This window comes from Ciconia boyciana, chromosome 5 (assembly GCF_034638445.1).
Source record: "Ciconia boyciana chromosome 5, ASM3463844v1, whole genome shotgun sequence".
Lineage (NCBI taxonomy): Eukaryota > Metazoa > Chordata > Aves > Ciconiiformes > Ciconiidae > Ciconia > Ciconia boyciana.
The window spans coordinates 12455062-12527150 of NC_132938.1; the positions used below are offsets into that span (position 1 = coordinate 12455062).

General features: G+C 39.6%; 1 protein-coding gene across 1 annotated transcript; it reads right to left on the reverse strand.

The window, feature by feature from the left end:
• Positions 1 to 9566: 9566 nt before the first annotated feature.
• SH3TC1 (SH3 domain and tetratricopeptide repeats 1) lies at positions 9567 to 41790 on the reverse strand. Its single transcript, XM_072862387.1, has 18 exons — positions 41715 to 41790; positions 35831 to 36082; positions 33314 to 33388; positions 30926 to 31053; positions 28292 to 28397; positions 26317 to 26460; positions 25487 to 25664; positions 24591 to 24690; positions 23559 to 23758; positions 22534 to 22661; positions 20288 to 20329; positions 17368 to 19056; positions 16493 to 16673; positions 13796 to 13946; positions 11559 to 11681; positions 11119 to 11269; positions 10031 to 10227; positions 9567 to 9797 (listed from the first exon to the last, which is right to left on the reverse strand). Exons 2-18 carry the CDS (start codon positions 36036 to 36038, stop codon positions 9567 to 9569), a joined length of 4032 nt encoding a protein of 1343 aa, XP_072718488.1. The 5' UTR covers positions 36039 to 36082; positions 41715 to 41790.
• Between the last annotated feature and the right edge of the window lie 30299 nt (positions 41791 to 72089).

Below are 72089 nucleotides of genomic sequence, written 5' to 3' on the forward strand. Positions count from 1 at the left end.
AATGCACAGATTTAATTTTTTTCTGTAGTCTGAAAGGAGCTGTTTACATAATTTATTCTAGAGATTATGCTTGATTTTTTGTGGAGTAGAAATAAAGTCATTAAAAGGAGTGTAGTAACACTGTATTAGATAAAAATAAAAAAAAAAAAAAAAAGGATCTCCAAGTGTCATGAGACTGTTTTGGTTATGTTTGAATTCTCCAAACTACTTTGACCACAATGGAAAAACACTGCTGAATATCCCACACACATTGTTACTTTAATAAAACACCAGATGCATATTCTGTTAGATGCTCACAAGACTATTTTAAACTATCTGAGTGACACTGAAAATATATGTACTTGCTTAATCTGAGCCTTTGTATTAAGCTGTTTCAGCTTTTAGTTAAAATTTCTGGAATTACAAAAGAATATGTGAAAATATGCCTTGATACTACTTTTGAGAAATAAAAATCTTTCACAATTTCCCATATATTTTCCCTTAATTCAGGGGCACTGAAGGCTCAATTTTACAATTTCCTGTCTTCCTAATATTCAAAATTTAATGCAGGATAAAATTATAGTCTCATTGATAGTCTCCCATATAGTCTAACTGATATAGTAGCTGTACAAGGTTTCTGCATAAGATGACAAAAGAAGTAAGGAAAAATCCAAGCAGAAATTGTCAAAATCACACTCCAGTAAAATCAGCCAAGTATTAGCTTCATGAAAATGTAAACAAAGCAGACGGTATCTTGGCTTACGAACTATGGAATGGGAGACTAATTACAGAAATATGAATCAGGCAATGAATTATAGATTTTTTTCAGAAGATAAAAATGTCCATAAGATCTTGAAGTATAAGGAAAGCGACAGACTGGTCTTAGACCATGCACTTGTGACCTTCTTCCAGAAGCAGACCTCTCTAATAGGCCTTATAAACCAAATCCTGTAAAATCTGTCCTACTCTGCAGCCCTTTTTCCAGTAGAACCTCTAATATTTTGTAGAACAGTAAAGGGGAGGAGAAGGTCACTGAGAGGACAACCAAGAAGAAAGATGTGTAGGAATATGCAAAAACTTCTACATCCTGTGGAGAAGTGCTCCTCACAGTTTAGTGCAAACACAATGCTGAGGAAGTCTCTCCAGTTTGTCCATGCCCACACAACCCACTTCTCCATACTCTCATGTGGGAAAACACAGCCACACACCAGAGCTGCTCAGCAGCTATCAGATGGGAGGAAGATTGAGTCTCTCAGCCCACATTCTCCATTTCCAGGAGTCCATTCAACCTGGACCTTTATGCAGGACCTCAGCAACTTAGCTTTAATCTCCTGTGGCAAGGGAATGTCATGTTAGCTACAGACCTTTAGCCAAATCTCAAATTCTTAATTTGACCCGGATCTGGGGCTTTATTTCAATGGAGCTTAGCTGATTTATGTGAACTGAGAATGTGGCGTATTGTCCAAATCAGAATTCCATGTCTCAGCAACTGAGTAAAATAAAACCTTAACTTGTGAACACAGAGGTCCAAAGGCAGCAATCTAAATATTTCTAAATGCTCAATGTAAGTTTATATTAGGTTTAACTTGTTATAAACCATATCCAGCATATTTAACACAGGACTAGTTTGTCAAAAGTCATTTAAAAACAGAAGAGAGTTCAGAAAAGATCAACAAATACATTTTGGTAATCCAGGTAAGATTTTAAAGTAAAGTTCAGAAGCACTGAACAAGCAGCTTTCAAAACTGCAGATATTTGCCCATTACAAAGACCAAAACCATAGAGAAACATATTCAGTGCTCTGCTTTAAGTTTTACCTCTTGCCAATTAAAAAGGATGTGTTTCGGGCTGTTTAACAAAAAGCAACAGAGAATTCTGAAGGTTCTAATATATGATTGCTGTGAGTATGGGAGACTGGACGTGATGCAGCAGCATCTTCAAAAGTAGCTCCCTTCCCATTCTTCCTCATTTTGAGCAGAGATTAAGCTTTGTTCGTACTTCTCAAAGCCACTCATTTTCTGTTGGAAGTCTCATAGGTTTATTTGCTTCACCCTTGTAACAGCATGAAGCGTACGCATGGCAGAGCCTGCTCACCCCCACAAGATGCAAGTAGCTCAAGCTTACTCAGTAGGCATACAATTTTGGTGGCATGTGTCAAAACATCTTTCCTACACAAGTTGCAATTTTTTTAAAAGCTTGTAACAGGAATACTTTTTGATAGGAGAAAGTCCATTCCTAAAGCAACCCCACTTTGCTGGTAAATCAGTGCTCCTGGTCACTAAAGCTTTATAGAGAACAGGTAACCAGACTGCGTTTGGTTTAAAATAAACATTGACCAATTAGTGCACTTTTCTCCAGACTCATTCTTAGAAATAGGATTGATTTTTTTCCAACATTAACTGGTATGTGGCAGACACCCAGGATTCAGCAAGGGTGATGAAAAGCCTGGCAGACCTAAACCCAAGTAAAAATGGTGTCTAAAAAAGGAAAGCAGTAGAGCAAACATAATTGGCAAAAGGTGCAATAAGGACAACGTTTCTCTGGTTTAATAAGAAAGTGTGGTCCTCTGTTCAACGACACAGAAAAATCACAGACACAAATTTGTACACTGATAGGCAGAAAAAGTAAATAGATAATCTAACAAAGTGATTCTACCCAAAAATTCTACTTATCTGTGAAAGAAGAAAAAATATGTTGGAAACAAAGACATTAGTTAACATTTGTTAGTAAATGACACATTTTTAGGCTAAGATACTTGCTGACACACACCTCTATTTTCTTGAAACTTCTTGTAGTTACAAGTCTTTCAAGATTTTAAGAAACCTATAGTTATCAGTAAGTAAAGTGGGAAACTTGAAGAATGACTGCTATCTCAGATAATAAAGAAATAATAATATTATAGTCATATAATTATCATTACTTCATGGTGAACAACATATTTACTCAGCTGTATATTTGCTTGTAAGACTATTGTTATCTTTGGTATGCAGGAAGAACAGAAAAAAGAACTTTTATGCAGTGTATAATTGACAGACCTACAACAGAGCATAAAAGAAAAACACTTTTCAGATTACTTAGTAAGCAATTTGCAAGTGTTTTCTCTTGAGTTCAGTTCATCGGTACAAGAGTGCATGAATTTTAACTAAGTCTTTATACTATGTAAGTCTTGGCCAATATGAGACAAAGCTTCAGGATTTCAAGAAAATTGCAGTGCATATCACTTTAAGCTACCAAAGAAATAAGTACAGAATTATGCCAAGAATTAAAAATTCAAAAAGTAATAGTTTCTAGGGAATAGTTTCATAGATAGAGTGGATGTACTTATTTTACTATCCTGTTTCTTTATAATTTGGATGCTTCTGCATAGTTAGTACTAACATCAATTTTGAAAACATGAGACAAAACATCCTTACCACATTTTACAACGATGGTTCAGTAATTCTATTCTGAATGGAGAATAAAATTGCTTCAGTAAACAATAGGTTGTTGAGGGCTGAAGATACTCTTTAAAAGGAAAGTAGACTAAAAGTAATTAATTTACATTTGAATTTCAAGCAAATATGGATACTTTGCTGCATTGCCACTGAACAACAACAGTGTACGTGTATTTGGAAATTTTTGTATGTTATTAAATGGATATGAATTACTAAAAACAAATTATGGAAAAATGCAGAAATTAACTTGGGGGTTCAGTACTTCACTAGACCTGAGCCCCCAATTCTCCTAAAAACATCCCCCAGCCCTGTTTATTCATGATCAAAGGCCAAAATGTACAAGAACTCCAGAGAAGGAGGCAATGTTTTGGTTCAAGTTCACTTTCAGTGACTTCTTCGGTGCTTCCTTGTATGTCCTAATACCTATATGCTATTGCTTTCTGATATTGCAAAAAGTGTCCAGGTACACTGGTACTGTGCTAGATCTCCTTCTCAAGGGAGAGAAAGAAACAGGTGTGTTGTGTCTCAAACATGTAACTATGGCATATATTAGAAAAGGCAGGCACACAGAAATGTATCTGCACTTTCAGCAAAATATGAGCAGGTGGATAATGGTCCGTAATTCTTGATAAAGTCTTTCCCCGGTTTGGGAATGGATTGGCTCTTGAGAAGTTTCTCTCTCCCCCAGTTTATAACCTGACTAATAAAACACAAGTATCTAACACCAGCAGGGATGTTAGATATACTTCAGGAAACATTCAGAAAGAATCCATGTTATTTTTAGAAAAGCAAAAATGCTCCATTTATCATACTCATTCCAACTTTCAAAAAATGAAATATTTTCTGTGCAATGGTGAGATTCCCTCCTGTTGACTTGGCAAAGAAAGGGTACTTTGAGCAGATTTTGTACATCTGCTACATCAGGAAAAGCACCTGCTGAAAATTTTCAAGAGTTTCCCAGCACAAAACTCTCTAAAGTAATTCAGCATCTAAATGGCGTATAAGTTTTATGATATTGTAAGTCAGAGTGATCTTGTTTATTTTGCCTTTTCATGCAAAGATACAATCCATTTAGTATGTCAGTGCACTGCACAGGCAACTTAACCTGCCACTCAGTGATTAAAGTGCCAGATAGAGATAAACATTCTGGGAAATTAAACATCATTTTCCTTCCCTTCGTTATCTGAAATGACAAAATGAAGGCAGAGAAGCATTAGAAGCAAAATATTTAGAGGAACATCTCCTTAGCACATCAGCAGACAATAACACCAGGCAGGCAATTTATATTAAGTGGGAAAATGGCTGCTAACTCTGCTAATATCTTTGGTACATTTTCAGAAAAAGTGGTTTGCTCTGTAGGTTAAATAATTTGAATGTCACTGCCTAGAGTACTAGCAGTGTATGAGCACCAGGCTCATACAAAGCAATTCATATAGCATTTCTCTTGAAAAAACAAGTAGCTGTCAAAAGTTGACCATTTTAAACTAACACCAATAGTTTTCAGCGTGTGCCTGCCTCTAACTTCATTTACTAGGTTTCCTGTTTCACAGTATTCCATGTTTGCACTCCAGTTTTCCTGTTACCAAATAATGCTGTGTACTACCTCAGAGCAGCCAACTTTCTCTAGGTTGTCTGTGGACAAGTCAGTTATCAGAACTTTAAGCATTTCAAAGTAGCTTAGAATTATTATCTTCAACTCTTTTTGCTTCCTGCAAGGGCTCCATTGCTTGCTTAGAGTGTATTTCCTTTGCGACAGAGCACACAGATGCTTGTCTGGGGAAGATCTGTGTTTCTCTTGTCCTAGTAAAGGGGCTTGAAGCCCTAGCTAGGATCTAGGGCATCATTTTTGAAGGGTTTGTGTTTGTTTTGGTTTTTTTCTTTTTGTATTAGAAGCGGTATTAGATTTTACTTGGAAAGGAAGCATAATAGAGGAACAGTGTGCTACTTTTTCAGGTTTCTGAATTGCTTTCTTAACCTAGAGCGGAGGCCACCTATGCAAAGCTAGAGAGTGCCACCGCGTGGCTAGAGGCTCTCGTGGCTGGCAAGCTCTACAGCTTGTCCTGCAAAAGATAGTGTTAAGATTGAATGGATTAGGCCCTAAAAAAACCAACATAAAGCAGGCTTAACTTCTCTGAGGAGGCCAAAGTTACAAAAAATGGGGACATGAGAAAGCAGTGGAGCTCTTACTCTAGTAAAAAAAAGAGACTCATGGGTACCCAAGGACCAGGAATCCTGTGTGCCAGTTTCCACTCCAGAGACTGTATTTTATGCAGAGGTGCTTCATGCAAGCCTTTCACAGCATGGGTGATGGAGCCCAGCCTTCCTTTACTCCAAAGTGAATCCTTAGTCTTGAGAGGACAGGGCTGCACTTGCTTTTACACACACCGAGAGAGCTTGCAGAGTTTGGCAAGCCTTTTTATCTAATCAGGAGAGATGGATACTCTGTGTTTTCCTCTTCAGAAATGTGAGCTTCTACGGGCTGAGGAAAGCACAGGGGTTGAGGTCACCCTTTCCAGTAATTAAGTATTCCATACCATGTTAGCATCACTACCATTCCCTTCTCTGTAATCCCATTTTAACAAAATGAAGGGGTGACACTTGGCAACATATGTCATTCCTGGGTGAGAAACCAGCACAAGTATCTGGTGCTCTGTCTGACAGGGTTCTAGATATGTAGCTGCTCACAGGCACCAATTCATGCCTTCCTGGAAGCAGAACCTTGCTATTTCAAATCAAGCAGAAATACCTACAGTGCGTCAGTGCCTGCAGAGCTTTTAACAGCTCAGCAGGGCTTTTTTGGCTCATTAAGAGTATCAAACTTTTGCTATTGACTAGCTATATAACTAGTTCTGGTTAGAAGCCCTCTGCACCTACATCTGCTTCCTATGTCTTTTTTTGATTTATGATTCAAACATCCCATCCCTCACTGTCTTTTCTAACAGAAGAGATTCTGCAGAAGTATCCTTTTATACCCTATCTAGGAAGCATCTAGACTCCACGCTGTTCTGCCTTTTTGCTTCATTAAACTAGAAGAATGTTCTACCAGTTACCTAGCCAAAATTGATCATTTGCATAACAGCTATGGGAAAACAGAGTTTTATAATATCTCAAATAGTCAGACTTCCATTTCTAAAGACTTGCACCAGGAAGCACACCAGGTAAGATTCGTCTCACCCATCTATAGTATTCTGCATTGTAGACAGTTGACCATTCTCTGATGCTAAAGAGAGTAGGGCCATCTGACAGGCATCTCCTGAAGGGAAGATGAATCCCACACTCCTGATCAAATGGAACAGAACTTAACAGTAAAATGCTTTAGCCCAGATTTAGTTCCTCCCAGAATTTGAAAATGCCAACTTTGCTGTCCAAGTGCATTGCATTTGTTATCGCAGAATCATAAAATGACATCGTGCTTCCTGTAGAAAAAGATATATTTAAAGGTCTAACAGGTTTTGAAGCAGTTTTTAAAAACCTAAAATGCCATATATATATCTAATAGGAATGCAGTTCTTTGAAATCCTATACCTATGACTCACTTTAACCACACTGAGTAGGAAAACACAGAATTCCTGTGTCATCAGAGCAAGGAGAGAATTCAGGTACTGCCTTTTCAAAAGCTGGATACATTTTTTTCAACTGGCTTGAAGGGAACGCCCAGGAAATTCAGTGTGCTATACACTGCCCAAGCACAATTTAACATTAGAGGGTGAATTAATAATAAAGGACTGAATTGCTATGAAAGCAAAAATTCTGTGGAAGCAGGGCAACAAGATGAAGTAGCAATGCAAGAAAGAAGATAGGTCTTATCAGCGGAATTGAGTTCTAGATTAGGAAGTGCAGCTTCCCTTCCCAGAACACAAAGAGACTGCCTGTGATTACAGCAATCACAACCAGAGAGAGGTTATAAATTTATCTAGTCTGAAAGCCAAATGAAAAGGAAAATAGACTGCCAAGTGCTGAAAAGCAAGTTAATGAACAGAGAGCAACATGCACAATTTTCCCCAGCTCTGCAGAGATCATACAGGACTTCTGTTGAGTTTTCAGGTCAAGACAAGGAAGAGAATATGGGATAATTAATTTCCCATGCTTAGTAGGACAATACAACACCAGTCTGAATCTGAGTCTTGAAGGTAAGTTCCTAAGACACTTGAACAGTAAAACTTTCAACTTTAATGCTTAGTTCGAGTCTGATTGTGAGTGCCCCCAAAAAAAATTGTGTGCAGAATTGCTTTGAGCAGTACACACATTTCTACAATCAAGACATTGGAGGTCTGATTCACTACCCAACATAAAGCTTTTTTAGTTTTTAAAAGCAAAGTGCTGAGATATATTTAATGATACAAGCAAGGCACTATCATGTTCGTTAGTTTTAGCCATCTAATCCTCAGCATGAAACTGAAAACATGCGAGCACTTAAGTTCTCTTTACAGTGTCAAAAAAGAAAAACAAACAAAAATGCTTACTGTGCAAGGATCCTTCTAGAAATAGCAAATACAAAAGTGTTTAAGCTCAAAGGTATAGAGCCGAAGCCCCACTTCAATTTCTGCACTTTTGAGCCAAGTGCAGGGCTGCAGAGAGTTACCTTGTCTACCTAAGTCATCAAATCTTCTCTTCAAGGTAATTGACAGGTCACAATTATCACAATAGTGACAACTATCTGTTCTATAGACTAGTGCTTACAGCACTCACCAAGGAAGAAGATGCACTTCCCACCTCCCTGGAAAGTATCCTAAGTGTCAGTCTATCTAGATTGTATATAATTATTCTCTCTCCCTCTAGGGAAGAAGTCAAAAAACTGATGAAGAATTCGCAAGGTCAAAAAGACAACAAAAGTCAGATACCTGAATGTATATATGGAAAGTGTTCAGAGTGCGCTGTGAATGACAGATTTTAGGAAAAGAAAGATTCTTAGGCGAAGAACCAAAGCAATGAGAGTTGCTTTGGTTCTACACAGACCAGAAAAAAAAAAAAAAGTTTTTTTGCACCTTTCCCCACGTTTGACAGTGTAAGCAAATAAAATATAATATGTAGCCAATAACCCCTAGCTGGTTTCTGAGACTGTGTGCCTCTTCCAAAGACACTTCCATTCTTTGTAATGTCTCTTAAAAATAAACTAGCAGTTTCTGTATGAAGTTGTTACAGAGAATGAAAAGGCATCCTTTCAAAATGTATCTGAGTATTTAATTGCAAGATTATCAGACTTTAAGACATTGACATTCCTTCTCAAAATATGCAGCATGATCTAACATGTCATTTCTACCATAGCTTTGGTATGAAAATATTTTGAGGCACAAACATTTAGAACTATCAAAATTAGCAATCTAGAATTTTTGCAACTAAAGTGAAGTAGTACATTTTTCTGAACATAATGTAATTATATGTAAGACAGTAGGAAATGCTGTAATAAGTCATTGCAGACAATACTGACCATTCTGAAAAGGTCAGTTAAAAAAAACAGATAATTTGTCTTTGAAAAGAGGGCCTTCACATGACCACTGAAAGCCACAAAGCTACAACTTACATATTACAAGAGACCTCAGTTCTGGAAACCAGTAAGTTCTTACAACATGTACATAAGTGTTTTCAGGAATTGGAAGATAAATCTTAACTAGTGCCTCTAAGTACTGCAGTAGGTGAATTTGGTAGAAAATGAGGGTTGATGTCTAGGGAACTGAATTCTCAAATACCCCACCTAACATGCTTGTGCACATATTTTTATGATATCAAGTAAATACAATAGAGCTAGGTCATACAAGAACTAGGTCATGCAAAGAAAGCCACAGTTTGTATAGTGTTTTTTTCTCTATAACACTTTATTAAATATTTTTCATTGCATCTATGCATTGATCATTTTCCAGTATCCAGCGAGGCAGAAACAGCTAGCAAAGAAAAATTTAGTTTAAAAAAAAAGACTGTTGGGTTTTGGTCTTAGTTCACAGGCTGATCCTTAAACAAGTACAAGACTGTATATCTTGGAGACAATGAAGTGTAGTTCACTGGCATATAAACTGGTAATTTAGTCTGGGATGCTGAGCTCCAGCTTACAGCACATGCATAATGAGACATTGAATGTATTCTGCATCCTTGTACAAAGCCAGTGCAATATTACTGTAGGTACTTCTATAGTTGTTAGACTGCATTTTCCAAAGATTCTTATGAACTCTTATAACACTGATCAGGAGCTAGATTTATTCTCCTAATGTTCAGCTCTGTTGCAAAAGTTCTTGCCTTTTGATAGAAGAAGAGAGACTTTTCCCGATCCACAAGGAAGTTATGGTAGATAATTGCAAGTCTTGTGTAAATCTTCAGTTGAGCTTTTTTATTGCCCAGGTCCATGGCAGCAGCAAGTGCCAAATGATAATAGCCTGCTGCATCAAAGGGATCCTGAAATGAGAGACAAAGATGGTACCCTCTACAGTACAACCAGTGTAAGAGGACATCCAAGCTCAGTTTATTAGATATCAAATGAGAATAATATAGATTCTGAACTTCAGTAGGTTTTCCCACTTTATTATTTACATTCTAAATGCATAAAAACAGAATGTGGTAAAACCTGATGTTATGAAACATTACTCAGTGTAAGGATTTTCTGCAGCAGTTTTTTTTGTATTTCTTACCTTAAGGTCATAGAATATAATGTCTCCTAAGGTCAAGTACACCTTGACGTAATACAGTGTTTCCTCCTCAGACTCCATTGGAGAGGAACAGAGGGACAAGGCCTTTAAATAAAAGTGTTCAGCTAGTTCACAGTGACCCAAATGATGATGGATGGCAGCCAGCCGATGGTAAGCTATTCGTTCATTTAGCTGATTTCCTAATGAGATAATGTATGAGTCAGGATAAAACCAAAGAGACAGAGTAGTCAAATTGTCTCAAACCAGAATACATCTATGCTATTTTTTGTTTTACTTCTATATGGTATTTGCTAATCTTCTACTGAATAAAACTAATTTTGCTCAAGAGATACATGGCCAAAACCAGTCCTTTAAGAAAAATCCCACAGAATTCCTGAATTTCCCAGTGTAGGATTTGACAGTGTCTGGGATCCTCTTAAGAAATAACTACATTCATATCTCTCATGTATAGATATACACACCCTGTGCATACTTACAAAGAATACAAATAGATTATTTTGGAAGTATAGTAGCTAATGGGATTAAAGACTCCCTTGCCCCTCCCAGTACACACTTTACATCAAAAGTTATGACAAAAAGATGATTTTCAGACTGATAAAAATGACCTTGTCTGTGTGTGTATGGAGGAGTGAGAGGGTTCTTAATCAGCTGAACAGCTCTCACATTTGAAGAATAGCAATTTTGGAAACTAGCCCTATCATTTTTGACTACTTTTTCCTAGGTCAGTTCACCAGCAAGCCTATGAGCAAATCTGAAAGAAATATGACACTCAAAAGCCTCTTGGGGCAATATTATTCGTTACTATTACAGCTTAGCTGTGAGAACACTCAATTTGGACTTGCAATCCCAGGCTTAATTCTGTGCTCTACCAAAGGTTTTCCATATGAGCCTGAGCTAGAAGAGACAGCAATAAAGTTGTTCATTCCTGAATGAAAGCAAAAATAGCAGTGATAATCATTATGAAATCCTGGCAAGAAATCTAACTAAATTCAAAGGAAGAAAGCTTTTTAGAATTCTGCCTTACTTTGGAGATATCAGTAATATTCAGCTGTAATTGAAATTGGTCTTACCTAAATTTACACTGAGCATAAGAGATGCTCTTGCATATTCCAGACTTTCCTCATAAGCCTTCAGGTTCACCAGCAATTCCACCAGTTTATTGCATAATCTGAGTTCGATGGTTTTGTTGCCAGTCTTAACAGCAAGTGGAAGAGCCCTGTCCTGAAACGCATAAAAACAGCTTAGATACTGCTGAACCCCAGGATTTGCACTGATGGGCTTCCATTTATGTCATATCAAGCAATTTCTGGTTTTATTTTGCTCTTTGCATAAGGCATATCTTACACCCAGGAGTTGCAACAGGTGAAATCTATTAACACCATCACAAAGTACTCGCTGCAATAGGTTATAAACTGTTTGCAATAGGTTATAAACTTTTGGTTCAGCATTTGTAGAACACCTGTGATGGGAGTGTACATAACTATTGATGCAGTAGAAAAACTGCACAAACCCTGTAGAAAGTCACTGCTTTCTCCTTTTCCCAAGTACCATTGAAAAATATGTCTCCAGCAGCTTCAAACAATTCCATTCCTAAATTTGGATCTCCTGTGTAAAGAGCAGCATCCTGAGCAACCTGAAAAGAAAACAAGGAATGGGGAAAGAAAGAAAGAAAATCTTCATTACTTCTTGGTGAAAAAATAGTAAGTATTAGCAGCTGAAAAGATCTTGTTAAGGCCTCTCATTAAAACATAGAAAAGGCTATATTTTAAGAGACCATGCTCTGTCTTTTTGGTACCCTGTTTTTGAGCAGGCCAGTGGCAGATGCTGAAGAAGGAACATAAGGACCTGGGCACTTAGCGTTATGGTCTCCCTTTTTCTGGCAATAGTACTCTGCTACCTTTGTCAGCACACAGCGCTCTAAAAACTAATAGTGCATTTGATAGCTGCACCATATTAAATTTGAATTAAATTGCACTTATAGAAATAAATTGTAATTGCACGTTAGATATTGCTAACAGTGCAGATTTAAAAGCCTGTGAAGTGAATTCTGTAAATAAATGCAGCTCCGCTATCTTGTTATTCTGAAATAAGTATACGCCACGTTAGCAAAAAGGACTTTGTGAAAGGCAGCATGCATCCTCCCCAAAGCAAGGATACCAGGACACTCGGTTACTGATAGGATACCTGGTAATGAGAAAGGGGACTTGCACATGAAGCAAGCTGAAGAATCTTGCTTTGGTTTGGGGATCTTCAGTTTAAGTTGCATTCAATTGTCCAGCTCTACTTAAGCACAAGTGCAGCAATCCTTTTCAGCCTATTTGGGCTTCAGGCACCTAAGGAATCTATTGCATCATATTTTTTGGAAGTTGTTTTACATGCAAGTTAAGATGTGATGACTTGCACAAATTACTGGCACAGCAGTCAACCTTTTAGTGGACAGATTCCTACTTTGAGTCTTTCCTCATGGAAAGGCACTGACTCTGCTCTAAATAGCAGGTTCCATACATGCACAGTATGGAATACACATGCATGTCCTGGCCCACTCCTCCTCTTGGAGGAAAGAAAGCAGATGGAGAAAGTAATCCCACATGCTGATTTGGCTTTTGTACAACCAGGTGACTGACTTGGGGGCTATCAGCTAAAATAATTTAGTAGAAGAAATAACAGGCCTATAACACAGTCCCTTCCTGTAAGCACATTTATTCAATTTTCCTGGTAAGTATTCAAAAATCTAACTTAATTGAGAGAAAAAAAATAAAGTAGCCCCACATATTGTGTCTGAGTACATTTTAAACATGAATATGTCTCCTATGTTTTCCTGCTTCTTTGCAGAATTTGTTCAAAACATCTTAACAACAGATGTGTGTTTATTTTATTTGGAGATCATGTTTTGGTACCACTCACACAGCAGCCAAGACTCAGATCTTGCTGTATCAGGTTGTGTATACATCCTGCACTACAAGGCAGCATGGCCCCTTAAAACGGGAGAGAAGTATTTTTAGCCCCTTTACAAAAGCAAGAAACTAATTCCCCAAATACCTAGGCGAATGGCTAGAAGCCATACAGTTGACAGAGTCAGATCTGGGCTGCAGTGCAGCTCTGAGAAAGACCCCAGATCATCCAGCTTCAGCAGCCACAAGGGCTAGATCCCCATTTCAGGTCATCTTTCAGTCTGTGTTAGCCCAGCAGTAGAAGCAGCAGCAGGTCCCAGTAGGTTGCAGGGGGTCCGAGGTGTGAGAGCCACTTGCCTCCTTGCAAAGGCAGCAGCAGCTCCAGCTGGCTCCGTGCCGTGCTATGCACAGCCACAGAAGGAAAGCTTTAGAGGCTTTGGAAATGCTTCCTGAAAAAGCTACTCTCTGTTTTCCTGGGGATCTGGCCCACAAGCCAGCATGCCAAGAGGATTATTATCTGTTATCCACCAGCATGTAGCATGCATACATGGTTTAATTGCTGTGGTGCTGTAGAGCTGGTAGACGATGAATACACACACAGAATTTAAAATAGAGCAGGCACTAAGAAAGGTCACTGCCCAAAATCTTTCCAGAGTCAAGCAACAGATTAAAATGTAGTGCCACCAGAAAATGCTGATACTTTCAGCTGTTAAGCATTAGATAAATGGTGTTACAATATGTTCAGAACATCAGTTCACAAAATCTCTGGGATCATTACATCGAATTACTTACTCTCTTACCATGCCACCTGCACCATGTTGACAACATGTGCATGCCTTAAGTGTTGACAACATACCTGAATATAAAGATCCACAAGCTCATTCTGCCTCAGAACGTAATATATCTTTCCTGCCCGTAGCCAAGCATATGCCTCTTTCTCTTTTGTCTGGAGATCTATAAATATTCCAAGGCTTCTTTTGGTATATTCCAGAGCTGACCTGTAAGCCCTGAAACAGAAAAGCTGCTAATCACTGAGGGGTTCTTCAGAATTGGGAATGTTTTTCTTCATAATGAAAAAAGCTTTATGTTAATGTAAAAAAAAAAAATCTGTTTCCTCTATTCAGTGCACAATTATAAATTCTCAGCTATATTCCATTAGTAACTAGCAAATTTGGTCTTTTTCTTCCTTTTTTTTTTGTTCAATCTATGTTTCCTGTTAGATTGTTACCACATCATATTATTTCAGGATAGTTTATTTTAGATGTATCCTTCCCCTACACCTCAGGCTAGTGACAGGTGGAAAAATCTTTCCTCATAAATGATTATAATTTATGATTATAATTTATGGCTTTTTCCTACAAACCTCAAAGAAATTGTGTCTGTAAGTATTTTTTTTTCTAAATATCACCTAGGCCTCAGACTTAAGCACAATTCAAACTAATCAGCATTTGTAGAAAGTCTTGGAGGGGGATGGACGAGACATGGTCAGTTCTAGAAGCACCTAAATTATCAGATCACTGGGCAGTGCAATTTTCTTGAAGTGTAAGGGCACTGTGCTCTCAGAAGAGTGGTCATACTTTCCATTAGAAAGACCTGTCAGATTGAGCTTACAGTGCTTTGTACCAGACATAGAAGCCCCAGACTTCCTTAAGTCCTTCTCTGTCTTGTGATAGACTCCCATCACCTTGACCTGGTGCATTTTCCTCCAAGCACAAGACACAAACATATTAAAATAACATGAACTGCGCAGTTACAGTGAATTTTTATGCAGTGCATCTTTAGAACAGCCTACTTAGACCTCCAAAAAGATCCAAAATGAATCTACGTAATACGGTCCCTAGTATTTCACGCTATCAAGACTTCAGTTCTGTCTCAACAAGGTATCTCATCTGAGGGGGAACAAAAAATGTTTTTACCACTTCCTGATTCTTACAGAAATTGAAGAGACCTGTCACTCCTTTTATACTCATGAGAGGAAGTAAAGAGCCACTGAACAAGCCTGACATTTCAGTCTTCTCTTCTTTGCTAACAAGCTACTAACATGAGGAAAGGCAAGGTAGTTAAAGTAGTCCGACTCAGCCCAATTACTGAATGCCACTTCCATCCCTCCTTCAGAGTTTTTGCTTTACAGCAGACAGAAGCATATACCAATCCACAACCCAGCACAGCAGCTGGAACGGGTCAGGCCGTGTCCCCTGGCACGGCCACAGTAATCTACGATGGAGATGGTGACACCAAGGATGTCACTGTTTTCGTTACTTCGTCGTAGACACATATCCTTGTTACTTGGGACTGTTAACTCAAAGAATACAGTGATAGTATGGTCTAATATCATATTGAGTATGTGCTATTATCCAGTAGTCTGCTAAGTTTACACAGCCGACATTATTTGGGAACCAGGCTTCTAGGCAAGGAGCAGGGAGTTGGACTCGATGATCCTTATGGGTTCCTTCCAACTTGAGATATTTTATGATTCTATGATAAATTCCATGTACTACATGCACACAAAGCAGCAGCTTCTCCAGCTAGTGAAATCCTTCTGCAAATTCCAGGTAGTTTGAAATCTTAACCAATTCCTTTGTCTTCAGCCTCTCCAAAGGATTTTCACCAACTATCTCATTAAACAGCAGTGAACAAAGCAAAATAAATCAGGTGACATATTAGGAAAGTTAGATGCTTGGACTGCAGCCACTTAAAGCTAAAATAAGCATCTACTCTTCCCACAACTGAGGATATTTTTTCCATCCTTACTGAGGCATGCTTGAAAATACCTGCATCTAAAGTGACTCCCTGAAGTGAGATACAGTAAGAGAAAATAAAAAAAAAAAAAATCAAAAAAATCAATATAAAAATAAAAAAATCAAAGCTGCCTTAGAAAGCCTTTTAAAAATTGTCTAGAGAAACCTGTAAGTTTCCCCAGCACCTGTTAGTCACTATAAATTGACTTGTGCAGTCTGTTTTTTGCAATAAAGCAAAGCAAAAAAAAATGGTATTCTGAAAATAAGAGCAGTATAGAAATTGCTGAAGACTGACACTATGCAGTTTTGCACATAGGGTTTGTGCTTATATAAGTTTTAAGAAAAAGCCTTTCCTCAAAGAGAAACACTTACATAGAGACAATTTGATGTCTGACCTGCTTGGAATATGTCATTTGGTTTCTAATGGAAAAACTGTCTTGTAAAAATCTGTCACTGCAAACCAGTCACCTGCCAGCAATAATCCTAGAGCTATAGCAGTCATCAAGAGTTGCATAACATATAATACTTTTTAAACATATTTACATAGATTTTAAATATAATTTGGCTCTTGAAGTGGTGCTAATCCCTACTGAACATCTTGTCTCCTTTGAGAGATGATAGTTACTTTAAAAAAAAAGGGACTAAGAAAAGTCTCCACTCTCCACTAGTACTGGACCCTTCAATTCTAATAAAGTGTATTGGCAAAGCAGAGTGAAAAAAATCAGTCATATTCAGCTGTTGCAAAAATTAAGATCCTTCAGCATGACAGAAAAGTTACAATCAGAATAAAAGCAAAGTCATTCAGCATGTCTTACCTTTCTGTTCCTAAAGACAAATAGAGCTGACTAATGGTTTCCAGAATTTGTCCCTCCAGAACTTTGTTGGACATCTTTCTAGCTAAAGATAGTTGATATTCATTGTAGATGACACACTGAGCCTCATTGGGAACAACTGTACTGTAGAACTGACACAGCAGTTCAATTGCTTGTAGTTGACCTAGGAGAATAGATTGGAAATACTAATATGAATCTATATTTTAAAATTAAAGTTACATTAGTTTTAAAATAATTCATTCTTACTGTTTCACAAATTCAGAACAGTCAATGAATCACAGTATAAGAGTCATAACAAAAAGATTCCACTGCCAGTTTCTTCACCCCAAAGTTAGAGGTTACTTCAAACTTGATCTCCAAAATAAAATATAAAACAGTCACCTTACCTGTATAAGCTGCCTTAATCATGGTAGCAAGAATAAATAAAGCATAGGCCTTCTACATACAACTATTTCATGCAAAAGTAATCCAGATTACCATTGTTTTCAGACCTTGCTGTTTGTACTACCAATGATATAATAACTATTGTAGATATTATTGAACACAGAAATCTCTAGACTTTTTACCAATTAAGTTATTTAGTTTTTTCTTAACATTTCATTTTCTCTTATTTCTGACAAACCTAAGTGCCACCAGAAGAGCAAGCCAACATATATTTATTTCTCCACCATTATGGGACAGAGCAAAGATTTCAATCACTTCGATACCTATCACATAACTGGACATAAAATGTTGTTTAAGGAACAACTATAACATACCTAGAAACAACTATAACATACCTATGTAACCAACATTCCCAAACAGGGTACATTTCATAACTTTGAGAGAAAAAAAACACAAACAAAAACCGTACTTACTTTCCAGATGACTTGTCTCCATTGCAACTAAAAAAGCCCATTCATAATAAAACCTTCCTTTTTCTCTTTGAGTTCCACCAACATAGTAACATCCCAGCTGAAGGAGGACTTGGATAAAGTCTTGGCCACAGTCCATGCTTGGAAGTTTGGAGAATAGCTTCACTGCCCTGATATAATAATGTTCTGCCAGCTTGCTGGCTGCTGCATGCAGGCAGAGTGTCCCAAAATTAGCCAGGGCTACAGCTTGGTTATGGGTCATATTGGTCTCTTCTGAAAGACGCAGTGCTTTGTAGTAGCTCTCAGCAGCTTCTTTTGTATTGTTTGTTCTTTTCAAAGCAATAGCAAGCATATTATAAGCGATGCCTAGTTGTTGAGGATTGCTCCATGAAGAGTCTACAACAGCATTTAAAATGGCTAAAGCCACATCATATTGCCTGTAAAGAATGTATAACCAAGCAAGTGAAGCCAAATAGTTAATAGTTTCCTCTGGCTTCGCAGAAACATCAGAGTCCAGTGCTTTCATCATGTAAACAATGGCTTTTCCATACCGTTTGTGGTGGCTGTACAGTTTTGCTAAGCTAAGATAGATAGTGCTGCATAGCCCTGGCTGCTCATTAGTAAACACAGAGGAAAGTGCTTGTATGAGGTAAGGTGCAATTTGGGATGGGAGCACTTGTCTGAGTTTTCTCAGGCCGTAAAGCTTGGGAGCATTTTTGATGACTAAATCAATCCTTTTCAAGGAATCCATTGAAGTACTGGAGCTCTGGAAAGAGGCGACCTTTATGCAACTTAATACAATGTGCGGCAAACACTTTTCATTGTAGGACTCTGCTAGTTTGAAATAACAGTTGTTTGATAAGTTGTTTTGTAAACGCAAGTCATTAAGCAACAGCTGAAACCTTTCCAAGAATGGTAGTGCCTCTTCATGCTGTTTGCGTGCACTGTAATGTTTTGCCAGTAGAAAGCACGCCCTTGCCTCTGCATGTTTGTTCTGGCTCAAAATTGTCCTCTTCAGAGCATACTTTAGAATATCTGACTCCAGGTCAGCACTGCAAATATAGTTGGGAATTCCCATGAGAAGAGATGTAGCCTTGTCAAAAACATGAGCGCATTTTTCTTTGTTCTTCTGTGTCAAGTAGATGACCGTTAGATTTGTATAAAGAGCAATTACGAAGTACAAGTCACTAAACCCTCCAGCTACTGCTCCCAATGCTTCCTCAAAATACACCCGAGCTTGGGAAAACTTCAGCTTTTTAACACTGAGCCTGCCTAAGAGAAAGCATAGCCTTGCTAGTGCCCAGGACATACCTGCTTTCTTTGCTGCTTCCCTTGCTAATGTAAAAAAGCTAACCAGTTGTTCTTCTCCTGAAAACCCATAAAACATGCTATTGATAAATGGATAAGAGAAATCATACAGGTTTTTGAAATTTCTCTCATACTCTTTCCTATTTAAGAAGAGTAACAATGACTCAAAGATGTCAAATGCTTGAATATCGTCTTGATGTACGTGGAAGCAAGGTCCTGCAGGTGGAGGAAAGATTTCTGTATTTGGAGAGCTAGCAGAATCCTTTCCTTCAGTAGTTGGCTCTCCTGCCTGAGTGACCTCCAAATTCTTGAAGTTCTTCAGGAATTCTTCTATCTTGCCATTCTTGCTAGTGGATCCTGTGCTAGAATGTGAATATGGTATTTCTGAAATTCAAAAATAAGTTACAGATCACAACTTCACGTGTGCATGAACACAAAGATCTTTGATAGACCAACAAAACTATTTATCAGTGGAAGATACTTTAGGAAAACATTATGTAAACATACTGAACTTTCTTAACAGTATGTCTAGGAGACAAGCCAAAGGTGGGGAAAGAGAGAGATCAAGAAGGATCGGGGAGGAACAAGTATGGGAGACTGGAAGAGCGGGGATAAACAGGACTTGCCACATGTAAGCAGGTTGCTGATCAGTACGCTTGCCTTGCCAGGCCCTGTGCCTGATCCAACACTAATCCAACTGAAGTCCAACATTAATTCAAACAGGCCAGCCATGCCTGTGTAATGTGTAATAAGATTTGTTCTTTCAATCAAATACCAACCCTGATTCTCTGCTGGCATAGATTAACTTTCTCAAAATTACCAAGTTTGTGGTGATTGATGCGGTTACTGTTCTAAATTCTCCTAGTACTGACATTGTTGAATATCTTACAAATGTAAAAAAGACCGACATGCCATCATTTCTTTAGTCCTCCCACTGTTATCCAGCCAAGGTAATAGAGCAGGGACTAGGGATGTCGTCTGCAGTCATAGTCAGTGTAAAGCTTACAGCTGCATATCAACAGGAGCTTATTGAAGTTGCAGATTTAGAGCTTGGTTTCCTTAGAATCTCATTTCTGAAACTGTTCAGCAGAATCATAAATATAAAGATTGGTATTTAGAAATATGTAGTACAATACAAGTAATGATAGTGACAGCTTAGCAACTAAATGCCAAAGGGAAATAATTCTGCATCCTCATCAAAATATCTCCTTTGGGAAATATAATTATGGGATGAAGTTTTCTAGCAGATGGAAATCTGCTGGAATTCAAAGTCAGCACTTGCCAGGTGCCCCGTAAACAGTATTTTGCCCTGTTAAACAACATGGGGGGGTGTCGGGGGGTGCTGCATGTGTTTGCGTCACAGCAGGAAAAATAAGCCATACAGTTTGCAATTGGATAGCAAGGGTGAGGAGAGACATCCGATATCAGTGAAAACCCACAATGTCTTACAGCAAAACCTAGTGAGAAGGTGTTACAGCAAAACCTAGGAAAGCAAACAATGAGAGAAGAAAGTTAGAATGTGAAGAGACATTAGAAAGAAAAGCTGGCAAAGATACCAAAAATATCAGAAATCACATTAATTCTATGTAAAAGTTGTATGCATATGAAGTATTACCACATTCATGAGCTTTCTGAAGTTCTGGTTCTTCTAATTGGTCTGTAAGAAAGAAGAGAATCATGTTAGTTTTGGTATCTTAGTTCTTTTTTAGTTTTAAGTATCCTAAAATACGGCTATTTTTTAGTTCAGAATTATTTATGTCAGAAGAATTGGATGTGTCCTGGAAATTTAGAAGATAAGAAATTTCTAAGTCTGACCCAAAGCTAACAGATACTAGGGACTCACTCTCCTGCTGATACAATTCACTGCTTTCTACATAGTTATCATCATGCACCTACCACTGCTCAGTAAGGTGGGGAGACATCTGCGTATCGCAGTTAGAATTAAAGCCAACCTGTTCTGCATGAGGGATGCATCCCCGCTGCATTAAAATACAAGTGAGTAGCACAGATACAATCATTCACCACAACCTGCCCCTAAAATGAGGTAACAAAAAGCCCTTAATATTACTAAAATATGTTTTAGCATCACTCCTGGGGCGGGGATAATTATTTAGGGTAGTTAGTGTAGATAAAAGTGTCAGACTTTTGTGGCCATTCCAATAGCATGCAGATGAAAAATCCCTCTATTATCTTTTCTTTTAAAAGGTGTATCTAAATTCTGTAGGCATTACTACTATAGATCTGGTTTTTAAGTGTTTAACATGCACATCTACAGAACATTTAAGAATTACCATTTTGTGTAGAAATTTCTCAAAGTATTTCAGTTGTCATGCTGCATTTCAGGATTATATTCAGTCTTTCATACACTAGATGCAATGTAGGTGGTACTGAGCATATGAAGGGTATATCTAAAAGCAGAGGCTCACAGAACTAGGTCTGTTTAAGCTGATGGAAAGCTATTTTACTAGCCTTTAAGAATAACTCTCACTGACTGTCTAGTTCTGGATCTCCTTTCTTTGAATGCTTTCCTGACTTTGGTGGACAAATGCCACAGATGTTTACAATAGTCGTAACTTAATGCTCTGAATATCTAATGGGGAAGTGCTCATAAGTAAATACTTCTCATTAGATTGATGTAGATGGAAGGAATCGAAGACGCATTTACTCAGATCACACAACAAAACATCAGGTGAATATTGAAAACACTTGCTCTGGGTAAGTCAAGTTATGTCGGTCAATTGTGCAGTTTAAGAAAAAAGTGGTAAAGATGGTACTATCAGCTGGGGAAGATGTGAAAAGAAGTTGGCACTTGTAAAGATTAGGGAGGAGATGAGATGTGGTGAAAAATGTGCAACAGGCAAAAATAGCAGTATGTCCATTAAGCCCATGAGATTGTTTCAGGAACTAATAGAGGTCTGAGCTTTTGTTCCCTGGCTTTTCATTCGAGCAAGGAAGGCGAGATGTGAAGTCATTTTGCACATTGACATAAGTTGTATTTTGCAACTCAGGTCTGACACACCTTAGTTATTGTTCACACACACCCCGATTTGCAGAATTAAACCCATGCACCCGAGTCAAACCTACACACCTGCTCCTTTCCAATTGGAGCCTACAGGCCTGTCTCTTAGGATGCCACTAATGGAGATAAAACTTTGTTAGATATTTGACAAGCATACGCATCACCACAGAACAGCCTGTGGTGGGATAAGAAATTGCTGCTCCTGTTCAGTTCAGCAAGACAATTATATTACACTACCTTACACTAAGTCTGTGAAGGTGAAACTAACTGGGATAACTGGGGCTTATGTAAAGCATGAGCATTTAGAGAAATAACAGCTGTATCAGAGATGATGTAGCTATAAGTATATTTTTTTCTTTGTATGAATAGATTTTGCTATTTTTCTATACCTTTGAAAGTTAAATCAAGCATGAAGAGGTGTATGTTTGCATTAGCTGTCAATAATTATTATGCCACCTTTCCTAAGATGAATGAAAAGCCAGCAGTATTTGGGTGAACATACTGCCTTTTATAATGCAGCACTCTGACATTTGAAAGCTTGAAGATCTGTTCAGCTTGATAATGGAGTTTTTAAAACCCTGCTGTTTAATTCACTCAAAAAAAGGACACAAGAAGATTTGTAAATGTTCTGCTGGGAAAAGTCTTCATCAGCAGGAAAGTAGCAAAGATGATATAAAGGATTTTTACATGCCATATCTATGATCAAACTGAATACCAAGATATTTCAAAGTAGGTGTAAAGGCTGGAATCTCATTGAAATAGAAAAAAAAATCAGTTATAACAGGAATATAGTAACTGCACATGTATCTTGTGCAGTAAAAAGGAGTACTACTCATACTTACCTATTCGATACACAGAGCAAACATCTGTGATGGAGGTTTGTTTCAACAAATGTATCATTTCTTCAAAATTTTTTTCCTTTGAAAAAAAAGATAGCTCTTCTGCTTCAAGAAAATCCAGGCCTTGTGGTCTAACAAAGAAAGGAGCAACTTTGAAGGTGTCTCCTGAAAACAGATTTGGCTTGAGGAGCTCATTGCATCAGTGAAATTGGAGCTCATTAGAGAAACTAATACAGTGTTTACGCTAGAGGTCCTGTTGTGTTCAAAATTAGTATCAGTCATGTTTATAAACATGCATATAAACTGATAATAGGTATGATTGCAGCTAACAGTTTCTGCCCTATCAGGGTAAATTTTATGTCTATCTGTGTCATGGTGTAGCATTTTTTATGAGAGAATTTATTAAAAGCACAAATCTTTTAAGTACATTATGGTATTGGTATTCTAATAGAAGCTTAAAGTTGCACATCAGATGGACCTGCAAACAACATTTAAGAACTCCTTGTTTCAGCATGCAAACAGTCCAGACCTATTAATATGAGCAGCCTATTTACATGGTGCCAATGCACACTGAAATGCACACTTTTTACGGGTTTCTTTCTGCATTATGAGTAATTATTTTTAAGAGGAGCCACATTTGAAATAAATTAAGGCCTGTGGTTGAGGGTACTAGCAAAAACAGAACTTGGATGCTTTAACATAGATCTTGAAAGACCAGTAAAAATGGAATCTTCTGCAATAGTAAAACTTCTTGGATCTTGTGATCCAAAGAATAGAGACTGAACCAGGTCTAACTACAGCAACCCCTTTTCCCTTTTCTGCTAAAGGCTGATAACATTTTCCAACATTTAAGCAGACTTCGTATTCCAGTTTCTTTGCATTTGTTTTGACTGATACACACTATGACAATTCTCATTTAAAAAACCAAACAAACAAAACCCTAAAAAACCAAACCAGAGTTTAACATTCAGCATTTTAAAGCTCAAGAGACTGTCTCTTTGCTTATGAGTTAAATACATATCACTTACTTATTTTTACCTAAGTCCAGTTTAACATGACTTGTCTTCACAAAACCTATTTGGCCAGTAAACACATGTCTTCCAAGAAACCATTCCATGCATTCAATGAAGTAGCCGAGAATCTCAATTTTGTCCCCTTCCTGGAAACTCATCTCTTCCAACACAATACTTTCATAATTCATCACAGCTAGACAGGATCCCGTTGCTGTGTAATAAGGAGATAAATAATATTTGCAGATAAAGTAATTTAACAATACAAATACACTAATAGAATAGCAACTCAGCAGAAGAACATATTTAGCAAAAGACGTTCCTGGAACTTGTGAGTTGCACATCTGATGTGGTAAGGTTTAAAGCATCCAAGCCTAATCGGTTTGGTCTGAGCAATTAGAATTGTAAATAACATCATAAAAATCCTAATTTCCCAGCCATGAGAAAGCAAAGTCTAAAATGTTTTCAAAATTCTAGCAAATTCCATCATGAAGCAGCAAAAATAAATGTTTTAAGTCCCTACTTTCCCTCTTATAAAGGGCTCTGAACTTGGACCGGAGTAAAAACATGTGAACCAACTAATAAAATCCCTATTGGATAAATATGCAGTTACATACCAGTCAATACAGTATTAAAACTGACACGTATGGTAGAAAATAAGCCATATTTACTCTCTAACCTCAGACCATCTGTATAAGATTTATTTCTCTGGCAGTATTAGATAAAGCGATACACGTGTGAAAGATCCACGATAATTACATTGGTGCATTTTCTTATTTTAAACTTTGTCATCAAATCTACAGAGGCATCCTCAACTTAATTACTCTTTACTACTTTGTGCATCTACTTAATAGAGTATTTAGGAGGAAAACAGGGAGAGAAGCCTTTAGAGTTTAACTCAATTTAGGCAGAGATTTACGCTCTCACTAACTTTACTGCAATGTAATTTTGAAAGCTGCTTTCCCATCCTAATACAATGGAAAAAAGTTATTGAGCCCTTTAGAGTCTGTCCTAACAAAAGCATAGAATAAATTTGGGGGTTTTTTTAATGCTGATGTTTGAATGGAGTTTCTTACCAACTTTCCTGATGGATTTAGATTCAGTTTTGTATGTAAAATCAATAGGATTAGAATATCCTTTAAGAAACCATCTGAAAGTAGAAAAAGAAATTGAAGTTAGTGTATAAGACACTTCACTAAATGTTGTGACAATAACAGTGATATTTTCAATCCATTTGAAAACAGATGCACCCCTCCCACAATTATCTTTCAATTTCAGCACTGTCCTTACACTTCCACCAGAGCTATGTTTTGAGTAATAGTGGTAGTAAAAGGAGTGTTACTTCAGTCAAACCAACCTAACTGAGAAAGTCATGCTATTTCTCCCTGCCCAAGGTCAATAGTAGTTAAAAAGCTGGAATTTTTCCTAAGAGCACCAAGAATGAATGATTTTCTGGCAATTCCTGAAGTAAGTCCATTGATGTAATTTTGACTTTATAGCAATTGAGCTTGGACATGAACTTGAAACAAACTGCACTAAGGAGGTGGATGGCTCCTGTCAATAGTGTTGAGTAAAACCACTGCTAGCCTGTTATCACCCACATTCCCAAGCATCCCACTTGTTACTATCCATATTTTCAAGCATCCTGAAAAGTGAAAATTCTCACTTTATGTTATTCTAGAAATGTTAATAGATTTTCTTTCAGACTCAGGGAAGAAAGCAGTATTAACTCACAAGATGGTAAACCATCTTTAAATGCTGCTCTGCAGGCATCTGGATTAATTACAGTTGTGTAGTATGGAAGGAAATAGAGCATTTGTTCTCAGTGTTAATAGACGTTGGGTGTTCCATAGCAAGCTACCATTTAGAGACACCTATGTCTAAGCAGACATGTGTACATGTGAAACAGATGCGTATGAAATAGGTAGCTAGAGTCGGGTACCTACTGATGAAAAGGGATCAATGGCTCTGGAGAAGCATTAGACAGCACAGTCACGTCACCATCCACAGATACATCTGTTACATCTTCAGTAAAAGCCCCAGTCTCAAAATAAGTGTTTATTTCATTGTCTGTAGCCATTATCTTTCTTATCAGATTGTCAGGACATAAAACAAAAAATACCCCTAAAAGGAAAGCAGTGGAGCAGATGTCATTTTATGTAATGTTTTAAGGTCATACAAGCTTTAAAACTAGCTTTAAGAGCATCAGTAATATTCAATTAGAGATTGAAAATCTGAGATTTCACAAGAATTTTCTTTCTGATTGTCAGACATTCATACTCTGTCTTGTTTCTCTTTAAAGAAAAAAATGCAGAGCTGAGGTGTTCAATGCAGTGTAGAATCTTCTTCTGCTGCAACATTTTGCATGTTCCTATTGCAGTAATCAACACTCCATCTAGCCTGTCATTCTGTCTCTGATGGTGGCAGCAAGTGATGCTATTTAGGAGAAGCGCATGAGCCTGGCAACTATCTGTAATCCCTATCCTGTACATCTTCAGGATCTGCAATAATATTAAGCAAGTTGGAATGTACATCCCGCCCTAATCCTTATGGATCCATTATGGACCAGTTGCACATGAATTTCTCTGATCCCCCTGTGATCCTACTGAACCCAATCTGTGTTTGTTCCTTTCTCTTCTCTTTCCGGTGTATTTGGAGTGAATAGATTTAAATTTCAACTTCATTAGGTATTTGAATAGGTCTTAATATTTGATTTTAGAATTTTAAAGGAAGGTGCTTCTTTAAATTTAGCCTTAGCATGTACAGTCTTCCTTACCTTCCTGTACTAGCAGGCTTCTGTACATCAAATTTAATGATTTTTCATTTATACAGACTTCAATGCCTGTTTCTTCCTCCTCTTGAGAACAGAGCCAGAAAGATTGATCTAGGAATAAATTCTCCATGCAATGATTTATAAAACCTAGGGAAAAAAAATCCAATTTGTTTTCTTTGCAGTTTCAGTTTTATACAAGAAAATAACCTTTCAGAAAGTCAGAGACTGGGGTAGGCATTCAGATAACTCCATTACTGCTTAACCCACAATGTATAACTAATTTTACTACATAGTATTGGCAAAATTACATCCATTAATTCACATGCATTACAGCTACTTTTAATGCTTAGCTCTCACAAACTACACCTAAAAGGCACACAACTTTTCTGTGCCTAATTCTGCTCAAAAGGCAAACCATGTCCTCCCTTTACGAGGGTTCCTCATCGTTTAGCTATATTTGAAAGGTTTGGAGTCTGAAAGAGGTAATCACTAGCAAGATTTGAGCAACAGGTGCTTAGCACCACTTAACAGATGACTGGAAGTAATCTCCAAAAATAATCTCTTTATAAATTTCTGTTGCCTGATTCAGCTGTGCCAGTTTATGCCGATACTGTGCCTGGGTATCAGATTCCTGGAATTTCTTTGGGACAGAGATGCTGCGTACCAGAGTCACGTAAATCACAAGAAGGTAGTGTTTGCTCTTGGAAAGTGGGACTCCTTACATTACGACTTAGCCCTCAAAGCTATATGATAGTTACAGGGAGATCTGGATTGGTGTATCATAATCAGCATGGTATAGATAGTAGATTATTACTCAAAGGGTCAACGTTAATACATTAGCAAATCCTTTGTGCAAAAAGCTATGATGAAGAGGAAAGGTGGGCATATTAGCCATTAAGGTGCTACTCTGCTGTTTGGAAGATGCTGAATCAATTCCCTGCTAGCCACAGCCTTGCCTAAGAAGAAACTTCATCTTCTTGTGCTTTCTCTGCAAAATTGGATTGAAATGGTATTTTTTCTAGTTCTCTAAGGAGCATTTAAAAATACAAAATAGCAGGTAAATAGCAAACATGAAATCAAAAATAAAATTCATTATTTTAAATTGGTCTGATGGAAACAGGCAAATTCAATAGTAATGCGCACACAGGCTTTCCATACACAGAAGAAAAAAAATCAGGTGAACAAAATGGAGACAAAGATCTGATTCAAATGCTATTTTTCAGAAAAGACCTGTGAAGTTATAGGATATTAAAAATGGAACTCAGATCAATGGAATTGTATGGTTACAAAAGGCATGCTCAGATTTAGAAACAGAACTGAAGCATGCAAAGCATATGAAGCAACCTTTGTTTTACTTGATATTTCCTCTGAGGCCTTACCAAATCTGCCTAGTTTGCTCACTACTATCTAGGAAAGGTGTGGAACAACTAGAAGAGTCCAGTGGAAAGCATGATCAGAGGTCTAGAAAATACACTCTGTGAAGAAGGATTATAGGAATTAGGGTTGATTTTCCTAGTGAAAACAACACTGAGTGGAAGCGTGGGTTAGAAGTCTCTAAATAGGTATTAGCATGGTGCAAAGAAAGAGGAGTAACCTCAACATGTCTACAGTGAGCAGAAAAAGCTGTAAAAGCATTTAAGTTGCAGCACAGGTTAGACTTTAGGACAAAACCACCTGGACTGGAATAGACTGCTTAGAAAGAAGATATGATCTGATTCTGGAGTATCTAATTTAGACAAGACAATCTGCCAGGAACGATAGCTGTTATCTGCGGTGGGACAAAGGCAGGTTCTCCTGGAGGTTGGAGGGTCTCTCCAGCCCTATCACTAGTACCCAGTTCAGGAACATTACTTACTACTATTAAGAGTTAATACAAAGAATATAAAAATCCTGTTCAACAAGTTCCCAGTCAATCAGAAATTGTGTGCAGAGGAATAAAAAAAGCATATCAAACTGTGGTATGGTGAAACAGCTTTACCCAGCGAGTGGTAGGTTAGAAACTTCCATATTTCTTCAAAAGTTTTAAAAGTCACCACTATTAGATCTTGATCGCTATGAATAGACAGCAGTCTGGCAGAGAGCTCCTAAAAAATCACAAACAATATTTTAATTACAATTACTAGACTTGAGCATAATTTCTCACTAGGTAACATGTATGTTAAAATGCTATGTATTAAGGACAAAAAAGTCATCCAGGATTTTACCTATACGAGATATCTGTTCTTTAACACATACCTACAACATACAGTGCATCAAGTTTTAATCTGATTTTTTCTTGCCAATTGTACCAACAGTTCCAGTGAGGTTAATTTACAGAGGAATTAAGAGCTCAGGGCTGACCACACTGAGTGAGACTAAAGGCCTGTCTGGTTTAGGCACATCTATCTACAGTGGCCGGTATCCTCCATTTAGAGTGTGAAAGCCAGGCAAGCAGCTAGTGGTACTTTCCAAGAATACCCTCCTAGCACAGAGCAATTTACAGCTTGGGAACGGCCTTTGCCAGATGTGTGGGCATTAATATTAAATAGTGGAAAGGGTTTCTTTTTGTTTGCTGGTTTTGTTTTTTGGACTTAAAGTTTCTCTAGGTCACTTGAAGCACTGTAAATTTTTAGGATCCACGACATCCTGCTGTAGGTTAGCCTCAGAGCTCTGTACACATATGAAAACACACCTCCTTTGATGCATCTTTGAACCTGCTACCTGGTAGCTTCAGTCTTGTTCCAGAGGAGACATTGACTAGCCATTCCCTAGTTCACTCTTTCCATGGTTAAGACAATTAAATAGACTGGAGTAATTTATTTTTTTTTTAAGATGCAGTAAGATCCTTTTCTCCTCGTTTGTACTGGTTTGTGTTGCTAGAGTAGCATTAAATTGTGCATTTAACAAAGATGAGCAATAATCATTGTAAAGTATAATGATCGATTTTATAAGGAATTTCAGAAATGCGAGAAGGGAGAACTACATAAACCTTCAAATAAGTGAAAGAAATATACATTTTGATGGATTCTAGCCAAAGAGCGGTAATACACAGTCTGGTTGCACTTCAGTTAGTAGCTAAAAAGAGGGCTCTCCGATGATGCAGGCTACTGTCTTTCAGGGAAATAGAGAACTGTGGCAATTTATGAGACAAGTATCTGAACCAGTATCTCAGAGAATAAATCAGATGCAAAGCTAACAGGTATAATGCTACTGTATAATTTCCCAGTACTGTACCCTTGCTCCCATCACATCAAAATTGAAATGCATCTTAAAACAATTTAAGGACTGATTAAGAAACTGATTCTAACTTTGAGGAAAAAAAATTGTCCCTCAAACATTTTCTGTAATCTGAGCAAGATGGAGCTGATCCACTGTTTCTATGACTTATGTAATGATTTAAAAAGATCTGAATTAATTTGTTTAACTTCTATATTTTCAATTCACACAACATGAACAGATTAAAATAGTAATTCCTTTTTGAAAACAAAAGTCAAAAACTTAAGCCTCTTCAACAGGCATGCCTCGTCACTGCTTTGATCTTCTGCATGCCCCTTTCTACATTAGATTAAATATTAACGAGAGCCTGAAATCTATTAATAAATTGCCAACACATGCTAAAATATCTCAGCCTCGAGGGCTTTATGCACTGCTGAATATCAAAACAACATTCTAAGGAAACTTGTAATTATAAATCTTGCTTCCTTCAAAGTCCTTTTCCCGGTCTGTTTCTAACAAGGCCACAAATCTAGTCTATTTGTATGCTGGTTTCCTTCTCCCCTTCTCCATCTTCGCCTAAACAAAAGCCAGAGCAGAGCAGCAGGAGTATAGACTGTTTTCACAGCCACAAAATCAGCAGGCTGGTGATGGAGAGTTCACAACACATGAAAGGAAAATCATGTAGAAACACATGCATCTCAGACAGTCATAAAGCCATAACTAATTAAGATTTCAGTGTTTGGCTTGCTAGTGAAGGAGGCTGGAACTCATGGCTCAGACAAAAAAGGGACACCAGAGGTCAAATGATAGCATCCTGTTTTTTCATCAAGAGGAAAGAGGAGACTTTAAATTGTATTTGTAGCAAACCTCATTGGTTGTAGAGGACAGGTTTCCTATATACAAACCGATTAAAGACAGTAATAAAAATATGCCAGCCCCCTTGTGTGCTATTTAAAGCTAGTGGACTTCCTGGGGCTAGATGGCCATATTTATGCTATTCTCCTTCAGACTTCCTCTTTGGCTTAGCAGTGGGCTTCCTGGGTAACCCATATGCCAAATTACTCCAAGTGACTGGAAACTGAAATGAAGAGTCAATATGAGGGCAAATAAAAAAAAATAATCAGAAAACCATTATTTTCTTTGATGTAAATCAAAGCAGAATGTATTTAAAATAAAACCCTTCAATGCCTTATTTAGCTGGGTTTATTTATTTTCCATCAATTTGGTGTTCCAGTCTTTTTCAATGGTTCAGTATTTCCAATATCTCTAGATGGTTTTGGGCCATGAGAAACTCTGATCACTCCAATTCAAGCATACAGCAGGTAGATGGAAATAGGACCCAAATCTCTCAGATTATTTCAGTAGCACAGAGTGTATTCTCTGAATAAATAAATCAATTCCCAAGCAATAGACTTACACTGAAAGCTGCCATCACCTCCCTGCTGTCATTTTCCAGAAGTCGGAGCTGCCCTCTGAGCTGTCTTTGGAGTCTGGGATCAGGACATCCACTCTTTCGTCTTACCATTGTTAACTTCAAGGAGATATCTGCAGAAGGATATCCATTTACAGTGCTACAAGTTTTGTGAATCAGCTTTGGAGAACCAGAAAATCCCTCAAAATCATAGAATCCACCTTAAGAACTATTTTTTCAGCTTCAGAGACAGACACACAGAAAATTGACCTACTGCATGTTTCTTTTCCCTTTTTATTATCCAGTAGAGATAGCAGCCTAGCATGAAACACAAAATTTTTTCAGTTGCATAATAAAGGCTACAGCTATAGAAAGGAGAGTGATGTGAAAGTCTGTAGAAATTTTGGGAGACAACTGACACACTTGGGGATGGAGAAGAGAGAAGAGGAAAAAAGCAAGCAGATTGGCAAATTGTCAAATTAGACAGCTCTATGGACATTGAGAACATGCCCAGATTTCCAAATATCCCATACATATTTTAAAAATCGAGGCAAACAGATACTGGAATTGAAAAACAAAACAAAAAACCAAACCACAGATAGTTCAGCATGTTACAACAACTCTTTATGCTAATCTTAAATTCATGGTTATCTGACCCCCAGTACTTCAGAAGGCTCCTATAAATTGAATGTTGAAAAGGCTGTTTCTCAGCTAAGCTGGTTGAGCAGTACCAACCAAGATAAACGGTCCAACTAAAAGCTCACTTATATGATTTCCCCAGCACATCTGAAAGAAGCTAGATACCTGTTCTCAGATCTTGACATCTGTTTATGAGAAGCTTTTACTACAGCTAAGGGTACAGTTTCATCAGCTAGCTTTTCTCAGATAAGGAGGATCTTTGATAAAGCTGCTTTCATTCTGCATGTCTGTTAATTTAAGTCAATAACAGTAAATCATATTTATAAGTTTTCAGATACCCAGATGGGCACATATAAGCCAATAATACCCACTCAGGAAGAATTCCAATTGCAAGTGTGTAAATAGGTCATGCTTCCAGCAATAAATGGGATTGGTGTACATCCTAAAATATTCCAGCTCCTCTGAGTTTCACCTTTTAATCAGGTAAAACAGATATTTTTCACATTCTAGTCTAATATGCTGCATCTTAATCTGTTTTCAGAGGGCTTCCTATCTATGTCTCCAGAAGTTTTGTGATGGCTTGTGCCTAAATTACTCATTACTTTAAGGCTAAGAAGGGTGGCTCAGTAATATAAAGCAGTGTTACTGAATTACAAGACCTCTCTGTTTAAGCTGTGGTCATATAATCAATTGTTAGTACAAAGAAGACAAACTAGAGTCTTTAAATGTTACTTGGATCACTGTTAGGTAGCAGTATTGTTGACCTTTTCATTTTACCTGAAGCTATAAAAGATACTGACACAAGAAAAGACTATTACTTAAAAATTTATTTTTTTTTTTTTTACATAATCAGATTGACTCCAAGTTCAATTGTGTTTCTACAGTTACATATTTAAGTCTTATATAAAAGTTAATATTACTGAAATAATAATTACATTGAATTAAAACAACTGAAATATGGCTGCTTCTGCCAAAAGAACTATTAATAATGCCTTATGGACATGAAATATGGTCCAAAACCGCATTGCACCTATGGTAATCTTCCTGTCGGCTTCTGTGAGCTCTGATTCATACCCTGAGTTAAGAACCACCAAAATTCTGCATGGAGCGAGACAAACAGGTACATAAGCACAAATAATTTAACTACAAATAACCATATGCCTGGGGGAGACTGTCTACCACTAATGTGATTTGTCAGGTCAAGCCAGAAAGCAGAGCGCATCCCAGTGTTGGTTTTTGACGGTTATTTCTCTTCCTCCGCAAGCAAGAGAAGGGAAATGTGACTAGACCCTCAATGCACAGAGCAGGCCATGAGCCCTCCGGAAGGGAAGCCTGCTGTACCTACTTATGGAAGAACTGTACTCAATTGCAACTTCATTGAAAATACAGCACTAAAAAAAAAGAAACTAAGACTTGGAAAGGCCACAAACTTAAAATAAGACACTTGAAGAATTGAAACCCATACATAAAATAAGCAATGAACTTTTTATTTCCTTTTTTTTATTAGCCATTGCAATATAGTCCATAAATGGTTTCTGGATTTTATAGCAGTTAATGATTTATTTCTCTCTTTTTATAAGAAATTCTCAACAAATCTTATGTAGAAGTTGGACACTTCAGAGGTACCATGAAGTATGTTATAAAGTTACAGGAGTGACAACTGCAAATGTTGACGACATAGTTGTCTCAATTTAAAAAAGTAAGCAATGAGAAAAGCATTATAAATATAAGTTATGATGGAATAAAGTGTCTTACCAGTTGGAAAATTCTCTGCTTGATTGGGAAGGGTCCTTGAACTGACATTCGTGCATTTTTCACTTTGAGAACACTCTATTATGATAAATGAAAGGAATGGTTAAGTGCATTTTCTAAGTCCATATAAATCACACCGGGGAAAAAAAAACACCCCACACTTTCAAAGCATTTGATGCATTGGATAATTACTGAAAGAAAATAACTATGTTTTTTCCCCTTCCTGCTATATAATTCCCAAAACCCACAAAAAGTATCTGAAGATAATTTCTCTCCTACTGGGGAGGAAGTTAAATCTTGATTTCATCATTTTGATGTGAAGCTTCAAGATGGAGAATTGGTGGAAAGATAGCCTCTCAGGAAACTGAAGTCCCATTTGGGAGGGAGCAAGGGTCAGACTTCATTTTCACTTCTCTTGCACCTATACTAAAAAGCGACCTCCACTGAAGCTTCAGTGGTATAAACTGGCAATGATATGAGTGCCTCATACCAATTCATACATGAAGAGAAATAATCCTTCTCTTTGTTTGTTACAAGCCTAATACTTGGGAAGGGGTAATGTAAAAACAAGTTATTTCAGGTTTTAGAAAAATAAGACAAAATAAGTATGTTTTATGTTAATAATAATCTGCTTTTTTCTTTTTCGGCCCATATTTCTTCCAGTCCTTTTGGAAACGATACATTTTCATGCTGAAGAAACACCCACTCCAACCAATTCCATTTTCTCAAGGTTCCCTTGGCAAAAATCAGTGAAGACAAGGCTTGATATTTCTAAATAAAAGTGGGAGAAATTGATCTTTAATTTTTAAAAGAAAACTTCTGAGGCAATTTTCATGTATCCTAAGACATTTTCCTCTACAGCTTTGCTTTTAAGAAAAGACTTGTAATATAGTAGGACATGGTAATTTCTAAGTAAGTCTTCTGCAGCTTCCCTCGAGTGCATCTGTTGATGTTACATGAACAGAGTCATGCAAATAAATAAGGATACATAAACACAGAGTTTTTCTACTTCAGAAAAAAGGCAGTAAAAACATCATCTTTAAGGCCAATTGTTAGCATATACTAGAATTAGAAATTTCAGTTCCCAAGCACTTTGGTTTTGGTTGAGTGTTAGACAGGGGTGTTGGGGGTTTTTTGTTTGATTTTTTTTTTTTAATCTGGACTCAATGATATTTGGGTTTTAAATAGAAATTTGATAGTAAGCTCACTGCAGTGTAGGCTGACTGTATTTAAGGAACATTATAAATTTAAGTTCCCCACAACTTCTGGGACAATACTTAGTTGTAGTTCTGCTTTTTCTTGTTTTAGTCAGAAGTACAAACAGAGCAACTGTCAAAACTTTGACAACATGTTCTTGATTGCTTTGATCATCATTTAACAGTTGATAAGGACAATTAATTATCATATGTTTTTGGTATGTGAACTTGTCATTACTATTTTTTCCATATTACCAGTTATGGACTTTCCTTGAAAAGTATTTATTGAGACATGAATATCCAGCAGCTAATATTTTATTTAAAAACTAAACCTAATTTCATGACTCTTAGGAGAAAGCAAAAACTATGAGCAAGCATTTTATTACTCATGGGAGTTTAATTACAAATAATAGTTTGCTATTAAATTTGAGCAAAAGTGTAAGAGTTCCTATAAATACCTTTTAAAAATTGAGACTGTTTAAAGTGCTATAATTAGATTCAAAGACTTAACATGAACTCCATGCCCCATTCCTAATTAATGGGATGACTTGCATACTTCTTGGCAAGCTGAAGAGAAACTTTATACTACCCTGGGATACTTGTACCCCATATTCTTTGATGTCAGCAGAGTTGCAGTTGTGAACAGAAAGACATTGTCTAAGCCATAGGATATGTAATTTAAAATGAAATAGTTTTTCCATGATTGCTTTACTTATTTTCACATTCAGAAAGCTCTCGGGCCTATTATAAGGAGTCTGGCCACTAGTTTTGAGACGCAGCCACCTATGCCACTCCACCCTTCCACCCAAAAAGTGTTTCCGACTTGCATGTTTTTACTGCATGAAGTATGTTTTCATTTGCAGAAAAATAAAGATAGTATTACATCTTTTGATGAAAAACAGAAATCTAAGAACTTTATTAAAATAGAAACATGCAGTCTAACTCATCTTTGCTTCTGAATCTTAGAGATTATAGCAAAAAGTGCTAGACAAATAACTTCTATTTCAGTATTCTGGCTCATGTGTTCTGATAATTTTCATCTCAGCTTATTTTAACTAATAGATAATCCATTTGTCTGCCCAAAGTGAATTTCAATGGAGATCGTTTAATAGTCCAATCTATGCAGCATTGCCATGGAGGAAATGCAGCTGTTTGTTTTGTTGCTTTTAACAGTTGTAGATGTATTTAAAAAAAAAAGCTCAACTGAAAAACACGTGACAGTCCTCTGCTTGTGCACAGCAAGCAATGTTTAAAGAACACAGTAATTTAAACACAAAGAAAAGTCAAGAGCAGAGTGACCAGGATGTATTGATCGAGGTCTTACCTATTTGTTCTTGCAACGCGTCCATCCTGAGTCCATCCCTGACCGTGCTGATGGCAGCATTGGCCTCCGCTCGTTTCCAGTCAGACCCGCACCTTCCCTGCTCCATTTCTTTCCTTTCCACGTTCCTGTCTTGATTTCCCTCTAGACTAGGTATGATGGTGTTAGCGCTGAGCACGGACACGCTGCCTGCTGCCGCCGAACTCTCCATAATTTGCAATTCCTCACAGTGATGCAATTAACATTATCAACAATCTGAGGGAAAATTCAGTAATATATTTTTAAAAAACATCAGAATACATGCACATATTCAAGAGCTGTCCCACTCCTGCAGGAGTTATTTTTTAATTGTAATACACATTAAAGTATTTGGTTTAGACTTCTTTGAGAGGAATTGTTGTCTAACACCCAAATTCATCCCAGAAAAAGCTCCTGCAATCAGGTGACATCATTGCTTTAGCAAAGCAGCAATAGATTTGACTAATAGCAACAATCTGAGGCCTGAAATGAAATGTACTTGTGCCCACTGCTAATTATTCATTCTTGGCCAGCTTTAATGCAGAGCCTCCAAGGGATAGCATTATTCACATGAACAGAGGCAATGCAGGGGAAAAACATCATTTTCTAAAGGTGACAAAAATGGAATGGGTACTGCATGCTTAATTCAAACAAACAGGAAGGTTTTTATAAATCCAGCTTTTTTTATCAATCAGCCAATGCATCCGCAAAGGACGTGACTCATGTAGCCAGCACATGCCCCACTGATGTTTAGACCCTTTTCCTCAGTGGGCTCTCACATGCCTCTAATTGGTTTCATAAAGCCACAGGATAGATTTTGCTTTAGTCCTGTCACTTGGACTTCTTCCAAATCCCTCTGTGCTTACTCCAGCTATACTCATTAACGAGCTGTATTCATTATGAGTATACAAACTTGTAATCTTTGTGAAGTTTCCTCTCTCATTTGATTTCCAGCAGAAATTGGTTAAAACTGAAGCTGTTGATGGAAGATTACTTTCGCTCTGCCAAAACCTCAGACTAGTGCCTGGTCACCTAGTATCCCCTTACAATCTGCCTTCAGACCAGTCTGGAAATTTCTCCTTTCTCTGTTCACCATGCAATAGGGTGTCCCGAAGCACATTGTTCTGGCTTGCTCCTTCACATACATGCCTTCCAACACTTCTTGCCCTCCAAGCTTCATGTCATAGATCCCTAAACCTGAGCAAACTGAGCACCAACATGAATAGCAGCAAGAGCTCCTAGCTGTCTGCCATGGTGGGCAGGTACACAGGACAAGGCAGTCATCTCTTTACACAACTTTCACACTCCATTTTGCAGACATTGAGACCTTTAGCCCATGGAGCACTTGAATAAGCAGTAAACTACATATAGACAGAAGCATGTTATGCAATTATAAAAAAATTAATGAGGTATACATACAGGTGGTATGACCAGCTCAAAGAATTAAACCATAACCATCTACCACAAGCATATAAGTTAATGAATCTAGGCTGGATAATGTTTTCCTTGTCCCGTTTTGCCATCTATTCGAAAGTGCCTACAGAGTGGTGAGGCTGATTTTCAAAACATGCTTAGTGGTGTAGCATTGCAATTCTCCATATAAAGTTATGTGTATAAATTCATATATACCTATGAAACACAGATAGTAACTCAAACACAAGTGATTTTGATGCCTTTTCTCAAAAAAAGAGTATTTCCACTAACACATTTAGTTAACATTGTAGTTCTGACTTCAGATCTCTTGCTAACTTCCCTGAAAACTGCCTATCAGACTTGATGACCTAGTTCTAAATGATTAAAAATAAAAGCCTGCCAGAGACCAAACTCACTTTGCTAGGATATGCTTTTCCATTTATATAGCTGATCTTTTCCTTAAAGTAATGACAGTAGCTAACACCGTTCTTTTCAGTACTGTACCAGGATTATATGTAATGCATTGTAATTTTCACACTTAAGAATGAAACACTCTTCTGCATATATTTTGTAAATACTGGTATCTCCTGTTGATGAAGACAAATATTGTGATATTAAGGATAATAAAATTCCAAAGGTGGTTGTTTAAATTACATTGTTCTATGAATCCAAAGCCAGTTGATATTTTTCCTTAATCCCAGAAATGAAATTCAGTGTTCAGAACATTATTTTTTCCATCAGCTCCTATCTACAAGCAGAAATATAATCTTCAACAAAATTTAGGAAAACAAATATACTGTGACTTGAATTCTTAGAATTCACTTGAGTTGGAAAAGAGATACTAACTTTTCATGTCTTCTGCATCAGTGCATGTTGGTAAGGGTAACATAGATAAACAGGGTTGTGAATGAATCTATAAAGTGTGGTGCTGCAAGAGCAAGTAGGACATCTGCACAAATCAAAATGGATGTGATCTGTTTAAGAAGATTCATAGTATCCCAGATCCTAAGCCAAGGGAAAAAAATCAGAATAAGTTAAAGAAAAGCAAAAATGGTATGTTCTTATCGATGTTTTCTCTTGGCTCTTCCAAGATACACAGAATGAAAATTAAAATCTCAAAAACATTTAACAATCATGCTCTCCTCTACAGATTCCTTTCCTATCTTTAATGTTTGCCTTAACTATCAAATGTCAACTCATGCAGCTGTATAAGCACTGAGAACAAGACAGTAAATAACTTTCCTGTAACTAGGCATCTAGTCTACCTAGGCCCTTTTGAATGTTTATTTAGCATCTAAATGTATCCTAAGTGATACAAATTTGGTCCCAAGTGACAAAGATTTCATAGAACTTTGCACCACATCTCTGTCCTTCTACTGTTCACCTTTGACTGTCATGTAAGTACCTCAAGGAGCAAAACTGTAACACATAAGCAATGCTATGGTATAATCACCCTACCTATTATGCTGATGCTTTCTCATCAATTATTAAACCATTCCAGTACAAATTAAAACAGATTCAGATGCACCAAACCAGAGAAAAACATTCATCCACTATAAAACAGATTTAGAGAATATTAAACTTCAGTGCTTGAGTCACTCTCATCATTAGAGATTTTTCATAAACCTCTAATGCTAACTTACCATTATACTTACTAGCAACTAGCCATTAGTTGATAGCAACAAATGCAAGATGAAGAAATAAATTAATCACCTAACACTCACCTTGTAAAGTAAGTTTGTCTTCTATAACTAGTTCTTACAATCTACATTTATGTGCACTGACAAAGCATTTTATTTATTTATATATTTAGACAAAATTATTTTATCTCATGCTCTTTGAGGCTTGACCAAGAAATTCGTATTTGGTGCAGGATGTTGGCCATAAAACTTAATGATCTGCCCATTTTTCCAAACCAGGAGCCAACCTCTATTCAAAGGCCGTGCAGGCAAGAGGTGGCACTCCCCGCTGACCTGGGGGAGCCTCACTGTCTAAGGCAGGAACTCACAGTGGGGATGAGCAGTAAGAGAGGGGAGGCAGATGCTGGACAGCTCACCAGCTCCTACAGGAGTGCTACCGGGTTCACTGCTGTCACCCCTCCCCATGGCCTGAGCTCCCTGGACATGCTGCCCCGCACAGTGCCATTGGTAGCACCTGTCCAGGCTTATGAGGCTCAGAAGGTCACTCCACCTTCCCCTTGCCTTCTCACAGGGCACCGCAGGCTGGAAAGGTCTGTGTTCAACAGCTGTTGAACACAAGGTGGAAATAGGACACTTTTTCTTACTGGAAGTTAAATAGAACAATTCCGTTATCATGCTTGTCCCCCTGTTGCTGCTTCCTTTTCACTGAGCGCTTGTATCTCAGTTTTCAAGACACAGCTAACAGGAATAAAAAAACATATAGCTTGACATTTTCCATTTCCCTAACTATGCAGGTTGAGCATTGTTTTTTTCCCCTGCCTTTTGTCATTGTTTTAGGAGGAGTTGTGGATGACAGGAACACTGTCTCTCCCCCAACTCCTCCCCATTAAAGGGGGTTGAAGAAGAAAACTAGTAATATCCACTGAACAGATTCTGTCTCTCTCTTTAAAAGTGGTTTTCTAAGTATGAGAATAGGACCCAGTATATAAAAATGGGTTATATTTGAACTAGTTGTCTAAAAGCAGCATGCAATACAATATTTCTCTTTCGTTCATCATCTTCCCTCTAGGAGGCTCAGGACAACTTATTAACACCTACCTTAAAGTTATCAGTGGCAAGTATAGTTATTCTAGTTTTACAGAGATGGAAATTGAGACAAAGATTATTTGCTGACATATAGGAGTGCTATAGAAGTGCTGGAGAAATAGCCAAAGAGTCCAGAGGTGAATGTAAACTTGAATTAGTTTATCCCAAGAGGATTATTTACACATATTGGAAACGTCCTGGATGGTACAAGGTTACTGCCGTTGCTCCTCTGTGCATCAGTTCACATCTCATCCAAACAAAATGAGCACCAGCTACTGTTTGTTTCTCTCCTCATCTCATCTGAACCCCTGGTGGATCAGGGGCAACTCTTCTGAATTTAAAGTCTCCAGATGCTTTGAACCACTGCTGCTGTACCTGAGACAACAGAACTTTGGTAGCCCCCAGATTTTTACTCATCTCATGCGGTGTGTTGCATTCCTCCAGGGCTCCAAACCAGGCAAGGCAGCTAGTGAAGCCTGCATTGCCTCCACATAAAGGACATTTGACTGTGTGCACAGCCTTGATCTTCTGCTCTGCTTCATCTCCTGTACATCCCACATGTCATACAATACCTCAGTCTTGCAACTGTACTGTCATAAATTAATCTAGGTAATTTTCCCAAACTGACACTAGAGTAGTTATTTATTTCTTCTCCCCAGTTTCAACTCACATTTGTTTCACATCTTCTGTATTAGTCCACAAGCATCTTACAGCCAAGATAATTATAAACTTTGTCCTCAGAGAGAGTAAATCACAGCCTTGATCTCTATGAAATTCAGTCACAGGCATGAATTAAAAAAAAAATCCATACTATGTACTGTGTAGGCAACATGTAACTTTTTCCTCCAGTGCTGCTACGTGTTACACAGAAAAGTAAAGCAAATCTGTAATCAGGGTAAATGGACTTAGGAATCTGAGTACTCTCCAAAAATGGAAGATTGACTCCTTTATCACTGAAGTAACTTTAGGTTAGTTAGCAATTCTTAGTAAACCATGTTGCAAGCAGTATCATTGTTCACGGTTGGTCTACAAACAAAAAAGTCCTAGCGAGCTTAAAAGAGGCAATAGATTCCTGTAGAAGTTTTAACCCTCTCTTATGATTCATTTTCTTCATACCTCAGTAGCACTGAAACATACTTTCCACCCTCAATCCAGCTCTGAAAGCACCATAAGTCCAAAATTTCCAAGTTTAGATACTGAAAATTGTAGACTAAAATCCACAATTTCATAGCTGATTAAAAATAAGCATGAACTTTAGGGCTGCTTTAAAAAAAAAATCAGATTCCTGTTGGAAAACTATAAAAGGCACCTGTGAATCTCAATACTTCATTTTGAGTGCTAGATTTGACAGAGTTTGGCCTGTGGCAGCTAATGCAGAGGAATAAAGTAGGAAGAATGCTCTTGTTACTGAACGGCAGCTCAGCTCACACAACATTACCTAGAAGAGGGAACGGAGAGCAGCACAGGAACTCCCAGCACATTCTCATAGCCATGACAGATCACATTTACACATGTTTTCCAGTTACTTCATTGTTGGCACACCACTACTGAAATTATGCCCCTTTGGCTGCAATTCTAACACACTGACAATAAACCTCTAGTCAAATACCACAATGCCCCTTTGGCTGCAATTCTAACGCACTGATGATAAACCTACAATCAAATACCACAAGTACCTAAAATACAGCAAAAGATGGACACACAGATACAGAGCACAGGAGTTCTCCTACCTTTTCCAAGTCTGATTTGCTATAACATGCCGGTAAAGAGCAGACAGATCCGTGCCTTCCTCAGCTCTGCTCAAAACTGACTCCAGCACAGCTCTTCCTGTTTGACCTTCTTATCTTTCCTGTTGATTGCACAACCTGGCTTGGATGTGGCAAGTACAAAAAGTTGTCTATTAACCAATAATGTTAATTCAAAAACTTATTTTTTTTTTAAAAAAAAGACACATTCATGAGCATGGAGTTGAGATACTAAAGCTCATTAGGCAAAGCAGGAACGTATCAAGTGCGCTGGAAGGTTCATTCACACACTCCTGCTTTTCAAAGCAATAATTCATGTTGGCATTTTGCATTAGTGGCTAAAAGGCTCCATGGGACACATCCAGGCCATTGTGCTAAGCGAGCATTGTTCAGACAAAGTAACAAATAGTCCTTCGATGGAGTACCAGGCTTTGTTTCCCCTTTGCTTTTGATCACAGAATTAGATTTCTCGCTATCATTCCAGCTACAAAAAGCCTAATGAAGAATTGTTTGACAGTGAATTTGCTCTGATACACTTGGTGTTAGATTGCAGAAGTGTAGAGTTTTGCAAATCTATCATGCACTACGCAGCCAGGAAGCATTAAATATCAGTTTTGGAAGTTAAGCAAGTCTGTTGTGGAGTATGTGCAGAGCATATCTTCTGTGTCACAAGACTTTATCCAGATGCCATATCCTAAATGACCCACAAAGGCAAGGATGAGAGAAACTGAAAATAATCCATCCTATTTCAAATCTGCTTGCTTTTTGCCCTCCATACCTTGAGATGTTTTTTGTATTTTCTTCCTCCCTAACATACTGAAAATTTCACATACAGTTAATCACAGTTATGCTACTCTTCTTATAGGTAAGCACCGAGTACCCCGCATGCCATCAGTGCTGGCCGCATTGCAGCAGGCACTACAAGAGAACAGAACAAATAGACAGTGTCCACCCCAAAGACTGTACATCTGTTAGCTCAGACATCTCTAGTCGGCAAAATCCCAACGGTTGAGATACCAGGCCATTCACCAGTTGTGTGTGTGTTGGCAGGGGGGTGTTGTCCTGAGACACATCAAACAGTTGGAGAGCCTGTAGGATTGGGCAGCACCTGGAGAACGTGGTTTGAGGCGATGGGTTGTCCCGCACAGAACTGCTGCCCTCCTACAGCTCTTGCCAGGGGGAATAGAAAACACTGACCCTTCAGATGCCTTAAAGAGCTTAGTTATGACTCCTGCTAACATGTCTCATGGAACACACAACTTAAAAGTTGTTTTTAGACTTTATAAACTAGGTATTAATTACAAATCATACTCTCATTTACCTTACTTCATCCCGTCACACCATGTTAACATGAATTATAAATGCTGCTTCACACTGATCGGCCAATCTGTTCCTGCAGTATGCTTGGGAACTCTCCATCTTTCCAGAAATTATGAAATTGGAAGGTATTCAAGTCATTGTATAAATCACAACTAACCAATCATCCCACAGGGCTCTCCTCCCACTGGAATTAATTTGATATTGCACTATAATGCAATACACAAAGCATGCCACTTCAGGTTTAATTAATTTATGTAGTAGCTATGCCAACAGCATGAAATATGACATTTCTGCCACCATTTTACTGACCAATTTTCTATGAGTTTCATAAATGTCTAAATCTTTTAATCACATTTATTTTATTTGTATATTTAAGGATAATCTTTGGTCAGATTTATAACCTCAGTTCTTCACTGGTATTCCTATCACCTCTTCTTTTATGTGGACTTAAGATACTTTTATGTGGACTTTTGCAAAAAGTCCTTCTTTTATGTGGACTTTTGCAAAAAAACCCCAAAAAATCATTAACCCTATGTTTTTCCCAATGAATACCAATCTTCCTGGCTCTATTTCTATGGCCTAATCATTGTAGAATCTATCACTGATTAGCGTGTCCCTAAAATCTCAAAAAACACAACCAATTTTTATTTTAGAGAAGTGAAATTAGGAGAGATGCAACTTGCTTTAAGGAAACAAGTAGCAAAATACCAACAACTGAACTCCAGGCTCCTAAGCTCCCTTTTCAATACCTACTTCTTCAGCTGTCCTCTACGATTTTACTCCAAAGGGTATTTCATCACACCATGCATGGTACTTTGGTTCTTGAGGGTGTCTATTGACATGTAGTTTAAGTGGAAACAAGGAAAACAAAGTTTTCAGCTTCAGGGTAATGACAGCAGAAGTTGGCCCTGGACAGCCTGTTGTCTTATTAAAACAGTACCAGTCTGCATTACAGAAGTGTAAGTGAATAACCTTATTGAAGATGTGAACAGCTGCTCTCATGAAATAACTCCAGAGACCAATATATTATAGCAAACAGGAAAAACAAAGGCAGCACAGAGTGACTTCCGTATTAGTAATTGTACCCCTCACACTCCATTTTAATCACTAGAAATTGTGTTACCTGTTCAGGTTTTCTTATGCTAAAAAATAGGCTTGGGAATACTTCTTTAACTGGGAAAATTACATGAAGACTTGATGGCCCTGTTTATGTTTGGTTGTCCCTGATCTTTTCAGGATTATCAAAAGAAGCTGCCAGGAGGCTGAGGAGGACATTGCGTGTTGAAACAAGACACTTCCTCTAATTGTCTCCCTCCGGCATTGCTTTTCATCATCCTGTTTGTCTGCCCTTCTGCAGCTGCATGTTTGTCTGACCGCTTTCCACTACAGCGGCTTGATTTAGGAAAACCAACACATTGTAATATTCAGGCCAAGTTATACCTTCCAGTATAACTGTTATTCCATCACAGCTGGGGACGTACCTATGAAGGAGTAGTCCACTGCCAAAGGGACTAACTTTAACATGTAATCACATTGAAATGTAACTCGTTTGACTATTTACCGATAACTGTTAGCAAATTTACGCCAGAAGAGGTCTTCCTACCCGCTTTAGTAAATTCCTGTCTGATCTTTCATCTCAAGTCCACTAAATGCTACAAAGCTTATTTCCCCTTGATGAACCCTATCATAAAAAAGATCCTCTTCTGCTTAATGTTTTGCTCCAGTTAGCATTCTTCACTATTTATAGCTAACATGACAAGCTTGAAATCACACAAGATACTGCTTTCTTGGCTGAATTAGTCTCTATTGGTTCCTCTTTCATCCAGTGATTGAGGTATACTCACTTAAAAAAAAAAAGTAGTGTAACGCAATCTGAACTGTAAAGCTCACAGCGAAATATCAGTAGAGCCCCCAGATGTGAAATCTATTTAGCTTGAATTGTGAACTTACAGTAGGAACCTTTTACTTAGCAAACTTACCCAAATAATTATATTAATTTTAGCAGGATTAGCAGCATGGATGGATTATTAGTTGTGTTATCATGTTGATACTATGGTTACACAAAACTTTCACAGAAATAGGTTTAGCCATATGTTTCCTTTTGATTAGCATGTTATCTCTCCACAGTAACTGCATATAGACTTAGCTAAAGAGTTAAAGTATTTTCTCATGGAGTCCTGTCGTCTTTTCGTCTGCCCAGTTGGAACCCAGATAGCTTTACTTCCCCCAGGTCTTGAAAAAAACACGACCCCAGCTCCACAGCCTGGTTCAGAAAGGAGAAACAGAAAACATGAAAGAAAAATATACTGCCATCCATCTGTACGGAAATGCTGTCGCCTTGTAGTCTGCAGGAAAATGCTGAGTCAAAACATCCAGCTGTTACACCGCTTGAACAGTTCCTAAGCTATTTACCCAGCTCACTAAATAACAGCTAAGTTTACTTACAATTACCAAATGTTAATAATAGATGTTACTGAGCTTGTTATTCCTCAGCACAAGCCATAACATGGTACACACCTGACAAAGCTTCCTCCTAAGTTTAGCAGCTCCCGAGAGCCACTGTTACTCACTTGAGGACATTTTTGGCCACAGGCCGAAAACCCAACATGCTCCTACCAAGGAAACAATTTGGGCTCATATCCAAATCCCAGCAGGCAAGAAGGTCGTGATAGGATTCCCTGTTCTGTCTCAGCCATGACATGGACCACAGGCCTCTGCATATTAGAGAAAGAGAAACCTTCTAAAACAGTTTCATCAGCTCAGAATAAAAATTGATAATTAGCACTTACCACTTAGAAGATTAATCATCTCCTTCCTTTACTCTCTGGGTCACCAGGATTTATTTTCTGCCCCACAGGGATAACAACCTTCCCTAATTAGGCAGAAACTTTTGAGTCACACATGGCACAGAAAGCTTTTACTTCCCCATGAGCTCAAACAAAAAACATTCAGAGAGCTTGTATTCACAAACTCCAGTACAGGGAATGAACTTTCTCTATTTTATTTTTTTTTTAACTTTGAAAGTGAAATTGATTTCCTTATATCTTCTCTTACCTACTGGGATTAACAAACCACCTGGTAAACAAGGCCTACTAAAACATCTGACAAAGCCTTAAAAATTTAGGTAACGCATGCTGATATGGAAGCAACAATACTATTCTTCTTCAAACCTGCAGCTATTAAAAGGGGAAAAAATGTCTACATGCAATTCAATTTATAGTTAAACTCCCACAGAATACCTGCTTTTTAAAAAAAATATTTTTACCCTCCTCAGTCTAAAAACTCACCTTTTATAGCATTGCAGGTGATTTAAAGGAAAATGGGTACTGCCTTTTATAATCAGGTGAATTGATTTTTTATTAAAGGTTAATTTTTTTCAGCTGCTTGAAGTTTGCAGGTAGAAATAAGAGTTTATTCTTAAGGAAAGATTTGTAACCTTCTTATAGATAGCCAGGAAATACTTATGTAATGATGTATTATTTTGAGATTATTATTTTGTTGTTTGCATTAATTTGGTATCTCTTTTCCTTCTGAGAAGTCTTTTGTTTTCCTTCTTAGGCATTCAGAAAAGTGCAAAAATCAAGGTTTTTTCCTGAGTGAGATTTCTGTCACAGTTTTCCTGTTAGCTTTTAAAACAGAGAAAGCTATGTCAGGATATGTGAAACTGTTTATTGTGAGGACTGGAGTAGAAAGCCATGGCTCCAGGATTTTAAAGAAGAAGGGGGAGGAGCAGCAGCAATGAATATTTAGCTCTGCTTCAGTTCCTTCTCCCTTCTAAGGATTTGCATAAATGTATACTATTTGAAATATATTTTTATATTTCTATATACATGTTCACGCTCTTTTTTTTACTAGGGTGCTAAAGCACTTCTGGGATGGATAAAAAGACTTTCAACAGAAAAGCACTTACAATCCTTAGCTGTACACTGAAACACTTGATTTGCAGTACTGAAATTTTACCCATCTGCTTGGTGATTCTGCTTAGTGCTAGAAAATGCAGGGCGAGGGAACTTTATTTATGAGAGCTTGAATATACATGGAATACAGATATCTCATGAGCTAGGTTTGGTATTGAGGAAGTAAATTTTGACTTACTTAGGCATCCGAAGTGGAGGAAAGATATTTCAATGTGGATTCAGTGGAAACAAAGGCTTGCTTTTGCCTCTGCCGATGTTCTGTGGAAGAACGTGCCTGAAGGAATACCTGGAGGACCCAAAATGATAGATAGCCACCAGGCCAGAAACGATCATAGAATTGCAATTTATCATCCTATAATCTCTGTGCCATTCATGAGGTGCAACACAGTTTAGTGTCAGTAGGTTTTGTGTATAATGAAATGAATAGTGGTGGTAGGCATGCCGCATGAGGGTTTTCCCTTTGATCAAGGCAGCCCAAAATACTATCTTCTTATAGTTTGGGGTTAACATCTCGAGCCACCAAAATGTCTACAGTATAGAAAATCCTATGTTGATAATTCTGACTTTAACAAATCACTGTAAAAGTCCACATCCATGTAAAACTAGCAAAGTAATTGGGATTTTTCCAAATTACTGCTGCCCTCTAGTTGAGACCTGAAGAAGGGCTCACATGTGCAAAATGGTGTCCATGTTTTGCAGCTTTATCTGTAGATCAAAGTTACAACTTCTAGTAACATCTTCCCTCTTATATGTATCTTTTTAGGCCACTTGGCCACAGACACCACAACTAAGTCTATAAAAAGATGGTAATAAACATAACAAGCACAACACTTTTTGCTTCTTAAGCATCCAGCCTTGGCATGCTTGATGCAGTATTTCTTAGGAGAAGAATAGTCTTTAAAAGGTATAATGAGATCAACAGGCTTGAGAAATATGAGGAAAGATTTTCTATTTAATAGAGAAGATCTGAGGCACAGTGGAGTTTTTGTCAATATGGATCTGAAAATTGTCAAAACTCTAGATGCTTCCAATTTAAATGTTGGCCTTTGAGCCATCTTACAATTCCATTTACGGACTTTTGATTAAGTGAAATATACTTTCACTTGCCATCACAGACAATAATGACGTTAAGGTGTGAATGTGTAGGGGCATGCTATAAAAAGACTCAATATGTTTAAGAGTGTGCAACTAAAAAGAAAAATTATAATAAGCCTTAATACATTCTGGGCTCACTCCATTAAATGTACAGTATGTGTCCTATCCATGCATTATATTCAGTAATATTTTTTCCGTTTTTTCCCATGTTTGGGAAACATGTTATGTTTCCATTCCTCCTTATTTTCTAGTTGACATCTGTGCATATGTCACCTACAGACCTCACCTAAAACCTTTAAGTTATCTTTTAGGTAGGCTTGGCCCAGGCCATTACATACAGACTGGGACCTTCACCTTCTATCATTAAGCCTGGAAAGCAATACTGATAGTACAAGGCAGCTTTAATGCAGCAATGCAGCTGGGAACATGGACAGGAGCATCCAGTCACAGCGGCATTTTTCTAGGGCCTGATGTCTTCAAGTGCAGGTATGTTCCCTGGCAGAGCGTGCCGAAAGCTTCTGTAAACTGTCATGCATCTTACCAGGCAAAGCCTCGCTTACAGATGGTGCAATGTGAGAATTTTATCACCCAGGAAGAGTCTAAATTCTGCTAGCATGATACTGTATTTTTTTTTACATAAGAACAGCGTTAGGAAAGCAATGTAGGACAAGCAGAGGAAGTCAGCATACATCAGCCTGTACTGCAAAACACACTTAAATTGACTGAGGGCTGATGGATTGTAGTATCGTCTACTTGAAGTGAGAAGCCGTAGCTTCACATAAAGAGCAATTTTCCAAGGAGTCGCATTTGCAAGAGATCACAATATGCTTAATATGCGTTAACCTCTCCGCAACAGGCACAAAAGGGACAGTATTATAGTTCTTGTTTGTTTACTACAGAAAGCACAACATTATTTACATGTTTACAGCCAGGAGTACAGATATCACTGGTTACACAGACGGTGTTACATTGCACTGAAATCTTTGCAAGCTTCATCTGCTGTTCTCAAAATAAAATTAAATTTTTGCCAATGTTTTGAGAAAAGGTCTCAAGTGTAGTGACTTTTATATTATTCATGCTTTGTCTTGGCTCTTCCCCAAACCATCCTTTGCATTTGTATTTCTGCACATTTCATTGCTGTAACCTGGGTGCTTGTCATTCTTGTGAACAAATTATATATTGACGCTAATCATTACCTGCTAGACTTCCTGTCATATGCCACGGTCGGCGATATTAAAATGTATTTGTTCTGACCAACTTTCCAAAAGCTGACTGCTGACATGAGAGAACAGTCCTTGATTGTCTCACTGTAACAAAGATTTCTTTCATCCACAGCCATTGTTCCCTTTGATGTTATTTCATTCTTTCTGTTTTCAAAGTTTGCCTGGGAGTTTTATTTGACCTACTGATCATAATGCATTTAGGTTTGTAATGAGTAACTGATGTCTAAGTTATAACTGCTGATGCAATATTTATATTCTGCCTACGGTGTGAGAGGAGCTTTGCATAAAAGCTGTTACAGACATCCTGATAGTGCGACGCAGACATCTCAATATAGTGCTACGTTATTATTTCATTACAGCTGCTTCACACTAATTCATTATTTATAAACACGTGCATTTCTGGCTCAGTGAATAGATGGCAATTTATTTCCATACCCAGAATCTCATTTTAAGATCCCAGCCTGTTATTCTTCTGAAACTTCAGACCTGACTTTTATTTTATTTACTATCAATGCCATATTATGACAACACAGTAAGGTGGTAGAGAGGTAACTATGGTCACACAAACGGGTTACAAACACAAGCGTGGCTTATTTTGGCAACTGTCCCAGAACCAGTAATTCCCTGACATAGTAGCTTTAATGTCAAAAAAGTCATAACTCAAATTTGAGATTGGACACAAAATTAGACTAGTTCAGGTCTAGTTACAGGACTGTAACCCAGGCAAAGTAGTCCAGCCCTGAATTCCTGAGAGACATATGACTCAAAAAAAAAAAAAGAAAAGTAGAAATGTTTTTAACATACAGATTTTTAGGGAGAATCAAAGAAGAGAATCAGTAAAAAGCAGAAGAGGGGTCATGACAGCATGTCATGACAGGTTCTTAGTCTTCTGTGATACAAAATAATAGCTATTTTTGAAGTAATAGGAAAATGACACGTTTCTGGAAAGTTATGGTACCCGTTTGTATTGGGTTTGTGTGGGAAGGTTTTGGAAGTGGGGGGGCTACAGGGGTGGCGTCTGTGAGAAGCTGCTAGAAGCTTCCCCCATGTCTGACAGAGCCAGTGCCAGCCGGCTCCAAGACAGACCTGCCGCTGGCCAAGGCTGAGCCCATCAGCGAGGGCGGTAGTGCCTCTCTGATAACGTATTTAAGAAGGGGAAAAAACCTGCGCAACAGCAACTGCAGCTGGAGAGAGGATTTAGAACATGTGAGAGGAACAACCCTGCAGACACCAAGGGCAGTGAAGAAGGAGGGGCAGGGGGTGCTCCAGGCGCCGGAGCAGAGATTCCCCTGCAGCCCGTGGTGCAGGCCATGGTGAGGCAGGCTGTGCCCCTGCAGCCCATGGAGGCCCACGGTGGAGCAGATATCCACTGCAGCCCACAGAGGACCCCACGCCGGAGCAGGTGGGTGCACCCAAAGGAGACTGTGACCCTGTGGGAAGCCCATGCTGGAGCAGGCTCCCGGCAGGACCTGTGGACCCGTGGAGAGAGGAGCCCACGCTGGAGCAGGTTTGCTGGCAGGACTTGTGACCCCATGGGGGACCCACGCTGGAGCAGCCTGTTCCTGAAGGACTGCACCCCGTGGAAGGGACCCACGGTGGAGCAGTTCATGAGAACTGCAGCCCCTGGGAAGGACTCACGCTGGAGAAGTTCATGGAGGACTGTCTCCCGTGGGAGGGACCCCGGGCTGGAGCAGGGGAAGAGTGTGAGGAGTCCTCCCCTGAGGAGGAAGGAGCGGCAGAGACAACGTGTGATGAGCTGACCACAACCCCCATTCCCCGTCCCCTGCGCTGGTCAGGGGGAGGAGGCAGAGACTTCGGGAGTGAAGTTGAGCCTGGGAAGAAGGGAGGGGTGGGGGGAAGGTGTTTTAAGATTTGATTTTATTTCTCATTACCCTACTCTCACTTGATTGGTAATAAATTAAACTAATTTCCCCGAGTCAAGTCTGTTCTGCCCGTGACGGTGACTGCTGAGTGATCTCCCTGTCCTGATCTCGACCCAGGAGCCTTCCGTTACATTTTCCCTCCCCTGTCCAGCTGAGGAGGGCAGTGACAGGCCGGCTTTGGGGGGCACCTGGCATCCAGCCAGGGTCAACCCACCACAACATTTGAGGGAAAATTTCTCATTTATAAAATAAGCACTTCAAAATAAATTACTATCAATTCTAGGATTACTTTTTGTCTTCCAGAGATATAGTAGTTGTCAAAAGACAGCAGCTTGGAATGAATATGAGCCTAATAATTAGATTTCAGTTTAAAAAGTAAAGAAATACCAAAGTTTCTTAGGAGCTTAAGCTCAGTTTTCAGGACTACCTAACAGAATTTAAAGGCATGAAATACAGAGATGCACAGTAGGATTCACAAAAGGAAATCTAATTTATGTGGGCTTTTTTCTGTTGGTTTTTTTTCATGAGATATCCATTTAGGACATTTTTAGAAGTATTTGAACAACTAATAGTATAGCTGGGACAAACTGACTAATTGTTTTTTAAGTTTTCTCCAAGTTGCTATTTGACCTGAATATCTTGTGATCCTATGTCAGCTTTGAACATGAAGCCAAGGGCCAACTTCTTTTCCTTCACCAGGTTAAATATCTACTTGAACTTGTGGTCTTCTATATTCTGGATTAGCATGTAAATCACTTCTGGCAACTGTCTGGATGATGCTTTTTTTTCACAAGTATTTTTTTTGCTGAAGAGACAAAGGTTCTGCTTCATTCCCAGTGCAGAAGTTCTAGTTCCTCTCCCTCTTGCTGGACCCTCCATCACTGAGATGCTTTTAAAATATGTCCCCTTTCGTACTCAAGTACGAATATTACAAAAGTAATTATTCAATATCAAATATTACAAAAGTAATATTTTTATTGTGCTGAAAGCCCATTGTCTCCCCATTGTTGGAAAGTTCTGTAATGTTAGAAACAATCCTTTTTGCTTGCTTTAGCTGGACTTTTTCAAGAAAGTCACTAAATAAAAATATTGTATGGCAACTTTGCTGTGAAACTGAATCTTAAAATACTCGAATTATTAACTGAATATTACCCCAGTTTGATTCCCTGAATTTTGAAGGGAATAAAAGGAAAAAAATGAAGAAAGGGAAATACTTTTTGATATGGTTAACTTCACTTAAATACACAGGGGAAAAAACCCCAAACTTTCTGGCTGCTTGAGCTACACTGGCTTCTGCAAGAATGTGTATTTTGTCAGTCCATAAATCTGCAGTATACTTCACATATAGAAGCACACTGTCAAGTGTAAAGCCAATGTCTGTTAATGAATATACACTATATTCATAGTTCCATGTTGTTTTACATTTAAAGTGCTCACTCTTTTTTCCTGCACATGAAGCCATATTCCCTTACTTGTCGAGGGAAGATATACGAAGATATATCCCCTTACTTGTTGAGGATGCATTTCTGATAACTGAGGTGGCTAGCAATTCAATAGATAGTGAAGACTGGTTTTTTTAATACATCTAATGTAATAGAGAAAGATGCGTGAATGTACTTAAGAAACGCAGTTTAAATACACGGGGACAGTAAAATGCAATGTAAGTTCTTCCATAACACTGTCGAAATAACATTAGTGCAGAAATATTAGAAAACATTTGTATATTAAAAAGTAAACTTTTTTGCCATGCATAGAGTTTTCTAAGCTCTTCCACAAAATAATGATGCTCTTAAAACAATTCAGGATGACATTGAGGATGCGGAGGAAGAAGCAGGATCATCAGGATTGCTACGTGCCAATTCAATTTCCCATAATGACAGAAGTGGTGCAAAGTGCTGACAGTTTAGAAGCTGACTTTTCAGCCTTCTTTGCAGTGGCTGGACAAGCTGATTGCTTTTAAAAATGAAAATCAAGATATGAGTGACTACTTGCCTGAGATTTGAATTGGTAACATGAGACTGAATCTTACAGCGCCCTGATGAGTGTATGTGCCCATTCTCAGGATGGATCATTGTCCTAAAAGAACTCAGCTGTTTCGTCTATGAGACTGCATGCTCGGCGTAAATCGTTTAATGCAAACCATCTTGCCAACTCTTTCTGGATGGTTTCCTGTTGCTATCAAGCCTTTCAAGCCAACTTCCTTAGCAAAAGAGACAATGTCTTTCTGGAGAGCAACAGAGTTCAGAATAAACTCTGGCAACTATTTTTGCCGCAGACCACTCATACAGTGAATTGTGACCTCTTCCCAAGGAATGCTAATGTTATCTATGCCATCCATGACATTAGACTATCTCCAAAAGTCATTCAGGTGGGGCTTTTCCTTACCTCTTGTCTCCTGGATAAGCTTGGAGAAGGTCTCTTTTAGACAGTAAGCTTTGAAAGTCATGATTATTCCCTGGTTCATTGGTTGGAGTAATGGGGTCTTACCAGTGGCAGAACATGACTTTTCCATTGGGTCATAGGGTCTCCTAATTAAGCTTGTGCAAGTGGCATTGTCCTAAACAAGGAGAATTTTGAAGTCCATGACATGTTTCTCACAGTGTTCCCTAAAGTCTGGCATTATGTGGGCACTTCGAGCATTTGTGTAGTAACCTGGGCCTTTCAGTTGTTTCCATGACTGGTAGAGAGAACTTCCAAAATCCTGTTGTGGCCTTGGGGTTCCCACTGCAATGAATAAGCAAAGGCTTTAGCGTGCAGTCTCCTTCTCTACTGCTGCCCAGCAGAAGGGTCAAACTATCTTTTAGCAGCCTTAAAGCCCAAGGCAGTTTCCCCTTCATTGCATCCAATATGGATTGCACGCCCACCACTTTCAATACAACAAGTTATGTCTAATTTAGCTTTTAAAGCAACACTTCTGCATGGCCACAGGCTTACTAGCATCACTCAAAGATTGCCTTGAACTCATGATGGTTATTATATGCAAAGATAATTCATGATTAAAACCACAAATTACTGTGATGCTGGAAGGCAGATCTCATTGGCATGAATGCAGAACAGACAAGATGGATGCTGCTGCATAGCCACAACTGAGATGCTCTACACATTTTACTAGTGCGATACATAACATACATACACACATGGATATTCATGCATCATCTGCATCTTAATGAAGTTCTACAAGGCCAGCTGCAACTCAGCTGGCATGCTTCAGTACAGCTGTGCAGCTCAGGAGAGCTTTCAATGGGAACTGGGTGGTAGAAGATTGCAGGATGGAAAACAGGTAATAAAAGCGCTTAGCAAAGCATGGTGTTAAACAATCGATGATGCAACTCCAAAACAAATGACAGAAAGCAACAGATAGCAGTGTGGTACTGAAGTTACAAGTCGCCAGTTTTAAGGAATGACTAAGTAGAGTAGGAGTGAAGGGTGGAATCTGATAGAGCAGTATAAATTCATGAGTGACACAGAGAAAGTGAATAGGGAATGGTATGTTTGCTATCTCTTCTACTACAAGAATGAGCGGGCATCGGGTAAAGGTAGCAAATAGCAGGTTCAAAACAAAAGCAGGTGGCTCTTCACACCACACATGATGCCGTAGTTGCTTAAAGCATGCATGGTTCAAACAACTGGACAAGATAATTGAAGAAAATCCATGGAAGGTTCTTCAATACGAAGAACATACATCTGGCTCAGGAAGTCCCCTCAGCAGATATCCACTGCTGGTGACTGTCAGAAATGGGAAACTGGGTTGGATTGTCTGATCCTGTATGGCTGCTCTGAGTGCAGGTCCACATTCTTCCCAGTGGCAGCGATTATCTCCAGGGGCTCTCAGTTCGCATCGGTTGAATGACGTGAGAGCCATACTGTACTGCTATACTTACACAGAGCTGAGGATGACGATTCCCCATCAAATCATGGCACGTAAGCACTGCTACAGAGCGCATCTCACTTCAGTTACTGGTGTAGGATGGGAAAGTTGTGTAGGTTTTTATGGTTACAACTGTTAGTTAAGTTTTAACTTTCAGATAATGGCCGGTGGAAAAGAGCATAATAATCGTGCTGATATAAATGGAAAGCAAGTCTTCACACCCCTATTTCCTCATGCTGTTACTGTAACTCCAAGCTGCCCAGAGCTCAGTCTGAACTCAGCATCAGAGGAGCTGTGCAATACAACACGCTTACGTAACTACAGCTGGCTCCTCCCGGGTTTGTTAAAACAGACGTTTGGGGGAGTTTTTTGAAACATTATTTCTTCCAGAACTCTAGTAGATTTTCAGATTGATGAAATACTGAATAAACTGGCTTTAATAAAACATGGTGCGTCCTCGTACTTTCAAACATGAAGGATCAGTGAGGGTTCACCTGCTCCAGAAAGCGTGACCTTCCCCTCCGGAGCAACCGGACTCGCTGCCAAACATCTGTGCGGTGCAGCGCTGCCTGGAGCCTCGGCTGAGCCGAGGGACAATGCCAGCATCCTCATCGTCATTCCCTGGGCGTTCTGGGGACATGCTAAAGCACCTGTGCACCACTTCGCGTTGCTCGGGCATCATTCAAACCGAGCACAAGTAGGGCAGGGAAATGCAGACCTCGCCCCCAGAGCACAGGGGGGGTGGATGGAGAGCTGGCGGGCGAGCAGGTGCGAGCTGCCTGCGGCTCTTGCCGAGACAGCGGGGAAGTTTCCGCTGCGGGGGGGGCTGCAGCAACTCTGCCCGCAGAAGCGGCGGGGCCGGAGCCCTCCCCCCCGGCCGCAGCAAGGCACGGAGGGGGATGTAGTCCGCGGGCGGCGGCGCGGGGCGGCGCGGAGCTGCCTACACTTCCCAAGGTGCCCGCCGCGCCGCGCCGCGCCGTGCCGGGGCTGTGGGTGCGCGGCACCTGCCGGCGGGGGCGGAGCGCGGCGCCGCCTGCCCCGCTGCGGGCTGCGCGGCGGCGGGGATGGTGCCGCCCGCCGGGGCGCGGTGACGGGCGGCGACGGGCGGCGGCGGCGGGAGCGGCGGGGAGCGGCGGCGGGCGCGGCCCCTCCTGCGCGCCATGAGCACCGGCACAGGTAGGCGGGCGCGGGGGGCAGCCGAGCCCCCGCTCTTGCCTTTCGGAAGGGGACGTTGCCGCTGCCCCGCTGGGGTCCGTCGCGTCGCGTCGCGTCGCGGTGCGGCTGCTCGCCGGCGTGCGGGCAGGGGGAGCCGGCTGAAAATTGCTAACCTCGAAAAACAGCGGAATAATCCGTGTGTATGCTTGTGCGCGTACCTCGGAGGGGAGCTGCCGCAGCCGCGGGCGCTGCCGGGCGGGAGGAGCTGCGGCTGCCGCCGCGGTGCCGGGACCCTGCGCGGGGGCTCCGGCGGTGCCGCCCCCGCCCCGGGCGTCGCCCGCCCCCCCGGCGGGGAGCCCCGCGGGACGGGCTTGGCCCTGTACCCCCACCGCCAGCACCCCACGGCACGGCTCGGGGGATGTCTCGTCCCGGCCCCGCAGCCGACGTGTGGGTGAGGGCGGCTGGCAGGCTGCTGCCCCCCTCCCCGCCCCGCATCCCAGGGGTGGGAGCGGGCGGCTCCTCAGACGGGGCTATGTGGGTTAAAAGCTCGGCCTTTTCTGCTGGCCGAGATATCGTGGTGATAGAGAAGGTGAAAATCACGGAGGTTTCATGGAGCTCTGGCTAGGATTGCCACCCGGAGGGATCCAGTTGCCCAGGGCAATAGAGAAGTGATTTATCCTGTGATACATGCAGAATTTGAGAACGGACTCGGAATTGTATTTTCCAGCGATTCAGCATTCATCTGCGTTGTGTGGCAGTGGGGGGTGGTTACTTCAGAGTGCAGCTGATTGCAAAATATTACAGTCTTTAAGGCAAATACAGGGTTGTGCATAGGGGAAAGAGGGAGGCTTTGAGAGTTGATTGTGTATTTCATTTCTGAGGGTAACTGTGGCTGCTAAATATACCCGCTGCCCCAACAATAGGGAGACATTGAATGGCTACAATTACGTGGTGACTCTGTATGTCAACATGCTTAATCATATCACATCCTCACAGCGAGCCAAATGAGAGCCTAGTGCAAACAAAGCTGAAAACGAGCTCCCTGTGAGAACAGTGCGAGACCTGGGGTCAGACACCTGCCAGAGACTTCCACTAAAATGTAGTTTGGCATCTCCTTGTGGCTGGTGAAAATGTAGATATTTCCATGTGTGCCGATCATCCACGTTCCTGCGTGGTCTGTGGCTGAAACATGCGCTGCCAGCGTGCCGGTCCTCTCTGGGGAAGTGCCCAGGTCAAGGCAGGCGTCCAGGAGTGCAGGTGAGAGCAGAGTTTCAGGGTGATTTGAATCGTGTGCTAGAAATCCTGAGTCTGTCTTCTGTCTCTAAAGGGAATGGAGATGGTTAACGCAGAGGGTGACATCTGCATTGGAGATGATTAAACACCAGCACAGAATCCTATCCTCGGTTACCCATCTGTAAATTCGAACAGAAGAGTATGAAATACTGTGAAACATTTAAATTCTGTAGCAGTAGAACTGAGGCTGGTAGAGGGAACGTTAAAGTCCAAAGTTGTATCTCTATAATATTTAAAACACCAATTAAATAGATTGTAAAGTTATAAATCCGGTAGAAAAGTTCATGCATAACAGTGTAGTGCAGAGGAGACTTGACACAATTCTATCTCAGTAATTGCACCAAACATGGTGTAAATGAAATAGCAAAAATGAACAGTGCCAAGATAAAAATAACATCCTGGGAAAAAAGAGAGTGGAAAAAACCCCTGAGAGTTCTCAGCTCTCATTTGAAAGTATAACCAGCAGTTTTAGGAGTATTGGTTTTAAGTATAGGCTTAGCTTTGATGTTTCCAAATTTTGATTTTGCATGTCTGTGTGGACTATGTAAACAATTTACAATCAATTTTTACAATAAATTAAATGTGAGGAGCCCACACCTGCTCTGCAAAATCAATGGAAATTTTCCATTAACATCAATAGGGCAAGTATTATACAGCAAATTTAATGCCACAATTTGACTAAAATCACTGTTTCCAAAAGATTTCCACCAAAATTACTGTGGAAAGGCTGTAATTCAAAGTTTGGTGTTTACTGTAACAGAAAGATGTTTCTCCTTCTGCAAAGAACATAAGGGTGCAGTGTGGTATTAAAATCAGCCCCACATAAGTTTCAAGGAATTGCTGCACTGTTTGGTAATCCAGGAGAAATCCCCAGTCTTCCCGTTACTCTTGAGATGGAGTAAACTGTTGCGGATCTGTGCTTGTTACGCCAGAAACCTTTGCTCAGTCCGTGTCCCCTCTTGTGCTGATGCCACACGTCATTAGCTATCTGTATCAAGAGGGTTTCAGGCAACCCTGTGACCCTGCCTTGCCATTTTAACCATAAGATTTGGCTTTACTTATAGAAATGTGTATATTTGGTAAACATGATTTAGTTTGCAATGTACAGATACAGATCATATCATTAAAGTCACCCAATAATACATACTTTGAAACATCATTCTGTATTAATGGACTGCAGACTCGTGGTATAATTGTAAATCTAGAAAGCGTAGGATCATGTGGCATAGTAGAACACAGCTCAAATGCATTGTTACATATGTTGTAATTAGATTTTTCCACACGTGATTTTCCTCCGTATACTTACCCTTGGCCTTGGCTGACACTATTTCTAAGAAAGAGCCCATTCAGTGCTTTTTATTCCTGGGAGATTTACATGGCATGGCTGTGCTTTTAGGATTCTAAATGTACTTTTAAGAGTTTATGGTACGATTAGCAGTCTAATATTTCAGTTCTTTCCCATCTTGAAATCCTAGCAAGAAGAACAGAGTAGGTTAAAAATGTGAGATTGAGAAAATTAGGTTCCCATCAATTCCCAGAAATAGGGTAGCACGGTATCTATTATTTAGGTGCAAAAAAGGAATCACAGAGCTAATTACATACTAGGTGAATTATCTTAGATTAGATTAAATTAAATGTCATGACACAAATTCACACGGCTCTTTAGTCTTTATTATATTAGAGGGAAAATTTGATTGCGTGGATCAGAGAAGAGCTAATGGAGTGTCACAGCCCAAATGGAGCAGGAACATAGTCATTCTGGTTACAAAAGAGGTTACGCAGGTTGGTCATGCAGGGTCCTGCTCTGCTTGGGAGATGCTTAATTCCTTTTCAAAGTTCACATGCAAATATGCCGGTAGGAATCCTCTCTGGAGACAACAGTACGACTGTTTCAGTCTGTAGTATGTTTTATAGTTTGATACAGTGTTTTACTTTCAGCCCTTCACTTTGGGCACTAGAAGAAGAGAGCATTGAATTACTAGATAGGAGCAGCAAGAGGTCGACTTGCTTTGAAGTTCTCCAATTAATGAATGCGTGCAGGTTATAACGTGCAATCCTCCAAGTTTTGTAATTAAACGGAAGTAGAACTACTTCATTTCATTGCCATTTTAGCCATGTTTCCCTGAAAAAATAAGCAATGACACATATTTCCTGATGGTATTTTCTTCGTCTGAAGTTGAATTGTGTAGCATGTATATAATTTCTTAGGCTGTAAAAAATAAGAAGCCATATCTTAGGATTCTTTAAGGTTTTTGGTTGAAGGTTCTTCTTTACAGCTGTTTAAGAGAAGGACTTCATCTCAGTGTATGACATCTGTTAAACGGCATCATGTTCTTGGATTGTAAGAACATACAGCGCAGTTAGGAGAGGGTGACGTAGGTCAGAAGAGATGATCAGGTGATGGTACATCAGCTGGTCACTCCTGACTGCAGGACATCCTGGCTGCCACAGGCCTTCACCTGCTGCCCCAGCGCTGCAGCAGATCTCTGGAAAGGTGGCTAGTTCTGCTTTAAAAAACCCAGATATTTGGCTTTCTGAGCGAGGTCTATTTCTTGCCAATTTGCCTGTTTGGAGCACAGCATCTGTACAGTAACGAGCATCCTTCGTGGCTGGTATCTGTACGCATCTTACTGCCATTTCAATACTCTGTTGAAGTCGGTATACTTTCAGTTTTGCTTCTCAGGACATTAATGGCTTATGTACTTAATGCCCAGTAATCAACTGCGTCATAAAAACAGAGAGGGCTAAGAAATGTAAAGAAAATTGAAAAATTAATCAAAGCATGGCTATTGAGGTAACTTTTCCCTCTCTTACCTTCTTCTATGCAATGGGCTGGCCAACATTCAAGGAGAAGTGAGGAAACCCTGATTTTAGTTTTGCCTAATTTGACAAATCCTTCCCCCTCTACACTACACAAATTCAGGCTTTTAACAGTGGAAATGCATCTCTCTTGACTATTGTTAACTTTAAGCTCAGCGCTGCATTTTCCAGTCCTGCTAGGGGATTGCTGGTGCCATTAACTCACCTTCGGACCCTGGGTTCTCAAACCAAGCATCCAGCACTCACAATAATGAATTACTCCTATTTTTGTGGCAATGGGCTGGGCTGCTTGGGGCTTTTCGAAGCAGAGCTCTGTAAGTGCTGCAAGGAGAGGGGGCACGGCCAGCAGAGCTGTGTCTCTACACAAGCAGGGCAGCGGATGGGCCTTTGAGATTATTGGACAATTTGCTGGCTCGCTGTCTGCATCCTTAAATATAACCTTAAGGCAAATATTTCTGAATTTAGATTATTCCCCATGTCAAGATCCATTAGCAGTGCGTCAAGGTCCTTAACTGTTATCGTTTGAAATGTTGGAATGGTTTTTTCACAGCTTATTAGTTGATGTTCGTGCTCTGAAATCTAGATGGAGTATTGTTTTGCATGAAGCACGGTTATTTGTTTTTCCATTTCAGAAAAGGAATGTGAGAGGAATATAAACTCAATTCAGTGAATATTTCTGTCAGCTTTAGGAGCTGTTTTTCTCCCTTTCTCTGTAAAAGCAAATCATTCTTCTACTGGTGTTAGTCAAATTGATTGATAACTCTGTTTTGGAGGTTCTCTTGATCCTATAGGACAAGTTGCTTGATCTGTAGTTGAAGGAAAACAAAGTCTAAATGCAGTTGGCCATCAAAAATAAACATTCCTGAATTGTAAGATATCATTAGTGATATTTTAAAAATACTTTAATGTTCTTATAATACAGATTTTTTTTTTTTTGCTATTTAGAAACTGCTAGATTTAAGTAATACTGTCATTGTAAAGCAATAACAGAATGCAGTTGCTGCTCATGGTGGATATGAGAACAAGTGGGGTATCTTGGTTGTTACTGTATGGTAGCTGCTCACAAATACAGCATCCAGTTCCTTGGAAGTTTTCAAGTACCTCTTCTATCATTTCATTTCTAGCATGAGGCACTCTCTGATACTTCAACAGAGGATGAAATGTAATTGTCCCATGTTCTTCCTCTTCCCTCTTGCCAAGTTCATTTGAGCTTCAGGGAAAAAAAAAAAAATTCCTCACCTGCACTGGTTTATGGAGTGAAATAACTGGGTATAGTAGAAACGTGGAGCACTAAGCATACAGTAGATGTGTTCCTTCAAGTCTGTTTCAGAGGATGACAAAGTAAAATCTAATCCCTGTGACATTGTTCATATGGTGAAACCCTTGGTGAAGTAGAAGGAGTTAAAGTTTGATGCATATCATATGAAGAAGAAGCCACAGAACCTGTTCTGCTCGAGAGTGTCACGCAAGAGCTTTTGTCACTTTAGAAAATAGGTCATATACCTCCTTCCCCTCGCAGATATGTGAATTGAGGATTCATGGATAGCAGGGGATTTCAGAAGTAATACATAAAGCAGTTTACTAGTTGATGTCTAAATAGATACTGGGATCTTCTCTGCAGACCAGCGCTAAGTGGGACTAAATGAATAGGCAGCCTTATATGCAGTGATTAATTTGGAGAGTTCTTGATCACAGACCACTTCAGTTTTTTCTTGGCTTATTTTTACCTCTGTCCAGAGAGTTTATTGAGGTACATTTATAAATCCCAGATTGCTGCAAACATTGCAGTTTAAAATGATGGGAATGCTCTAGAAGTAATGAAAAATATTTTTACAGTTTCCTCTTTATTTTCATCTCAGTTAGTTTCAGTTACTTTGCTCTGTTTACAAATTCTTTACCTCTCTTTTCCTGTTGATGTTCTCAGTATTGCAAACTTGGCTGGGACCTGCAAGTCAAACAGGTATTTCTGTTCTTTACCTTGTAACAGACCGCTTTTTGATAGAGTTCAGCTGACAAGTTTGGCTTTAGGGAGTCTTGTAGGGTTTGCCTTGCTCCGGTGTTTCTTTTGGCTTTGCAATACCAGCAGCATTAAAGCAATCACTCGGTTCCAATTTTAGATGCAACACAGATACGGAGGATCTAATCTTTAAGATTGCATATATAATTGTGTAGGGCACAGAGACCAAAGGAAACCATAGAAACAGGCTGTGTTGCCACTATTACCCTTGATGACAGGGAGACGGGAATGGAAAAGGGTTTGCAGCCAAGTCCCGTAACCGGGATACAAGGCAATCGGGAACAGCTGGGGCTGCGTATGTCTGCACCGCGCGTTGCAGCGGGTGTCTGGCAGTGACTCCAGCACCTCACCCCTGTGACTCGCGCATATGCTCTCTCTTCTGCTATCTGTTAGCCTGGCTATAAGTCAGGCTCAGAGTGCCAGTTGTAGGTTTCTGCTTGCGGTCTGAGCCTCGGTCTTCTCGGTGGTTCCTGCCCAGCTCAGGCTAAAGAAAACCCCGCGCTCTGCCATTGGCTTTGGAGCAGCGACAGAAGTGTGCCTGTGTGCAGGCGGTAGGTAAATACTGGTGATAAGAGAGCAGCGTTGGTTTGTGTGCTGTCTTGAACCTCTCCATGACTAATAGGTACAGGTACACTTAGGTACAGTGTTCCCACCCGCTTGGTCAACAGACTCCAGCTCCTAATCCTACGGGGGCTCGTGCAGCAAGTGCAATGAGAGGAGCTGCTGTGTGCATCCCTCAAGTGTGGGGCGGGCAAGGAGAGGTGGAGAGGTCTGCTTTTGTTCCACCTGGAGAAGAGAAGGCCACGGGGAATTCAATTGCTGTCTTCAACCCCCTAATGGGTGGGTAGAGGGAAGACAGAGCCAAGCTCCTCTCATGGGTGCATGGAAAAAGGGCAAGAGGCAACAGTCAGGAGGTGGAGCAAGGGAAATTCCCGCTGGTTGTAAGGAAAAGAAGAATTGCCATGAGAATGCCTGAACCCTGGAGGCAGGTGCCCAGAGAGGCTGTGAAATATCCAGCCTCAGGGATTTTCAAAATGTAATTGGCAAAGGCCTGAGCAACCTGACCTAACTTTGAAGATTGCCTTGCTGTGATTTGGACCTCTGGGCATCTGGTCCAAACTTTTCTGTGGGCATCTGAAGCTATCATTAAGCATGGCTGCAGAGCTCCTGTTGAGCTGCTACGGAGATCTACGGGCAGATTAATCTCGAATGTTTTGCGTGGCCATTTCCCAACTAGTCTTCCTGGCTGTGTTTGGATGGCTCATTCCTGCCTTGGAACATTGTAAAAAAACTAGTGTCAGCTTCATGTATGAACATTTGTAAGCTCCCCTGCACCAGGCCCTGTGGAGAAACAGAGTTTATGTACCACAGATCTGTTGAACAGTTGTCTAAAAGATGCAGACCTCTCCCATGGGTTATGTGCAGCTGGAGACCCCCTCCTTGACTGGAACAGAGAGTTTGGTGTGAACATCTGGCTTCTCCATCACTGCTGGGACTTTGAGAAGTGCTAAGCATCCATCACCCATGGCTGAAATCACTGTGAACTGCAGAGTGTTTTGTCACTCTGAAACCAGGGCATTTATTTGTGCGCCTTAGTACAGAATTACATGTAGACATTTTAAAATCTTTATTCTAATAGCCACATCTTTTCATGGTACAAAACTGAGATAACAAGCATCTCAGAGACTGTCTTAATGTGTCGTCAGCTGTGAGAACAACCAAAGCTTTACCAGCATCTTCTTCAAGGCTTGTCCTTACGAACCGTAAGACCTTTAGAAATAAGCATTTGTGTTTCTATTTGCTGTATGCCACATTTATTGTCATTATTTAAGATCATAACACCGTCTGTACCAGCTCAGATTAAACGTGTGCATGGCCCAGTAGCCTGTGTCCAGCTGTGCCCATCGTCCTGACCTGGGAACCACTGGTAACAGTGACTAGTTGTGTCCATCGTGGTCTTGAAAGTTTTTCAAGATAGTACTAAGCGATGCATCACCTCAAATGCCGAATTTTAGCTAACTTTTGGTAGCATGGCCTAAATTTCATTGTCTGCAGAAAGCCAGCATAACAATAAACTTCTATTTATATCTTAATAGAGCTTAACATCTTAATAGAGCCTACCCAGTTACGCTGCTGTAGATTTGATTGTGTCTATATTACTAATTGGATTTGACCTAAGACTGAAACCTAGGTTGTGCTGAAGACCCTTCACTCCTGTTATTTCTAAACTTTGGGGTTAAGTAATCTTTCTGGACTGAAGTGATATGCTACATTTTCAGGAAAACTGCTGAAGCAATAGGCAACCATTTCATATTTCTTTCCATAGATCTATAATTTTAACTTCTGATATGCCTGAGCTTTTTTTCAAGGTCAAGGCTGATTTTCCGTGGGAACAACACAGTCTGTGTCCTGTAAAGAATATGAGACTGACGTTAGGGTGATGCTGCCAGCTCTGAAGAAATGCTCGGCTGAGCTTTCTGCATCTTGTCTCCGAAGCACATAAGGTCTACATAGATCCAGAAGCGTGCCATAGTCATGCCTATTTTAGAAAGCAGCAAACAGCACGAGCTGCAGATTTAAGTTGGCAGAAGAAGCCTGGCTGTTAAGCTAAAGCTGTCAGAAACTGCCATAACGTTGGTTGGATGCTTGCTTGATTTACCTGTTCTGTTATGAATTAGAAAAAGGCAGCTTCTCAGAGCCTTTCTAAATACAAAGGTACTTAATATTTTTGGAAATACATAGGAATGCTATGTATTGGAGACAGTCCCAGCTTCAGTCCTGGTAATTTTGATCTCATACATGTGTTCCCTAGGTGCTGCAATGATGTATTTAATAGAGTGGTAGATGGTTTCAGTATAGCTGGTTGCACTGTGGACATCAAACAGCTCACCAATTTAAGTTCTGAAATTAATCTTTAATTCTAGTTACTCGTTTAAACTGTTTTTATGACATTGTCTAGGTTATAGGTCAAATTCAGTTGCTAAATCGTCTAATCTTCTACGACTTATCTGTGTAACTGGTTGCTTTCACTCACATATTCCAATACTGAGTTGTTCGCAAAAGCAGAGCTGTCTTCCCTCAAGACGACAAAAGGTAACAAACTTATCACTTCTCCTGATAGTCCATTTCTGTACTAATTACTCCTCTTGCTTAGAAAATGCTGTACTGGTTTATATTTTTTGTAAAAAATAATTTTCTCTTTTTCTGTAATTGAACCTATTTTCTGTAAGTGAACCTGTGAATGTATTTTAAGGAGTTGTGCATGCAGCGTTGCTTACAGAGACCTTAGCAGTGGGTGAATAGCCAACCCTGGCATGTTAAAGCAAGCTTCCTGCTCTCAGCCTGCCCTGTGGCTCTGTGCTGTGGATCTGGGAGGCAGGTGGTGACTCTTGTGCTGGAAGGCAAAGGACTGAAGTTTAACAGGTAGCCCCTATGAATTTTCTAGGGAAATTATGGTAATTATGCTATAGAAAAAAATTATGATATGGAAAGTATTTCCACTGCATTGATATTATGGTTCTATGAAGAATTAACAGTTACCAGAGAACCTATATTGGTCACAGGCTATTTGGCATTTCAACTTGACAGCTACCTATAGCACTTAAGCTGTAGGGAGGGAGGACTCTGGATGGACAGTAAGAGCTACGCATCCAGGAGAGCTGTTGTACTGACCCACAAAGAAGTCACCCTACGTGTTTCGCTCCTTTTTGTCTCTGGGCTGCAATCTCTTCTGCTGCTTCTTCTGCTGAGATGACCTTTGCATCTCGCTGTCAGTCTCTGACAGTCTCTTTTTTACAGTCTCTTTTTATCAATTTATTTAGACTTTTTGTTGCATACTTCTGTGTAAGCATCCTAAAATGTTATGCCTTAAAGAAATTGTTAATACAATAAAAAATTGGAAAACTCTTTTAAATACAAATAATGTAATTAATAGTGTAATTGCTAATTACCTGTATTATATTAATAATATAATGTTAATATTCCCTGTATTTCATCTGACTGCAGTTTACGTTGTTTGTAAACTTTTGGGAGGAGATGCCGTCTCTGGCTTTGTGTACTATATAAACAGCCGTACTATTTTTAGTCCCAAGTTGAAAGATAACATCACCTCTTTAGGAAAATTCTGCCATATTTTGCAGGAACTCCTTCATTTTTTGGTAGGATGTATCACTCTTTATGTTCTCTGATGTCAGGGTTCCTTTTTGATAGAATTTCATTATGGTACTGTTGGTGCTGTGTATTTTTATAAATATATTTAGCTTTTTAATAGTACTTTTGGTCAATTGACTGCAAAGCTCTCAGAAGAGAAGGGAGTTTGCTTGTACACACAGGAGAACTGAAAAGAGATTTGCGACTTGTGTTCGGTAGGATTAGTCAAGAGGAAAAGAATCTGAAATGCCAAAGTGTGAATTAAATGTTGCATCCGTTAGGTCACTCTGACTTCACATGTATAAGGCTTAATACATTTTGGGTTATTTTTGGCATTGGCGTGAGTGGCTGACATTTGTCTACAGGAGTAAGAAAGGAAAATGAAGCCTAATTTGTTTGCCATCTTCCACTAAGTTTTGAAAAATAATATCTGGTCCTTAGCTCATCTGGCAGCTGAAGGAGGGAGGGAAGAGTTAGGCTTGTAAAAACCAACTGCAACAAAGCCAGTTTCCTGCTGTTAACTCCATGCCCCAGGCAGCCTAAATATTCCCCCTCTTGCTTTTTGTTTCTCTCTGGATCATATCCACGAGATTTCATTCCAAAAAGAAATCAAGATTGCAACTGATGTTACCCATCAGATAAGACTGCACATGTAAAATACTTTAAAAAAAAAATAAATCCTAACCCTGGAAAATGTTTTTTTATTTTTACATGCTAGGAAAAAGGCTGCACGTACTGGCACCCGAGCTGCAAGCGTGCGGCCCCACCAAGGAATCTGTGCAGCCCACAGTGACGCCTGTCCCAGCAGACCCCTGCCAGCAGCTGCCACTGTCACTTGCCAGTTGTTTAAAGCTCTTTAAAGGTGACGTAACGCAGCAAAGAGATAACATGCTGCTCTTTCCTCTAGACGCAGGCTTAGGTTAATATTTCTCCAAAGGCCAGTGTTATAGATAGTGCAGAAAAGTGGAAAAGCCCCTGCTTTTCTCTCTGCTCGCCCATCTCCCTTTCCCAGCTGGGTAGGGAAGCTGGGGATGGAGGCAACTTTCCAATTTCTCAGTTTCTGCAGCTTTCATCAGTCATGGTCACATGAATACAATAGCTAATTGGGAAAATATTTGTGATCCATTCCCGATCAGACCGATAACGTGTGTCAGCTTTTGTATCCCCCGATGACCCGAAAGCTTAGTTATTGAGGTGAAGATTATTTCAGTCCTGAGGGTTTGTACTGAGTCAAGCTTTTTTACTGGGTGTGCTTGTCTGGGTAAAGTGGACCTACTCCAAGCCACACATAGCGCTTCTGTTCAAAAAACATCGAAACAACCAAGTTAGTTGTCTTAAGAAACTTTTAAGTTTGTCTTTATCTTAAGAAAAATCTGACTGAAGTGCACCACACTGATTGTCCCCTAATGCTCTCCGTACGGCAGCATCAAGTTCCTATATTCATGTGTTCGTCATCAGATTTTGATCATGTCATCGTTCCAGAAGAGTGTAACCGCTGGTGTAATTTAATACTGGGGGGAAGAGCATCTGCATAACAAGAACCGTTCAAAGGAGACGCGGAGCGGACAGGTCACCCCAGAGGGTGTCCGCTGGGGACCAGTGCAGCACCAGCACAGGGTGGTTATGAAGAACTGCATTGCTGAGCAAACTTATTTCAGCTTTTGTGGTGTTTGAAGCCTTTTCCCAACATTTGGCCTTTGTTCCAGAGGTGGCTCCCAACGGGTTGTGCCTGCTCCTCTCCTGCATAGGGGTCGTTGCTGTCTTGTTGGTGGGGAGTGGTTGACCACCATCAAGTTGAATGGCCCTGGTGTAAACAAAAATGCAGACAGGTATTTCTTTGCAGGAAATCCTCAGTATTGTACAATAAAGGGCTTTAACTGGGCTTCAAACCACAGAAATGCATGTTTCAGAAGCTATATTTTGAAAAGTATACTCCAAAATTTCTTCAAATTTATAGTTTATTTTAACAAATTCATGAGGGTTATTTTCAGAGCTGTTGACATGAAGCCGCTGATGCAACAGCAGCCAGCCCTGAAGCCTATAGCCCCCATAGGGAACGCCTGTCAAAATGCGCCATGGCAGAGCATCAGAGCAAAGCACTGGCAAGTTAAATTTGTCTTATGCGTGCCCAGAGAGTCTCAAGAAACCAGCAGTGCTAATGCTAGGGATGCTGACTTATCAAAGGAGTGCAGCTACGTGCAAGAGGATTAATTTTACTAATACATGCTTTTAGTGTGTCAAGCTAATAAAGTTCCGCAACATCTGATGCAAATCCACAAAAGAGTTAAATTTAGTAGGCATTATGTTGTGCCTTTAGTTTGAAATGGACATTATTCATGTTTATGACTTGGAATTCCTCATTTGTAGTGCTCATCATAATGTTTTAAAAGTTATTCTAAAATTGATTCTTTAAATGTTTTTGAGATGAATAATTTTCAAATTCAACATCCGTACGCTCTTTGTCACGTATAGTCCCATTGAAGCATAAGGAACTACGTACTAATATAAGAAAAAAACTTCATGCTGCAGTTAGTAAAAGCTGCCCCTTACCTTAGAATTGAAAATTTGAAGAATCTTTTTTTGAAAAAGTTTGATTCAAATAAGAATATTTTCGATTTCAGAGATTTTTATTGATAATATTACTCAGAGACCAATTCCAAATATAGGTTTGGTCAGCTTTCTTGTGCAGATGCAGATACTAAAATGTTATTCCTTAAAGTTGAACCCCCAGATCCCCCTCATCTATGAACTATTGTGCTGCAAATTATTAATGGAATACGTTATTCTGGAAGTTCGCATCTGTTTTATGTAATTTAATTCAAATGAACTGTAGATAAAATATGCTAGGACATTAAATGTTTATTTGAGATAATAGCTCTGTTTATTCAGCTTGAGAAAACTAAAGGTGAAGTTAAGAGTGCGCTTAAAAAAACATAGTCAGGAAGCAAGAAAACAGGTTTTAATTATGATTTAAAATAAAGTCAATAAGCAACTACGTCTAGAATAAAATTATAAAAGATTGCTATAGGTTGCTGCAGGGGTACATTAACATACTAAACTATTTGGAGTGTGAGACATTTTCCACATCAGAATTAAACAAATAGCAGCTTAATGCATTAAGTCATTTCAGTGACATCTGCGCTGTCAGTTGCCTATGGGCTGGAAAATTAAGTATTATGGCAAAAGGTATGCGGACGGATCCAGCAGCTCAAGATTCGCTCCAAGTGGTGGGAGGCTGGGGGCCAGTTTTGGGTCCCTTGATACCAGTCGCGTTGGTGAGATGCTTTTGGCCCCTGCCTTGGTTTGGTAGGAGAAGCTCAGCTACGGGCATTGTCACCACCGTCCTGTTTCCCCCACCACAGCAGTAAAATCAGCGAGTGGAATGACGGGGCCATTGCTGGTGTTTCCGAGAGGAACATCACTTGCTGTGGGAGTATTTTTTTCTTTTTTTTCCCTAATATTTTTCCCTGTCATTGGGGCTACACCAGTGAGTGGGACTGCCCTGCTTACTTTGCTCCTCCCAACACCCTGGGAAGGCGGCTTCACAACAAAACTCTTGTGACTGGCGTTCTTGCTCCAAAGCAAGTGTAGTGTATCTCTAGGACTTTAAACAATCTTACACTATTTTTTTAAAATTACTGTAGCATCATCAGTTTACCAGATAGTATACAAGCAGAAGCAAAAACCTTATGCATATCCCTGAGATCTATCAATTAGGCCATGTACACACGCAAGAAAATTAAGGGAGAATTCGAAAGCAGGAGCATCTGTATTCATAAACCAGAATACAAGCTGGAGCCTCTTTTGTACCATTTGGATTTTGTTTATGTTGTTCATACAGGAAAGGGATGAGGAGACTTTTTAAAATGTTAAAAACCTTTAACCTTTTTCTGCAACTATGACAGCTAGAACCAAATTAAAATAATAAAAAAATAAAGAACAGATTGCTGCATAATCACTTATCTCCCAGTGATGGTACTTAATTTAAAACGTCAAGTATTTCAAGGCTGTGATAAAATTGTGAGACTTAGCAATACTTCTTATATTGCAGTCAAAACTCCCAGAGCTCCCACGTCGAAGAGTCAGCCAAAATTCAAAATGCAGCCAGATTAGCAGTGTTAATCACATTGCCTGTTCTTTAAATTGCAAGGGCCCTGTGCAGGGTGTAGAGGCTGGAAGCGGGATACCTGTGCAGTAATGCCTGCGAGCCATGGGATATGTGGGTAGGTGGGATTGGTGTTTACCGTCACAACAAAACCCCTACTTCTAAGGCAAACTGCTATGTCAAATGTGTAACATTGTAAACCAGGTTGGCTTCTTTGTGTATTTGGTGTACGCAGAGATTTAAAAAGACAGCTTGGCTTCTCCGCTTCACTGTGACTTTTTGGTGGTGGGATCACCAAGGTCATTGTATGTCTAATATTTGGTTTGTAGGATTGTAATGAAATTCCTCCTGAATTCTCAGGGTCAGTCCTCGGGCCAGGCTGCTGCAAATCTGAAGGCAGGCAGTGTAAATGGAAATAGGCATATTCGTTGTGATTGACAGCACTATGGGAGAATAAATTTATTCTGACATTTATATCTGAAAAAAAAGTCATTCATTTAGCCATTTATACATGAGTGTGCCTAAAATTAGCTTCTATTCTGTTAGAATCCAATGGTCTAAAGCTACACATTCAGATCAGAAATGTTGACCCCCCGGGACATCCCAAGTTCCTTATGGCAGATCCAGAGAGAAAAGTTTTGCTTTATTACTTATGGTATGTAGTACAATATAATGATGGAAAGTGGCCTTGTAAAAAAGCCTGGATGGGCAAAGATGCTGCGAGTTAAAGGTGTTCAGCAGCACTGAACGCCAGGTCACTTTTCAATAGATGCTAAATATGAGTTTGGAAGGCTAATTTTAATCACCGTGCTTTAAAGTGTGTGTCCTCACTCACCTGTGGTGATGTTCATGTTAGAGAGGGATTTTAGACAGAAGGTCTGCTTTGCTATCATGCCAAGGTCCTGCCACTGGGATGAAGTGGAGCAGGTCCATGGATGGGCCGCCTGGACAGTCAGAGGCTGGGTGTATGAGGAGGGGCTGTGGGAGCCAGGCTCCTTCAGGAGGCTTTGTGTCTTCGTGTCCCTACTGGTGGGCCGTAGAGAAGATGGACCCAGACTCTTCTCACAGGTGCATGGCAAAAGGACAAGAGTCAACACTATGACAGCTTGCAACACAGCAAGTTCTGATTAGATATAAGGGGAAACAAAATTCCCAAGAAGGTGGTAAAGCACTGGAGCAAGTTGTCCAGGGAAGTGGTGGCCTTCCATCCTTGGAGGTTTTCAGATCTGGACGGGACAAGGGCCTGAGCAACCTGATCTAGTGGGATCCGTGCTGAGCAGGAGGCTGGACTAGCTGACCTCCAGAGGTGCCTTCCAACCTAAATTATTCTGTGGTTCTAAATATAGTGTGTGGGAGTGCTAAACTTGACTTTGGCGTGATTAAAATTACATTTAAAGTTAGAGCAGGACAGCAAGGCAACACTTCTGGGACTCTCATATAGCACTTCCAAAAAATATAGGCACACGTACATTTTCAATGGAAACTCAGTTATTCTGTAGCATAATGATGTACCAG

Excerpts from the sequence above, each read along its gene's own strand:
- SH3TC1 (XM_072862387.1), bottom strand. The coding sequence starts at position 36,038 with ATGGAGAGTTCGGCGGCAGCAGGCAGCGTGTCCGTGCTCAGCGCTAAC. Across the intron at positions 33,389-35,830 it reads CGCGTTGCAAGAACAAATAG|AGTGTTCTCAAAGTGAAAAA; the intron begins GTAAGACCTCGA and ends TTATCATAATAG. Across the intron at positions 28,398-30,925 it reads AGGTGATGGCAGCTTTCAGT|GAGCTCTCTGCCAGACTGCT; the intron begins GTAAGTCTATTG and ends GTGATTTTTTAG.